This window comes from Pan troglodytes, chromosome X, assembly GCF_028858775.2.
Source record: "Pan troglodytes isolate AG18354 chromosome X, NHGRI_mPanTro3-v2.0_pri, whole genome shotgun sequence".
Taxonomy (NCBI): Eukaryota; Metazoa; Chordata; class Mammalia; order Primates; family Hominidae; genus Pan; species Pan troglodytes.
The window spans coordinates 93,283,413-93,355,501 of NC_072421.2; the positions used below are offsets into that span (position 1 = coordinate 93,283,413).

At 36.3% G+C, this 72,089-nt stretch overlaps 1 pseudogene; it reads right to left on the minus strand.

The window, feature by feature from the left end:
- Positions 1 to 15,132: 15,132 nt before the first annotated feature.
- LOC100612751 (small ribosomal subunit protein eS7-like) lies at positions 15,133 to 52,600 on the minus strand (annotated as a pseudogene).
- Positions 52,601 to 72,089: the final 19,489 nt, after the last annotated feature.

The following is a 72,089-nucleotide window of genomic DNA, read 5'->3' on the forward strand; positions in this document are numbered from 1 at the left end:
AAGTGGAAAATGTTACAACACTATGCAATTTACTCTCAGTTTGATGATTAACTATTAGGAAAAGTGGATCATTATAGGAACCCCTCATATTCTTCTCTTGATGTAAGGTTCAAGATGAAACACTAGATTAGCTCAACAAAAGGATGTCTCTTCTTGTCTCCAGAAAAGAGTAACCTTCTGTTCTTGGACTTGAACTCTCAACTGAAAAGTCCCTGGAGAGTGTGCCCCAGGAACAGAACCTCATGTCTCAGGGCTTCTAATAATATACCAATTCTGACCACCACAATGAATCCTTTCATAAAACTGTAATTTAAAATTAAATCACTATAGCCCTAATACACCTTCACACAGTCACATGGTTTGTACAGGCATAACTTGCTTTATTGTGCTTCATTTTATTAAACTTGTCAGATACTGTGTTTTTGTGAAAATTGAAGGTTTGTGACAACCCTGCATTGAGAAAGTCTATCAGGCCCATTTTTCCAATAGCATATGCTCACTGTGTATCTGTGCCATATTTTAATAATTCTTGCAATACTTCAAACTTTTTCATTATTATTTAATCTATTATGGTTGTCTGTAATCAGTGATCTTTGATGTTACTATTTTAATTATTGTGAAGTGTCACAAACTGCCCCATATGACAGCAAACCTAAGTTATAAATATTGTGTGTGTTGTGACTGCTCCACCAATTGTTCACTCGCTAGACCCTTTCCCTTTCCCAGTTCACTCTATTCCCTGAAACACAAGAATATTGAAATTGGGCCAATTAATAACCCTACAATGACCTTTAAGTGTTCAAGTGAAAAGAAGAGTTGCACATCTCTCACTTTAAGTCGAAAGCTAGAAATGTTTAAGCTTAGTCAGGAGGCACATCAAAAGTAGAGATAGGCCAAAAGGTAGCCTCTTGTGTCTAACAAGAGATCTAAACAAAGGAAAGTGTATTGAAGGAAATTAAAAGTGCTCATACAGTGAACATACGAAAGATAAAGTAAGACAACCTTATTTCACACATGGGGAAAATGTTAGTGGCTTGATAGAAGATCAAACCAGCCACACCATTCTCTTAAGCCAAAACTTAATCCAGAGCACCAGAGCAAGGCCCTAATTCTCTTCAATTCTGTGAAGGTTAAGAGAAGTGGAGGCGATGGGGGGTGGGGGGGTGAGCCAAGATGGCCAGTTAGAAGCAGCTGTATTCTTTGCATCTCTCAGAGAACAAAAACTGTGAGTGAATTCTACATCTTCAACTGAGGTATCCAGGTTCTCACATTGGGACTGACTAGGTGGTCAGTGTGACCCACAGAGAGTGAGGAGAAGCTGGGTGGGGCAATAGCCCACCCGGGAGCAGCAGGGAGCCAGTGGAGCCCCTACACCCAGCCAAGGGAGGTGGTGAGTGATCGTGGGACCCCACCCGGGAAACCACGCTTTTCCCACAGATCTTTGCAACATGCTGATCAGGGGATCCCCTCAGTGAGCCCACATCACCAGGGCATTGGATCCGAAGCTCAGAGCTATGTGGACTCTTGGCATCAGCTCAGGCACGCACAGAAACCCAGGAGTTTGGCCTGGCGCAGTGGCTCATGCCTGTAATCCCAGCACTTTGGGAGGCCGAGGCAGGCAGATCACGAGGTCAGGAGATCGAGACCATCCTGGCTAACACGGTGAATCCCCATCTCTACTAAAAATACAAAAAATTAGCCGGGCGTGGTGGTGGGTGCCTATACTCCCAGCTACTCGGGAGGCTGAGGCAGGAGAATGGCGGGAACCCAGGGGGTGGAGCTTGCAGTGAGCCGAGATCGCACCACTGCACTCCAGCCTGGGCGACAGAGCGAGACTCCGTCAAAAAAAGAAACCCAGGAGTTTTTGCATACTGTGGCCCCAGGAATTTTGGTGAGGCAGGAGATCCTTCCATTTCCCAGGAAGGGGGCTGAAGCCAGGGAGCCAAGTGGTATGGTTCAGTGAGACCCACTCCCATGGCACCTTACAAATTAAGACCCACTGGCTTCGAATTCCAGCCAGTCAGTGGCAGCAGCCTGAAGACTGTCTAAGACAACCAAGTTCACGGGGTTGAGAAGGGGTAGCTGCTATCTCTGCTGCTTCAATAGGCCATTCTGGCCTGCTAGCTCCAAGAAACTGGGTGGTCCAGACTGGGAGGAATTCCCCCACAGCATAGCACAGCTGCTGTGGCAAATAATGGCCAGACTGTTTCTTTAAATGGGACCCCACTCCATCCCTCCTCACTGGGTGTGGTCTCCCTGCAGGAATCTCAGCAACTCCAGTCAGGGTTTTGCGGACAGAACTCTGATGTCCTTGGGATGAAGCCCATCGGGGAAGGGCAGCTGCAATCTCTGTGGTTCAGCTGACTCAGTCTTTCCTGCCTGCTGGCTCTGGAGGGTCTGGGTGCTCTGGATGAGGTGGGTTCCCTTCAGTACAGCACACCCACTCCATCAAAGGCCACCCAGACTGCTTCTTTAAGCAGGTTCTTGATCCCATTTCTCCTGACTGGGTGAGACCTCCCAACAGGGGTCTCCAGATGCCTCCTGCAGGAGTGTTTGGGAGGTCAGTACCCCTCTGGGATGGAGCTCCCAGAGGAAGGACCAGGCTGCCATCTTTGCTGTTTCATAGCCTTCACTAGAGATACCTCCAGCTGCAGGAAAGAATGAGGCTACTAAAGTCTGGAGTAGACACCCAGAAAACCACAGCAGCCCTACAGAATAGTGGCCTGATTATTAAAAGAAAAACAAAGAAAGAAAACAACAACAACAACAACATCAACAAAAAGACCCCACAAAACCCCAATTCAAAGGTAAGCAACCTCAAAGATTGAAGGTAGATAAGCCTATGAAGACAAGAAAGAATCAACACAAAAATGCTGAAAACTCAAAGAACAGAGTGCCTCTTCTCCAAATGAGAAGGCACAGAACTGGGCTGAGGATGAGATGGCTGAATTGACAGAATTAGGCTTCAGAAGGTAGGTAATAACGAACTTCACTGAGGAAAAGGAGTATGTTCTAACCCAATGCAAAGAAGCTAAGAATCACAATACAACATTACAGGACCTAATAGCCAGAATAGCCAGTTTAAAGAGGAATATAAATGACCTAATGGAGCTGAAAAAAAGAACAATGCAGGAACTTCACAATGTAATCACAAGTATCAAGAGTCAAATACACCAAGTGGAGAAAAGAATCTTAGAGATTGAAGATTATCTTTCTGAAACAAGACAGGCAGACAAGAATAGAGAAAAAAAAGAATGAAAAGGAATGAATAAAACCTCAGAGAAATATGGGATTATGTAAAAAGACTGAACCTAAGACTGATTGGTGATCAGGGAGAATGGAACCAATTTGGAAAACACACTTCAGGATATCATCTAGGAGAAATCTCACAACCTATAAAGACAGGCCAACATTCAAATTCAGGAAATCCAGAGAACCCTAATAAGATACTCCACGAGAAGATCTGTTTCAAGACAAAAAATCATTAAATTCTCCAACGTTAAAATGAAAGAAAAAATGTTAAGGGCAGCCAGAGAGAAAGGTCAGGTCACCTACAAAGGGAAGACCATTAGACTAACAGCAGACCTCTCAGTGGAAACCTTACAAGATTGGGGGCCAATATTCAACATTCTTAAAGAAAAGTATTTCCAACCCAGAATTTCATATCCAGCCAAACTAAGGTTCATAAGCAAAGAAGAAATAAGATTCTTTTTGGACAAGGTAATGCTGAGGGAATTTGTCACCACCAAGCCTGCCTTGCAAGAGCTCCTGAGGGAAGCACTAAATATGGAAAGGAAAAACCATTACCAGCAACTACAAAAACACACTGAAGTACATAGATGAGTGACACTATGAAGCAACTACATAAACAAGTCTGCGAAATAACCAGCTAGCATCATAATGACAGGATCAAATTCACACATAACAACATTAACCTTAAATGTAAATGAGCTAAATGCCCTAATTAAAAGACACAGAATAGCAAGCTGCATAGAGTCAAGACCCATTGGTATGCTGTATTCGAGAGACCCATGTCATGTGCAAAGACACACAAAGGCTCAAAATAAAGGGATGGAGGAAAATTTACCAAGCAAATGGAAAACAGAAAAAATCAGGGGTCACAATCCTAGTTTATGACAAAACAGACTTTAAGCCAACAAAGATCAAAAAGACGAAGGGCATTAGAAAATGGTAAAGGTTTCAATTCAACAAGAAGAGCTAATTATCCTAAATATATTTCCACATAATACAGGAGCACCCAGATTCATAAAGCAAGTGCTTAGAGACCTATAAAGAGACATAGACTCCCACACAATAATAGTGGGATGCTTTAACACTTCACTGACAGTATTAGAAAGATCATTAAGACAGAAAATTAATAAAGATATTCAAGACCTGACCTCAGCTCTGGATCAAGCAGACCTGATAGATATCTATAGAACTCTCCACCCCAAAACAACAGAATATACGTTCCTCCAATGGCCACATGACACTTACTCTAAAATTGATAACATAATTGGAAGTGAACCACTCCTCAGCAAATGCAAAATAACTGACATCATTAAAAAAAAGTCTCTCAGACCACAGCACAGTCTCATTAGAATTTAAGATTAGAAAAGTCACTCAAAACTACACAAGTACCCAAGTACAAAGAAGTTGATCAACTTACTCCCGAATGACTCCTGGGTAAACAATGAAATTAAGGCAGAAATTAAGAAGTTACTTGAAACTAATGAGAACAAAGAGACAACATACCAGAATCTGTGGGATGCAGCTAAGGCAGTGTTAAGAGAGAAATTTGGAGCACTAAATGCCCACACCAAACAGGTAGAAAGATCTCAAATTGGTTAACTTATATCACAAGTAAAAGAACTAGAGAACCAAGAGCAGACAAATCCCAAAGCTAGCAGAATATAATAAATAACTAACATCAAACCGGAACTGAAAGTAATAAAGACACAAAAAACACTTCAAAAAATTAACAAATCCGGGAGCTATTTTTTTTTTAAAAAAATAGTAAAATAGACCACTAGCTAGGCTAATGAGAAAAAACAGAAGAATCAAATAGAGACAATCGGAAATGATAACGAGGATATCACCACTGACTCCACAGAAGTACAAACAACAATCAGAGAACAGTACAAACACCTCTATGCCCGTAAGCTAGAAAATATAGAAGAAATTGATAAATTCCTGGATGCATACACCTAACCAAGACTGAACCAGGATGAAATTGACTCCCTGAATAGACCAATAATGAGTTTTGAAATCGAGGGAGTAATAAATAGCCCACCAACCAAGAAAAGCCCTAGACCAGATGGGTTCACAACTGAATTCTACCAGAGTTACAAAGAGGAGCTGGTGCCATTTTTTTTCTGAAACTATTTCAAACAATTGAAAAGGAGGGACTCCTCCCTAACTCATTTTATGAGGCCAGCATCATCCTGATACCAAACCTGCCAGAGATACAACATAAAAAGAAAACTTCAGGCCAGTCTCCCTGATGAACATCAATGCAAAAATGCTCAATAAAATACTGGCAAACTGAATCCAGCAGCACATCAAAAAGCCACGATCGAGTTGGCTTCATCTCTGGGATGCAAGGTTGGTTCAACCTATGCAAAACAATAAATGTAATTCATCACATAAACAGAAATAAATACAAAAGCTACATGATTATCTCAATAGATGCAGAAAAGGGCTTCAATAAAATTCAACATCCCATTATGTTAAAAACTTTCAACAAACTAGGTATTGAAGGAATATACCTCAAAATAATCACAGCCATATATGACAAACCCATAGCCCTTAGCATACTGAATGGGTAAAAGCTGGAAACATTCCTCTTGAAAACTGGCACAAGAAAAGGATGCCCTCTCTCACAGCTCCTGTTCAACATAGTACCGGAAGTTCTGGCCAGGAAAATCAGGCGTGAGAAATAAATAAATGGTATTCAAATAAGAAGAAAGAAAGTCAAATTATCTTTGTTTGCAAATTACATGATCTTATATCTAGAAAATCCTATTGTCTCAATTCAAAAGCTTCTTAAGCTGACAGTTAACTTCAGCAAAGTCTCAGGATACAAAATAAATGTGCAAAAATCTCTAGCATTCCTATAAACCAAAAGCAGGCAAACAGAAAGCCAAACCTTGAATGAACTCCCATTCACAATTGCTACAAAGGGAATAAAATGCCTAGGAATACAACTAACAAGGGAAGTGAAGGGCCCCTTCAAGGAAGACTACAAACCACTGCTCAAGGAAATAAGAGAGGACACAAACAAATGGAAAAACATTCCATCCTCATGAACAGGAAGAATCAATATCATAAAAATGGCCATATTGCCCAAAGTAATTTATAGATTCAATGCTATTCCCATCAAACTACTATTGACATTCTTCACAGAATTAGAAAAAAAAAACTACTTTAAAATTCATATGGAATCAAAAAAGAGCCCAAATAGCCAAGACAACCCAAAGCAAAGATGACTAATTTTCATGATATATATAGTCATGTGATAGTTTACAATTAACCTTTACTGGCTCATCATAACTTTATGTATAAGGATGCTTATTGATTCAGCTACTAAGTAAGGAAGAGGAATGTAAGAAGCAATTTTGCTAACCATTTCAGGGTGCCTTATTCAGCAAATGTTGACATTGATAACTCCAAAAATGCTTAAGAATTCCTAGCTCTAATACATTATCCTATTGTTAATTTTCTTTATAAGGCTATATAATTACAGGAATAAATATTTCAATTCCCAGTAAATTAATACAGAAGGCAGTATACACCACTGAGTTACAGGGATACTTCAGAGATATTGCAGGTTTTGTTCTAGGTCACCTCAATGAGTGAATATCACGATAGAGTTGTGTGAATTTTTTGGTTTCTCAGTGCATATAAAAGTTATGTTTATACTATAATGTATTCTATTAAATGTGCAATAGCATCATGTCTAAAAATCAATGTGTATACCTTAATTTAAAAATACTTTATTGCTAAAAAATGCTAATGATCATCTGAGCCTTCAGTGGATTGTAATCTTTTTGCTAGTGGAGGGTCTTGCCTCCATATTGACGGCTGTTGACTGACCAGGATGGTGGTTGCTGAAATTTGGAGTGGCTATGGTAATTTCTTAAAATAAGATAGTAATGAAGTTTGCCACATTGATTGTCTCTCCCTTTCACAAAAGATTTCTCTGTAGCATGCAATGCTGTTTGATGGTATTTTACCCACAGTACAACTTCTTTCAAAATTACCGTCAATCCTTCCAAGTTCTACCACTGCTTTATCATCTAAGTTTATGGAATATTTTAAATCCTTTGTTGTCATTTCAACAATTTTCATAGCACCTTCACCAGGATTAGATTCCACCTCAAGAAACCACTTTCTTTGCTCATCTGTAAGAAACGACTTATTCATCAAATTTTATCATGAGATTGAAGTAATTCAGTCACATCTTCAGGCTCCATTTCTAATTCAAGTTACCTTGCAATTTGCACCACATCTGCAGTGACTTCCTTCACTGAAGTCTTGAACCCCTCAAAGTCACCCATGAGGGTCAGAATAAACTTCATGCAAACTTCCGTTACTCTTGATATTTTTACCTCCTCCCATGAATCATGTGTGTTCTTAATGGCATCTAGAATGGTGAATCCTTTCCAGAAGGTTTTCAATTTACTTGGACCAGATCCATCAGAGGAACCATTATGCATGGCAGGTATAACTTAATAAATATACGTACATGTAAATATATAAAAATTACTTGTATATGCCTATGTATGGATTATCTTGACATAAAAATCTGAAAGAAACAAGGCTTGACTTGAATTAAATTCTTGTGTTTCGAATGGGATAAATTCCTCACAGTTTTGAAAGTTGGTACCAGATAGCCCAGGAAAAACTGCTATAATTCCTCAAAAAATCAGCAGTTGAGATTTAAAACGAAACTGTTTACTTATCTGGCTTTCTTGCAAAGACCTTCAGGGAGTTCAAGTGCATCTTTCCTGTACACATACGTATCTACAGCAAATGTCCAGGACTTGACGGATTTTTACAAACATATTAGAATATGTATCGTCTTAAATAAAATGAAACTATCAATTTTGTAAGGAATTTCTATTATACTGACAAAAGCCCATTATACCTCACAAATGAATATTACCAGTATTTCCATTAAATGAGAGCACAACTGCCACTTCCAGGTAAAACAATAACAATAACATCAACAATGAAAAAACCTGCTGAAGGATGGATATTTGCTCTGTCCTTTCTTTGACTGAATAGTAAAGAAGTTGAATGCATGGAGCACTATATGAGTTAGAATGAATGAATCTTGATTGGTGTTCAGCCAAACTGAAAATTATATCTAAGCTATTCAATCTCAGTCCAGTCAAATGCAAAGCCAGTTAAATGGTCCTTTGTTTAGGAATGTTAAGTGTCTGGGCAGCGATTGAAGTGAACCTAGATATCAAAGTGTTTTTGAAGTACCTACCATATCGATTTTCTAATCATAATGATTGATAACCCTAAGTATGCTGGCATTTTTACTCATCCTTGAAATATAACTGCTACCTATGATTTTCACATGCTAACTTTTGCTGTTGGCTTCTAATCCAAGTGGTCACAGTAGATTCATCAGGTAGTTTCCTCTGCCTCAATATTAATGAAAATTTCTAAACACTGTTTAGGAATTATGTATTTATTTTGAAATTGACAGAAATACAGAGAGGACTATTGGGAGGTAAAACGTGGTAACACTGCCTATCTGTATTAACATGCCTTAATTGTAGCTTTCATGTTCTGCCATATCTCTAGGATCAACTGTACAACAATAACGAAGCAGGTGATTTATTTTTCACTTGTTTCAGTCAAGCGGAAAGTTGCAATGATCTTGGAAACTGGAGCAGTCTCTGGATCAAACATCATGAGTTAAAGATATTCAGTGTAAATACTCCCTAGAAGTCCTACATAATAGCTAATAATACATTTTAGAGATAATTTAACTTAAGCCTGAAGGACTGGGAATTTTGGTGTACTTGACCAATTAAGGCAATTAAGGGGAGTTATTCACCATAAAGTATTTCTTATTAATGGCTCACATAGAATTTTACTGACATTGCCTGTTTGGTTGTCTGAACCCCAAATGAATTGTGACATCTCGAGGGGTGGCATGCTGTCCCATTCATCATCATGTCCCAGGTGCCTAGCACCATTCAAATATTTGAATTAAATTATATCTTCAATATCATGAAGTATTTAACTCCAACAGTGAGAAAGCACCCTTTGCTTATGGGTAACCAGTTGCCTTTTGTGTTTTAAAATTATTATTTAACATTTTAATGTAAAAAATAAAATAATTCAACAGGTGCGACCACAGCAGGCATTTGATATAATTTTTAATAAGTAAATATTGCTAACCAGTATTAGAAAAACTTTATTAAAAATGATTTGGTTATTAGCAACTTTGAAGCTCATTTAAAATACATGTGGGTTATTTGTGAGTTACTTTATAAGAGTGAATGTATCTGAGTTGTTTTGTTTGCAGAGATTTTTGTTGAGATATATTAAAGATATAAAACTTGTAAGTCACCCTTAGAAAGCATATTTTTCCACATGCATAATTTCTCATTCCCTTGAATCTGTGTCATATTCTGTTTCTGAACTTTATATTGAATTGCAAATATTCATAGCATTCAATTTCTAGCCAAATAGAAAAAAATGAGATGATAATATATTCCAAAAAATAAGGCATATTAATATAATTATATTAAAACAGGCTTTGTCTTTCTGTCTCTTTTTCAGTCTCTGGGACTTCAACTATAAGAGAACACCTTCTCAGGTCTTAAGTAATTCCTTTAAAGACATGTTATGATTCTGTCAAATTAATCAAACCAATTTTGGAGGATTTGGAAATGACATCAATCACTCTATGCTTATTTTGTTAGTATTTGTTTACTCATTCTTCCATTTTCTGCTTACTTTTATACTCACAATATCCATTCCATGGCCATTTAATATTAAATATCTCACTATAATATATTCGACTTAAAAAATTGTATCTAAAATATGTCACTACTTCTACTATTTGCAAATAGACCACGGCCATTTAGAAATGGTGCCAAAAATGCCATCTTGTCTCAGAGACGTTTTAATAGCAGAGATAACATGTTTAGGCATCTAATGTATCGATTACCTTCTGGATTTTCTTTTTGTTTAGAAAACTTTCAACAACGCTTGTATATCTACTTGTAAACGGGGATACTAGCCTTCTTCTTTCTAGAGAGAAGCCCTGAATTTGACCTCCCCATGCCAAATCAAGCAATCAAACAAAAAATAATTGCCTGTTGTGACTTGCCTAAAAATATCAGGTGCAAGATAGAAGTCCAGGGATGAATATTAGACTATATGCCTCTAGAAGCAATTTATTCATTTGGCAGGATTAATGAAGAATGAAAAAAAAAGTTTATTTTTATAAAAAGGAGGGAGAATTACTATGGAAAAAATAAACCAGTTGTTTGTCAATCTGTAGAAGTTAGTAAATGATAGAACAGATATCTTGCCTCATTACTTCCCTTTCATTATCCTTTGCTATTTCTGAGAGCCTGCTAGTCACAGAAGACTAAGTTTAGAAGTTGTCATCATTATTATCATGTTAATTTTGAACACACACTGTCAAGCCTTAATACTTTCAGGTTGCATCTATTTGAGAATACATGAAACTCCTCAGTACCAAATGTGAAGCAAATTCCTGCATTAGAAGGATTCAGTACAACATCTATATCTCTAGATGCTGGTTGGATTGGTTTTAAAGTATCATAATAATTCTAGTTTGAAAGCTTTTGCTTCACATTCATTATACATGTGAATGTTGCTGTTTTAGCCTTATGTGATTTTATTCTAGACTCCTGAAAAGTTTTTAATGGGAACCCTGGGGCTAGGGCCTACTTAGAAAACTATTAACAACACATATGACATAGGAGAGTTCAAGGGAAAAAAACTGCAACAGTTCTTAAGTAATTATTCATATTAGAATATGATCAAAAGAGTGTAGTCATCTGCTTGCCCAGCAAAGATTCGCAAGTTTAGTTGCACTTTCCCAACCTCCTCTCCAGGTCACAAATGTATAAACAATCCTTCTATTTGAACTCAACTATCAATTACAGTTAATCTCTCTAGTGTTTCCATTCAAATTCTTCAGGCTTTGTGTTTTCGACTGATTTACTTGAAGAACTCTTTTATCATGGCATTGCTTTACATAAGAATTTTATGGCCTAGCTTATCAAAAACAAAGTCTCCACCTCCTTTTAAAATGACATATAAAATAAATGTATATACACATATATATAAGTAGATACATTATTTGGGCCAAGTTTGAGGGCTGCAATAATCTGGAAGTGTAGATTCAAGTTGCCCTGAATATATGCTCCTCCCACCCACTTTTGAAGGCACTCTATTCTGTCTTCACAGCTAACTAACCAAAATGTAAACTTGGATGAAACCCAGAAGAGTTTTCAGTCAGGGTTAAGACAATCTGAGAAATCAAACATAGCTATATAAATATAGCTGGGCAGGGATCAGAAGCTGAGACATCTGCGACATCTGAAGTTCTTACAGGTTAAAGCAATATATCAATTCAAAGGAATTATGCAAGATTTGAGGGGCTGGAAGCTCTTGAAGAGAAATACAGAAAATGGCTCAAAATGTGTTGGATGTATTAGTCACTTATTGCTCCACCATTTCCTAAAATAAATAAAAGAACAACTGCTTATCAGTCTATGGGTCACTGGATATTTCTGCTGATTTAAACCAGGCTTCATATATATCCACTGAGATCATATATGTATCTGTGGTCAGTTGATGGGTCAACTGGAATACTAGCTTATATAGCAAGAAATCGCGGATAAACCAGCTCTCCTACATGTATTTCTTACATTTCTCCAGCAGGCTAGCCCAGGCATCTTGTCATGATGTCAGCAGAAGTCAAAGAGAGAAAAGTCAAATGCATGAGCACTTTTCAAGTCTCTGCTTGCTTTAATCTTGCAATGCTATGCTAGCCAAATCAAGGCATATGGCCAAGACCAGAGTCAGTGTGGAAAACCACCATCAAAAGGCCTGGATACAGAGAGGCATAACATAACCATAGTAGGTTAAAAAAAATTGAGATAATGGCCTTATAGGGAAAGTAGAGTGAAAGGGAATCTAACGCTTAGATTAGGATAGACCCTATTTATATTTTGCCCATTTTTCCTTTTTTATTTTATTTGTAAAGAAAGTGTGCTCATGGATGAACCATATTTATGTTGTAATAGCAATTGCTGCTAATTTCCCAATAAAACTCTATGGCACAAGTGCTTGTCCTGTATTTTATATTTTCCCAGGAGTCGTAGAAAAGAGGGATATGACACCTGGAAATGTTCCATAAAACTAATTACTTTGGGGAATTCATAAACATTGCACAGATGGAAGTGTTATGTGAAAAAAGTAGCCCCCAATCCTTCAAGATAAAAAGCCCATACTTCTAAATTGAATGTCAATATTTCCTAGAAAAGAAATAACTATCTATTCTGGTTCTGGGCTTTTAGTTAGTCTTACCACCCTCTACCAACTAGTATTTAAAATATTCACCTGAAAATTCTCTGTCACCTTCCTTGCTTAGTCCTAAACTGGCTATACTCTGATTACATCTCTACTGGGCTTTAAACTCATAGCTTTTTGATCCTGAATTAAGTCTCAATTTTTGGCACCTGCATACTTAGTTTTGTTGTTTCCCAAGTATTTGAAACTCACCTCTTTGTCTTCCGGTATTCCCCAAAGCATCAGTTAGAAAATTTATCCCATCCCCTTTAAAACCAAACATCATTTCTAGTAATTAGTCAAAAGATTCCATGGAGGAGGAGGTGGGGTGGGGAGTCACAACAGTGAACAGGATAATCATAGTGTGTAGCATCAGTAGAACTTATAATTGAGTGGAGAAAGTACATAATAACATTTCAATAGAATTGATATCATTTTTCTGCATAAACTTTGTGATATCTCAAAGCTTCTTCAATGTAAGGTACTGTATTTGATACAGAGGTAAGATAAAACAATAAGGCCCTCATGTCTCCTCTTAAGGAACTTGCAAATTAGTAAGAAGAAAGATATAATCTAATGATAGTTGAAATTGATAGAATCTGAAACTTCAGAGATCTAGCAAGAGAAATATGGTAAGATAATATATTCTTTCACTTGCTAAATGGATGTGCTGAAAAGTATTGGCACACTGAGTATGTGGCCAGCTTTTCTCCAATAAGGAAAAAACAACCCTATGGTGTTCATTAGAAAAACAATTTATAGATGCCTATAGTCATACATTAACCTACCTTGTATCCCAAGAATTTGCCTACAAGAGAAGAAAGAACTTATGGGGACTGTGGGGAGTAGCTATGGAGAGATAATATACCTTTCACTTCTCTGACTCCCATAGATTAGCAACATAAGGATAGGTAAGATCTTGGTTTACCTCAATAAATTTTAATTATAGAAAAAATGTCTTAACAGCAGAAAAAAGCAATTTATTTTTAAAACCTCTTGCTCTGACAAGCCCCCCAAACACTAATGCCCGCAACAAATATATGGTCTATAATGCCTGGCTGTATCTGAGCTCCATCTGCCTCACCAAACACTTCCCCTGCTAGTCTCTGACTGGCTGACTCTGCCACAAGTCTTGTGATATAATTTCAGTTTCTGGAACAGGTGAAATTCCCTACCACCTCAAGGTCTTTAGAAAGGCTGTTTCCTCTTCCTGAAGATCTCTAAGCATCGATCCCATCCCTTGCAACACCAATAGTCAGTTCTGACTTTACCATACAGATCTCAGAGTAGATGTCACTTCCTTAGAGGGGTATCCCCTTTCTATTTATTCTATCTAAAGTATGTTTTTTTTCCCTGTTGGCTTCCTGGCATCATATTGTTCTGCAATAATTTGTCTATATACTTCCTTCCTTGTACTAATAACTGATCACTAACTGTAATTAAATGTTTTCTTTCTTTGTTTACTTGCTTAACATCAGTCTCTCCCACTATGAGTTCTATATATATTCATAGTGATATGGTTTGGATTTGTGTCCCTGCTCAAGTCTCATGTTCGAATTGTTTTCCCCAGTGTTGGAGGTGGGGCCTGGTGGAAGGTAATTGGACCCAATAGTATACTCACTCTGAATATACATTTCATTCATTTATTTAAAAGATATATGTTAAATATACATTTGGTACCCTAAACTGCCATACTTCCTGTACAACCTGTGAAACCGTGAGCCAATTAAACCTCTTTTCTTGATAAATTACCCAGTCTTGGGTATTTCTTTATAGCAGTGTGAGAATGGACTAATACACACAGTAAGCTTGAAACCAATAATAAGTAATAAATATTATTGATGTAATTTATATTTTTGTTTAATCTTATAAGAAAACACCTGACTATGTTTGTCTTTTGTGTGTTTCCATGATAACTGACTAACACATCTTCCAAATACTCTGAAGCTCTCACTGATTAAACATTATGATGATCTAACCACCGCTCCCAGGCTACCCAATCAGATACCAGCGCTTGCCTCATGGATAATCAAGATACAAATTATATCTGGCAGGAACTAAATCTCCCCTAAGGGTAGGCTTAGAGAATTTATTATTATTTCCATGATGAGCAACATAATCTTAAATTAATTTCAAGACGTTTTTGGGGAAAGATAATATTTGACATCATCAGTAAAGCAACCTATTAATTGATATAGGTATTTTCTGTATTTGTTGACACTGGATTATTGGTCACCAGCCTCTGGGCATTTGCCGATAGCAAGCTAGGTGAACCAGTTGAATACTGACTCTCAGAGCATTGCTGCAGTTCAGTGAGTCACACCCAGTGAGCATATTTAACGATGAATTAACAGCATGTTTCATGTATACAACTCGCTGGAACAAGCTAATTTCATAGTTTATATTAATATTTAACCAACCACAGTTAAACAAAACTCTCATCTATTACAGTGATTAAATTGATAGCTTTATCTCAAGTTAGATTAAAAGGTATTATTTCCTTTCTAAATCTGTGAATATAATTTATTTAGTCATTTTTGTTTACAACGGAAACTATGGGAAATCAAAATTAACATCCTTATCCGTGAGCCTCTTATAGACACCTGAAAAAGTGTCAACCTTGTGTTCCACATTGTTCTGCTGTGCTTTGACTAAATGAACCCTGATGAGCAAGCTACCCTCCAGTTTCACACAGATTCTCTTGTCCACAACTTCACTTGGAAGACCAAGTCCTAAAGGATCACATCCTACACAGCTGTCAGAGTATGGCTCCTGGGATGCTTTTTCTTATTTACTTTTTTTTTTGTATGGCTTTTTTTGAGTTGGCTTGGGCAGAATTCTCCTCTGAGCAATAAAGATGACATACTTCCCAGTGAACTTCTCCAATTCACGTACTAGCTGAACTTGGATTTTCTGGAAAGATTTCAGTTGAATGGGAACAAAGATTATGATCACTTTCTGACCACCACCAACTTCAGTTTCCTTGGCTGCTGTAATATTCTGCTCCCTGTGCTGAGTCTTGAGGTCCAAGTTTATCTGCAGCTCCTGAAGAGCCTGGGCCCAAACTCAAACTTGTCCTTCTCCTTGCTGAAAGTCAGCTTAGGGAGAGGCCCAAGTCTCACGAGAGCTCATCAAATTCCAAAAAGTATTATTTCATGTTCAGTATTTTCTAGTTTTGTTTTGTTTTTTAACTCAAGCCTTGATGTGCTCAAGATACTAGGTTTCTAACGACAATCAAAGATAAATATTGTTTGTGTATAGACATCTGTGTGTGTGTGTTTCCCTCAACTAGGAAATTGCTTTCATATGGCAGTAAAAAAGTTGTTGTCTTCATCTAAGGAAGTATCCAAAGAAATCCCTATAATGGTGGCTAAGTATTAAATAGTAGATATCTTCATGCTGTAGATTTGAAAATTCTCAAGCCATATTCACCATCATCCTAGAATGTTAATGCTACATGTGTTAAATGATTATAATCAATCAGAGGTCATTTGACAAGTACTTTCTTCATTTTTTTTTAAATAAACAATATTTAAGTCTTGGCAATATGACCAGCCTAATAAAGAAATCAGAAAAAAATCATACATGTGATATTTATTTCCATAGGCAAGCTCCATGCTACTTAATATCACATATTTTCCTGTACTATAATCTTATTTTAGTGCCACAATGGTACAGTTAGTCTCCTTTGCTGTTGTGTAACTTCCTTCAACCATTTAAAATCTGTTGATTTGCTATTTTTGCTTCCATGTAGTTTCATTTAAAAGTCAAATATACTTGGCATTTGCTAAAGTCATAGCTCTTACTCTTCTTGGAAATTCTCTGCAAGCTTACATTTTATTTAAACAATTCATCTGCAGTAGCATAAAATTTACAATTTCAATTCTGTTTAAGCTTTGAATGACAAATTGTCCTATTATCTCATTTCTTTCTTGCTTTATTTGACTAAACAAATGCCCTACAGTAGGAACATTTACTTGTGAAGTGAAAATTAATCCATCCTTTTTATAACTCTGCAATATAATCTCTATAATACCCCACATCAGTGAAAGTAATGAATACTTCATATCTACCTTCACCATTCTATTAAAGGTGTCATACACATTTTTTGTAAAGAAAAAACACAGAACGTCATCCACTTTCCATTGCCCAAATCTACCATTTTGTTATTTCAAAGTATTTTATTTTTATTTTTAAGGGACAGTCTCATTTCTATTGCCCAGGCTTGAGTGCAGTGGCACAATCATAGTTCACTCTAACCTCAAACTCCTAGGCTCAGGCAATTATCCTACCCCAAGCTCCCGAGGAACTACACTATAGGTGCATACCACTATGCCCAACTAATTTTACAATTTTATTTTATTTTTTATAAGTAGGGTATCACTATGTTGTCCACCTTGGTGTCAAATTCCTGGCCTCTAGTGATCTTCCTGTCTCAGCCTCCCAAAGTTCTGGGATCACTGGTGCAAGCCACCTTGCCCAGCCTCAAAATAGTTCAGTAACAAATAAAGCCTTCTTTTAAATTTCAAATTCTACCCACCTGTTTTTTATATATTTTTTTCTAAATAATAAGTGGCTGTTTCTTAGTAGCAGTAATATTTGGTTCTTAAAATTATTTTTTATTTTTCATCTAAAAAGTAAAATACCACAAAATAACTGGCATTTACTTCCAAATATATTTTTCCTTTTATTTCACAGCCCCCCACCCCACAAAAAAACATTCCTTCTCTTTTCTCTCCAATGAGTTCATTTGCTACTGTTACTTTTGGCATCTATAGAATTTCAAATAAATTCTGTACTTTAGTACCTGAGCTAGAGAGGTCAATCATTGGTGGGTAGCAAATGATCAAACAAGACTGTTACAAGACTGTTTTCCAAAAATGATGAAAAAAATCCATTTGTCATGACAGTAAGGAGGAAAAAACTGTAGAAAGATGTGCAGTCTGTTAGCTCATCTTACCTTTTATTGATGGTTAAAGTATGCATGATTCCTAAAGTATACAGTTGAGCATGTTTGAAATTTTCAACTCTACCTAATTGTATAAAATATGTACCACCTTTTTAAATTAATTTATAAGAAAATTTCATCAGTGTTATTTTGATATAATACTTCATATTATTTTGCTGTCATGCAGAAGATGAACTTCTTTTTAATAAAACTATTTGCTTCAAGATTGTTCTCATGGCTCTTAGTCCATACAATTCCTAACAGGATACAAATATAATCAGTTAATAAGTTAATGTATTTAGGAGTAATTTTGAGCACAATATTTTACTTTTATCCTCTTTTATTATGCTCTACTTAAATTATTATTGGTGCTCATTCTTTTTAGTTAAAGGCCATCCTAGGACTAATATAGTAGAGTTGAGCAGCCACATTTTTCTCAGTAAAATGCAAAATAGAGATTCTCTAACTTGTTTTCCTATCAGCTGTCCTGTGTTTAAAGTGTATAAGGTAAAAAAATAAATTTGTTTAAATTGTGATTTTTCAAATGGATAATTATAAAAGTAAATTAGAACTAAAATCAATGCAATTAATAAAATGTGTCATAAAATAGAATGTCAACACTTAAATGTACCACATCAGTGACAAGAGAGGTAAAACCTTTCAAGAAGTTAAAATAAGAAAAATCTTCATTGAATAAAAATAAAATAAATAAAACTTTATCTCATGTGCCATGTTTAGGAGAACTCTTAGACCTATTTTCAGATGTGTCTGGATTTGTGTAGGAAATCTTAACTCTCATTTAGATTACAACCTCTTCCACAAGACTTGAAATTATAGGATTCTATCCAATGCCAATGAGCTTCATTACAGTTGAGACTCTGATAATATGTAACATCGATTTTACATTATTTCACATAACATATTTATCTGTGGTTTATTTGATCCCTGCTATTACTGATGTATGAGTTTTAATCTATGGTTTAATTCACACAAATATCCAGAGGTTACCACTTACATTAAATGCATACTTATGTAATATATTTCCTATTATCCTGTTAGGATTCCATTCACTTCTTGTTTGTTTTCTGACAGGTACACAAGACTCCTATTGTTAATAGCATTGTAAAAGAGAAGAAAGGCCTTGTCCCTTTTAAGTTGAGTAACTAAAAAGAGAATAGTGACTGAAGATAAGCTGTGGTAACAGGGCAAAGCAAAGCAAACTTACTGAAGTCTAATAAAAATAGTGAGTCAAACAAGGCCAAAATGAGGTAGAAAACATTAATGTAACTAGAATCTGAGACTCCCATCTTTGTTTCGCTGTGTTCCAAAAGAGGATTCTATATATATATATATATGTTAAGGGGACATAATATCTTAGCTATGTTCACATAAGGAGTAGCACAAAACTAGTTCATAACAAAAGTGGTCATAGGTAAGCTATTGGGGGTTCTGTTAATCTTGGACTGGAATTGAAATGTAGTGACAACAGGATGCCCCCACTTGCCGTCATATAGACACTCCTAAAGGTAGAGAACCCTTTTTAGAGAACCTTAGTTTATAATCTTTGTAAGACCTCAAGGAGGACCATGTTTCACTGGAATATAAAATGTCTGGAGAATCCAATTTTGCTTTAGGCTGATGTGAGGAAGAGATAGAGGATAGATAGATAGATAGATAGATAGATAGATAGATAGATAGATAGATAGATATAGATAGATAGATAGATGATAGATAGATAGATAGATAGATAGATAGATAGATAGATAGATAGATAGATGATAGATAGATAGATAGTCCAAATTCCTACATAATCTAGTCATTCCCTCAGTATTCCTGAGCTGGGAAGGTTCAGAGAAAAATGGAAACATTGCTTCATCCATTAAGTGAGGCGAAACAGTAGTTTGAGAATGTGAACCCAACTTCTTTTCATGCCTTTCAGGATGTGATAGAGTTAATAGAATTTGGAAAATTTTAATAGAAACATCCCCCAAAATGACAAATACCTTGAATTAACCTGCATTTTTGATGTTTAAAAGTAATTTATATTAAAATTTTACATCAATAATTTATCATATTATTACATAATATTCATTGCCTTTAGCTGTCAAAAGCTTCCCAGAGATACTGAATCTGTAGTAAGCAGAGTATTCAAAAGCCTCGTGTCTCTACTAGATTCTAAGAACTCCACAAATTCAAAGAATGTTTGTAGTAGGCTGAATAATGGGCACCCAAAAATATCCAGTACTTTTCCCTGGAACGTGTAAAAGTCATCTTATAAGGAAAAAGGCACTTTGCAGGTGTGATTAAATTAAGGCTTTTGAGATGGGGGGGAATCATCTTGGATTGTCCAGATGGGTCCTAGTTTCAATCACAAGTGAGAGGGACAGAGGGAAATTTGACACACACAGAAGAGAAGACAATGTGATCACAGAAGCAGGTTATTTTAGTAATGCTTCCATGAGACAATCAAGTCACAGAATGCTGGTAGACACCAGAAGCTGAAAGATTTCAGACTTCTTACCTCCGGAATGGTAAGAGAATAAATTTTTATTCTCAAAAGCCAGTAAATGATTTTGATTTTGTGGTGGTTTGTTCATATACAAAAATCAACTCAAGATGGATTAAAGACTTAAATGTAAAACCTAAAACTATACAAACCCCAGAAGAAAACCTAGGAAATAACATTCTGAATGGTCCTGGCAAAGACTTCATGACAAAGACTCCAAAAGCAATTACAACATAAACAAAAATTAACAAGTGGGACCTAATTAAACTAAAGAGCTTCTGTGCAGCAAAATAAACTATCAACAGAGTAAACAGACAACCTGAAGAATGGAAGAATATATTTGCGAACTATACATCTAACAAAGGTCTAATGTTCAAAATGTATAAGGAATTTAAACCAATCAACAAGCAAAATATGAAAAGGCTTTACTGGCCATTGCTGGTTTTGATGACAGAGGAAAGGACCACGAGCCAGGAAATGCATGTGGCCTCTTGCAAAAAGCAAGAAAATGGATTCTCTCCAGAAAGGAATGCAGCTCTGCCAAAATCTTGATTTTAGCCAAATGAGACTCATTTGATCTCCAGGACGATAAGCTAATAAGTTAGGGTTGTTTTAAGCTGCTACGTTTGGGAGTAATTTGTTATAGCAGCAATAGGTAACTGATAACATTATCCTATAAGAAAAAAAAAGTATGTAAAAGTCATCTGAAGACATCTGCATCTATATTAAAAAGTCTTGAAAGTATGCCACAAATAAATAATACAAAATATTAATAATTTATCTGCAACCATAATGCCCCATCTACATCCCTTAGTATCGTATGGTTTCCTTTTCAAATCTAATGACATGTAAGCTATCAGATAAAAGTATAACTTTCATGACTATTAAATATCAAGAACTTTACTAGTTTGGGGTATATTTAATAAAAAATAAGATTTAAACATTCTAATTATAAAAACCAATGCACAATATCCAGTGATAATTTAATCAAAGTAAGTACAATAAATGAATTCCTTGTGTATGTGTGTGCCTAATGCAACTGACACAGGATAAGAATTCATTAACAGTGAATACAAGCACAAGTTTTATTTGTAGAACTGTTTTTCCAGGAATTAGAAACAAAGATTATCTGCTTGCATTGTGGTTTAAAATTTGATATGTTTCTCAAGGCTTGAGCTTGACCATTTATTCAAATAAGCATCTAAACTTAAACACCAAGCATATAAACAGAGCCAAAGACAAAAACCACGTGATTATCTCAATAGATGCAGAAAAGGCCTTTGAAAAAATTCAACAACCCTTCATGCTAAAAACTCTCAATAAATTAGGTATTGATGGGACGTATTTCAAAATAATAAGAGCTATCTATGACAAACCCACAGCCAATATCATACTGAATGGGCAAAAACTGGAAGCATTCCCTTTGAAAACTGGCACAAGACAGGGATGCCCTCTCTCACCACTCCTATTCAACATAGTGTTGGAAGTTCTGGCCAGGGCAATTAGGCAGGAGAAGGAAATAAAGGGTATTCAATTAGGAAAAGAGGAAGTCAAATTGTCCCTGTTTGCAGACGACATGATTGTATATCTAGAAAACCCCATTGTCTCAGCCCAAAATCTCCTTAAGCTGATAAGCAACTTCAGCAAAGTCTCAGGATACAAAATCAATGTACAAAAATCACAAGCATTCTTATACACCAACAACAGACAAACAGAGAGCCAAATCATGAGTGAACTCCCATTCGCAATTGCTTCAAAGAGAATAAAATACCTAGGAATCCAACTTACCAGGGATGTGAAGGACCTCTTCAAGGAGAACTACAAACCACTGCTCAAGGAAATGAAAGAGGATACAAACAAATGGAAGAACATTCCATGCTCATGGGTAGGAAGAATCAATATTGTGAAAATGGCCATACTACCCAAGGTAATTTACAGATTCAATGCCATCCCCATCAAGCTACCAATGACTTTCTTCACAGAATTGGAAAAAACTACTTTAAAGTTCATATGGAACCAAAAAAGAGCCCGCATCGCCAAGTCAATCCTAAGCCAAAAGAACAAAGCTGGAGGCATCACACTACCTGACTTCAAACTATACTACAAGGCTACAGTAAACAAAACAGCATGGTACTGGTACCAAAACAGAGATATAGATCAATGGAACAGAACAGAGCCCTCAGAAATAATGCTGCATACCTACAACTATCTGATCTTTGACCAACCTGAGAAAAACCAGCAATGGGGAAAGGATTCCCTATTTAATAAATGATGCTGGGAAAACTGGCTAGCCATATGTAGAAAGCTGAAACTGGATCCCTTCCTTACACCTTATACAAAAATCAATTCAAGATGGATTAAAGATTTAAATGTTAGACCTAAAACCATAAAAACCCTAGAAGAAAACCTAGGCATTACCATTCAGGACATAGGCATGGGCAAGGACTTTATGTCCAAAACACCAAAAGCAATGGCAACGAAAGCCAAAATTGACAAATGGGATCTAATTAAACTAAAGAGCTTCTGCACAGCAAAAGAAACTACCATCAGAGTAAACAGGCAACCTACAAAATGGGAGAACATTTTCGCAACCTGCTCATCTGACAAAGGGCTAATATCCAGAATCTACAATGAACTCAAACAAATTTACAAGAAAAAAACAAACAACCCCATCAAAAAGCGGGCGAAGGACATGAACAGACACTTCTCAAAAGAAGACATTTATGCAGCCAAAAAACACATGAAAAAATGCTCATCATCACTGGCCATCAGAGAAATGCAAATCAAAACCACTATGAGATACCATCTCACACCAGTTAGAATGGCAATCATTAAAAAGTCAGGAAACAACAGGTGCTGGAGAGGATGTGGAGAAATAGGAACACTTTTACACTGTTGGTGGGACTGTAAACTAGTTCAACCATTGTGGAAGTCAGTGTGACGATTCCTCAGGGATCTAGAACTAGAAATACCATTTGACCCAGCCATCCCATTACTGGGTATATACCCATATGACTATAAATCATGCTGCTATAAAGACACATGCACACGTATGTTTATTGCGGCATTATTCACAATAGCAAAGACTTGGAACCAACCCAAATGTCCAACAATGATAGACTGGATTAAGAAACTGTGGCACATATACACCATGGAATACTATGCAGCCATAAAAAATGATGAGTTCATGTCCTTTGTAGGGACATGGATGAAATTGGAAATCATCATTCTCAGTAAACTATCGCAAGAACAAAAAACCAAACACCGCATATTCTCACTCATAGGTGGGAATTGAACAATGAGATCACATGGACACAGGAAGGGGAATATCACACTCTGGGGACTGTGTTGGGGTGAGGGGATGGGGGAGGGATAGCACTGGGAGATATACTTAATGCTAGATGACGAGTTAGTGGGTGCAGCGCACCAGCATGCCACATGTATACATATGTAACTAACCTGCACAATGTGCACATGTACCCTAAAACTTAAAGTACAAAAAAAAAAAAACAAAAAAAAACACCAAGCAGAAATATTAGCCATTACTCTAGCAAACACACTGTAGATGTAAATTTCATTATCAACATCCTGTCTCACAAGATTCTGTAATATTCCAGTAAGCAGGGCCAGGAAATACAAAAATTTTCCCACAGATATTTCACTACTTCGATTATAATTTCAAGTTGTGTAACATTTTACAGTAACCAAACAGGCTAAATGCAAATATATAAAACAAAAACTGTAACCAGAAAATCATTTTATCTAAAACTACCTCTCATTTTTTAATTGCAACATCTTACATGGACCTAAAAAAATTGCAACATCTTACTTTTCCTAACTAGTTTTACTGGAATAAGTATATGCCTAATACTTGTTTATTTATTTATTCAAAATCTTTCCTAACTAATAGCAGATCTGTGATTACTGGGCCGTTTTAGCATTCTTCCCTATATATACAGAAAGTGAATGCTGTCATTATCTTTCAGTTCAATTTCAGATACATCTCCAGATTTTCTTATTTCTGTTGCTATTGTTATTCTTATGTAATATGACTTGACTTCATACTTCTCTAGTGGATTTCTTTAACTTTGCTTTATGGATTTCTGTCATAATTCTATTCATGTCATCAAGGCACTGCATAATTTGCCTGCCTCTTCAGAAGCCTTTCAAGGGAAGCTATATATTGATCATAGTCAACTACACTCTAATTGCTCAAGATACTGCCAAACATTTCATCAGTCTGGTATATGTTAAATACAATAGAACCAATCCTGTTTTAAATAAGTTAATTTTTCTAGGCAGAGAGCTACCGAGTAAGGCTTACCTTTTGGTACTCAATTAGTAAGAATCATAACATGCTTTTGAAACTCATATTAAACCACTCAGTGTTGCAATGACCTATTGGTTGACATCATGTCATTATAGATTGGAATTTTCAATTCAGCAATTTGCTTCAATAGTGCTGTCAAAAACTAACAAAATTGTGGAAATGGTTCTCAATGAATTCTCAGAATGTTTATTGATGCAGCTGATACTGTCGTTAAAGTTTCTACACTTATATTGATAAGCTGATTGGTACACTAGGAGACAAATGCCCTTTGTTGAAGGCATCAGCAGGCACATCAATGCACATTTCATTTCTGATTATTTTTTCTTTGGGCTATACTAAATATGGCAGTAAAGTTGAACAAAATTTTAATAATTGGTAGGAATATTATTTTTCAAGTGTCACGAGCCAGGGAGGCACACAAAATAAATTTTTCTAATAAATCACAATCATAATAACAGATCGAACAGACCTATGAATCCCCCCAAATTCATCATTTTAAAGCGATCAGCTCATTTAACACTAAAATGCATCTATCCTCAGGCTGAATGATAACATCTGTAAAGCAGCACCCAGCAACATAATGCATTTAAGGATATATAATTAAGACATTGGAAAGAATTATGACTATTAGGCCTGAATCTTAAAGGAGTCAATAATTGCTTGCAAACAGTAAAGTCGGATAAATTGCTTCTTAGGAAAATAAACTAGGAGAGGAAAATTTCAGAGGAGTACACAGTAGGTTCCCAGTTAACTTAAAAGGTTAATTTTCCAGAAGAATAACATCTATCTAAAAAGATTATATAGTTCTTGAGTTACATAAGATTTGAACCTCAAATACCTATCTGAAGAGGCTGATTCATTCTTATACTTCTCTCAGATCCTCAATCCAGGAGTAGTTCTTCATACAACGGGCTTTTGTGAACTATTTATTCAATTAGTAAGCAATCTTGATCCCTAAAGCTCCATCTAATCCTGGCCTCTTTTGAAAAAACAGAACTTTAGAGCTAGAAAGTAATTGCAAAATTATTTATTTCAACCACCTAATTCCCACTAAGGTACAAGAGAAGAATGTGTCTTACTCAAACATAGTGCTTAAGTGATCAAATTAGGTCTCTAGAACCTACGTGCCTGTAGTCTCAGCCATGGAACTTTCTACTTTATTGTCTATTTTTGCCACTTCTATTCATTAAAATAGTTACCTAGATGGAGAATCAGATATCCAGTGTTCTTTATTCCATATACCAGTAATTTTTAATTTGCCCTTGTACAAATCACATTTCCCTTTACTAAGTAATAATTTTTAAAAAGCATGGTTGATATAGTTATTTTAAAAGGACGCTGACATAGTTCGATCACTGCCATACTTATCTCAACCACACAATGATATGGTTGACACTGTAGATTACTTTCCTCTTAAATATTATTTTTCTAGATTAAGAACTATTATGTTAGACTATATTTAGCTAGTGTAAAGTTTGGGAATTCTCTATGTCATTGACAATCTGGTAGTGGGATTAGAAAATACTATCTGTTAACAGATAAAGCACTAAGGTGCTTGAAATGCCTGACTCAAAGCAGAATTAATGCGGAAATGCTAAGGTGGCAATTACAGATAAATGGAGTATTAAGGACTAAAGGAAGTAAAACGCGAATTTATTTTGTCATTGTAAGAGAGAAGCAATTGAGACTCTGTAGAGAAGAACACTCATACTCAGTGATCCCTGACTATCTGGTTTACAACTAGAGCTAGTTTATAAAGAGCAGAAAGACAAGGGCATATGAAGTTAGAGTATTTTGAGAAAAGAGGAAACCTAAAAAGGAATAGTTGGGAGTAATTAAACTGGTTAAACACAAACAGAAAACAAACCATTGTGTAAAAGGCGGTAATTAATCCCAACTTAAAAAAATGAAAGAAAATAAGAGAATCATTTAGGTAATACTGCCTATAGTTTTGTGAATGGGATGTAATAAACAAATAAAGAAGAACCTAGAGATTGAGCTTGGCCATATTGTGGAAATGTTATAAAGATCAATATTGATCCCCAAATGGAGATCTGGGGCTAAGCCAGAACATAAATATACAGTTAGCCAAGGCCTGCCTAGTAAGATATGAAGGTGGAAAAGAAGAAAATGAGTTCATTCAAGTCAAGGGAACTATAAAGGGAATATAGAGAGATCTTTGCAAAGACATCAGAAATTCTAAAGAAAAAGTAGCCAGTGAATATTTAAAAAGTAAAAAAAAAAAACCACTACATTGATTAAATCTGCCTTTCATAAATTGCCTGTATCAAGCTATAAATTGATGTTCTTAAATATTAAGCACCAATGTTATAAAATAATACAATTTCCATAGTATTTATATACAGACATTATGTGCATACTGAAAAAATTGCAATATAAAATAACCTAAAATATTTTTTAAATAGCAAAGCCAAGAGAAAAAGGGAGATTTAACTAATGAACTTAAATGAAAAGTAACAAGCAATTTAAAGAATGCGTTGAAATCAAAATACAACTAGATCAACCCTAAATGGGGAAATAGAAAAACAATAAAAAGAGTGTAATTTAAATATATTGGAGTGGCTATGAATTTGGACAAGTTATTGCTGGATAATATTCAATCTGCAAGGATATTAGAGCATTAAAATGAATAGTCATATATGCAGATAATAATGAGCAGAGTTAGCACCATTGTAATGCAGTAAAGAAAAAAGTCCTTTTTAAATATAAAAATTTAACAATGAATATGAAAATGTATATCAAAGGAAAAATTAAAAGGTGTACCACATAGCAAGAAGTGGTACCCTGGTTACTGTCTAGCTTTGATACAACTCCTTATAGACTGATATTTGAGAACCAAAATTCAGCACTGGTTATTGCATTTTTGAAAAGTTAACATTTAAATGCCGATAAAGTATAAATGATCTTTATTATTCTAAGCAGGTTTGGCTTTCATTTATTTCACACAGTATTTAATTTTAGATATATTTTACTTAAGCTGTCCTTGAATAAGTGAAAGAATGCTGGTCTGACTCTAGACATAAAAAGAAGAAGAAGAATTAGAACTCAATCTCTCTCTCCCTGCCTCTCTCTCTCTCTCTCTCTCTCACACACACACACACACACGCACACACACACACACACACACACTTCCTTATTATTGCATGTCAAATAAAATATTAACGGGGTGAAATTCAAATACTAAAAATCTTAAGCTAACCAGTAACACAGACATATTCACAATGTACTCAAACCTCTGGAGTTGTAAGGTCAGTACAAATATAACCCAATCCCTTCTAAATGTACAGTATTACACAAGAATCATGGATGTTCAGATGGCTGTACAAGTCATTCAAACAGCAAAGAAAGGAGCACACTTTTTTTTAGCATATAGAGCTCCCTAGAACCAGAAAGCAGATGAATACATTTTACAAAGATTTCCAATAACAAGCTGTGCACCAAAATGTTTTCTTTTTACTCAACCTTTAGTTTTCCAAGGAACTCAATCTAAACAAAATGTCCAGCCCTGACCAATCCACATAATAAAAGCTTTACAAAGTTTAGAAAACATGTATAACTGTCAATGTAGGTGTTGATCAAATAAAGACAAGAAGGTCGCATTTATTTGCAAAGGTTAAACAGCAAGGAGAAAGGAGTCCAAGAGGAGTAATGAGGTGAAACTGTACAAGGACATTTCTAAAACAGCTTGTATGTGTGTTTTGGGTGGAACAGTCTCTAAGAAGTCATAAAATCCTCATTGCTTAGTCATTTAAAAATCAGAGCGTACAAAGGCAGACTTAAAATGCTTAATTAGGCCTCTGACATTTTTCTGAAAAATTAATGTGAATCTGACAGTAATCCACTGTCGGAGAATTCTTAGATTTTTTTGAACTTATTACACAATTAACATCATGAAACTTACTACAGACACCATTATTAGGAAAATATTGTCAAAAGTGTTTAAGTAATTAAGTTGTTTTTGACCATTTATTTATGGATACAAAATATAAGGTTTGAAACAGCTAATAGTGTTGTACAGACCACATTTACATAACAATAATTTCCTTAAAAATTAGCAAGAATTAAGATATCTCCTATTTGAGAGAAGTACTTGTAATATTTATTTCTTTTATGAAACAGATATGATAGCCTTAAATAAAATTTGTATTTTAGATAGTCCATTATACTTCTAAAGCATAAACATCCCAATGTGTGTTTTAGAATCGAAGGCAATACCACAAAGTTAAAAACAATCCTTAATTAAGTACTTACCTGAGGTAATAAGCAGTGTACTAATGTTAAATGTTAAGACGTTAGAGAAATGTTTCTGAAAAGAGCATATGCAGCATCACAATTGCCTAGAGAGTTTGTTAAAAATCGAAATTTCTGTATCTCGGTTCAGAACAATTTGGGCCCACCAATGTGCATTTTACCAAGTTCCTCAGATTATTCTGCTGTGCCCTAAAGCTTAAGAATCATTGACAGAAAAATAGAACTTCAATGAGAAAGCTAGAGATAAAAAGGAACGAATTTTCCTTGTTCCAGTGTCATTAGTATATTATACTCTAATTTTCCTTTAATAATATTTTCCCTAGGATAAGACAAAAGACAAGCCACATAGCATTATAATTTCATAAAACAAAATAATAATTATCACTCAATAGAACTCCATCTCAAAACACGTGTAAGTATATTTCCTTAGGTGGTCCCTGAGAAAGGCTCATAAAGCATAATGCTGATTTAACTCAAGGATATTATAGTATTTATAAAATGGAACAGATTGACCTGAACTCTAGGTGTCTTTGATGGCTCAAAGCAAATCCAGAAGGCCTTACCAGTTTCAACCAGTTTGTGCCAGTTAACTTCAAAGAGGAAGTTTGCCTAATGATTTTTATAAACATGAACATTTCCTAATAATATATTGTAGGTTGTTACTTGCTTATCCAAGCGATCCCATTTTGAATAAAGGTTCCTTAAAAGAGTTTTGAACAAGGAACATGACAGATTGCATTTTTAAGCCATGTTCATTAAAAAAAAATTCTAGCTAATAAAAATATTACTTTATATAATGTTGACATACTGTTTTTCTCAGCTTATTTAACAATAGTAGAAGAGATGTTCATGCTTAATCATTAAGGGTTTCAGGTTGATCAGATTTATCAGTGTACTTTTTAAACTAACAATAAATCACTTTACTGATGGCTCAATCAATTTTTGGCCACTTATTATGCCATTATATCACCTACTTAATTTTCGAAATCAATCTTTATTTATAAAAAGCTTGTCCTCTTCCCCTTGTGTGTCACAGTGTCATGCTGTAGATTTTGGTCCCTATGGAGTAAGGACAGAGCCAGAATCAGAAAGTAGATACAGGACACAAGGAAAGACATGCTTCGGTCACATATGGGAATGAGAAAGGTTTTGTGTATCAAAATAATCATAACTTCATTGAAAGAGAAAAATTTCTTATAATTATTAATTCCACAATTGTACTAATGTAAAAAAATTAGTAACACTGTTATCTGATAATATAATTTACCAAGTATGGTGGGCACATAATCTCATATCTAAAATTCGTGACTACATTTATGATTCATTCCACTTTTCTTTATGCAAAAGAAGAGCTCTTATATCCTGAAATAATCTAACCTCCTTTCTGATACTTATTTCCACATTTTAATGTTCAAAATTTGTTTGAAAGTTTAAAAAATTTCTCCAAATTCTTGGACTGTCCTTGTTTAAGACAAATCATATGTAATTTCTGCTATCTAGTTATAATATTTTATCATATTCACTCATTCCATCAAATATTTATTTTAGCATCTACCATATACCAGACACTGATCTTCCACCTGCACTTTTCAAATTTTAATGCACATATGAATGAGCCATATAATGCAGATTCTAATTCAGTAGGTCTGGGATAGGGCCTAAAATTCCACACTGTTGACAAACTTCCAGGTAAGATTAAGATCATACTTTGAGCATCAGGAGTAGTAACACTTAGTCTATAGAACTAACTTGAAAAAGGTGAAAGAAGCCAGTCTTAATAAAACCATCCCATAACAATTTGAGATATAGTATTGTAGATGGACAGCGGTCCAGGAAGGATTGTAGTTTTAAAATTGCAACAAAAGTTATGGAATCTAATACATCCCAATACACAAAAACCAATGAACTCTATGAGAACATAACCATCAGTGCCAAAGTCAGAAAGAAAAATATGATACCAAGAGCATTCTATATTAAAAAGATTTATAGCTTATTTCTATTTGAGATAATCTATTGCTGTAGGAGGGATTTTTTAAAAATGAGTGAGGTTGGCTGATTTTGAACGCAATCAATAAATATTTGTGAAATAGATTCAGATCTCCTGACACTATATTCCTAAGCTAAGAAAGAATATTTCTAGCCACTTCCTAGATGTTGGCTAAATGAGAACCATACTGTATTCACATGCAGGTTGGAAAAAATCTGCCATAAAGTCAACTAAGGAAGTTTTTCCCAAGTGGGTAAAGAATACAAATAGGAAAGCAAACGGGACTTTTTGCTGGAGCAGATTTTGGAAAACAGGAGCACAACATCTCTTTCCTGTGTTTCCCAAAGGAGTCATTCTGTAGACTTTTGGGTATGAATTAAAAGGAATTAGACATACAAAGAGGAATTTGTTAGAAGAAAATAAGTAAACACACCCATACACATTCATTTTCTGTGGATTTACAGTTACTCTTTGTAAAATGTGGACATAATAGAATATCCATTTGGATCATTTCATTATGAATATCATTTAAGGAACTGATATTAACTTTATAATTATGCTCTTGGATATTTGTTTGTTACCATATAAGATGACCTGACTTTTCAATCAGATACCATAGCAGAGGAAAATAAGGTGCATATTATCTTTGTTATAATGATAAAACTTTGCACCTCTATACTAGTCCAGAGAAGACATACTTGTATTTATTCTAGACTAATTGCAGACCATTTCTATGTTCTTTTGCTACAGCTTCCTCTCAGACCACCAAAGTCTAGCATTTAACTTTTGTCTCTATTTTCATCTTTGTATATTATGTCTTGGGGAAAAAATCAGAAGCATCTAGATGAAGCCAAGAATTTTAGTATTATCATTCCCTGCAATATATGCAGCTAAGCTGAAACAGGTCTGCTGTATTTCCTGATTGCCTCAATTTAAAGTAATTTGTGTTGAACTGTGATTCATGAGTTGTTGAAAACTAATCAATATACTGCTTAGTTTCAAACAAAAATTTAAAACAAAGCCATTTATGGTAAATACATTGAAATGAAAAAGCTAAGATTTCCACTACATCCTATTATTTTAATTTGAGTGATCCTTTGTGACTGATTTGCAGGTGGTAATGACTTGCAAATTAAGTTGGCAGAAAACTGTGCTGTTGTGACCCAGTGACTAAGCTTTCGCAGAGCTTACAAAGAACACTGTGCATTTGGGGGCTTTATATTTTATTGCTTATGTCCAGGGTGAGAATGCTTCTTGCAGCCTTGTCCAAAAAATAGCATTAATGAATACTGTCAGTCTACCACTTAGTAGGTTGAGAACAAGCGGTTAACACCTCTACCTCAACACTAATTGACTGGTTAAAGTGCTTGGCCAGGGAATTATTTATTTTCCTGTTCAGCATCTTCTCAGTAAAACAGATTCCTTCCTTTAAACACCAACTCCACTTAACACCACAGTAATGCTCTGTTAGAAATGAAACTAACTCTGTTAGAAATGAAATGCTGCTAGTAGATTCTACATCTGCTGACACATTCCTTTTTAAATACCTTCAATCTAAGTATCGCCACAACTTTCACTGACAGGCTTTTCCTAATTGCATGATTTCCTGAATAGCAAATTTATCAACTGTATGTTTCATCTGGGAGGACTGATCTACCATTCTTGCTGCACCTAAATGTTCACATATGAAAGCAAAAAGTGGCAATGAGGAAAGGGAGAAGGGACAGGAAAATAATCTCTGGAGTACAATCTACTAAATCTACAGTTTTATATGCTTTACCTATTTTAATTTTTACAAGAACTCTGAAACTATTATTGTTATTCATACACATTTTCCAGCTAATTTTGAAGTTATACACCCATTAAGTGTTAATATTGTGGTCACCTCTGAGTTTTGTTTGATCCAGCTCATTCACTACTTCCTTCAGAAACTCTTCCTTAATACCATCATGCCTGCCACCACTGTGGTTATTTTAATAAATCCTCCTTGGTGTTTCTTTCTGTGCTTTCAGATTCTTTTTGCATTGCCTGTTTATACATGTTGCTCCCTCACTAGACCTTGAAATCTGGGAAAGCAAAGTTATGTCTTATCTATGAATCCTAGTGGGTCTAGAACAGTATCTGACACACAGCAGGTTCTCAGTGAATGTTCGTTGAATGGTGACCAAATGACTTCAAAGCCTATGATATTTGAAGCCCTCTTGATCTCCCAACCCCACTTAATCACAAGAAATTTCTCCCTTTTCTGACCTTGCCAAACAGTTTGTATTATTTGAAGGTACTTAGTCCTTCAGGCCTCGCAGTATAGTTATTTTTGCATTCGTCACATGTTCTCTGCCATAACATACACTCTTTGAGAGAGTATTATTCATATTCTCCTAAGCAACCAACCACATTGTTTCAATAACGTTAGTCTTTATATGTGCGTTCATTGAACACTTTCTCTGTCTTAGTTACTTTGTGAGGTATTAGGTAAGGGCAATTCAGAGTCAAACAGGAAGTGGTCCTTCCTCTTGAAGGGATGATAGTCTAGCCATAATAGTCTGGTTACAATAGAGTGTGAAAATTACTATGATTGATGCATGAGCAAAGTGTTACGGAAATACATGGAATGAGTATGCCTGCTTTTACAGAGGAGGTAATATTTAAATGAAGCTGAGCTGTATCTTGCATCAGGTGATACAGCCGAGGCATCTTTTTATAACAAAGAATTTTTAAAGTAGTTTATAGTGGAATAGAATTCAGTACTGTCAAATGCCACTCCTTCCCCCATCAATAAAATTGCTACAGTTGTTTCCCACAATTATTAATCAAAACTTGAGGATTGTAAGATGTGGGCACTGATGTATGCATGGGCTTAGATTCAAATCTCACTCCAACTCCTAACTCTGTTTGACCTTGAAGAGTTACTTTAACTCTATGAGTTTCAATGTTCTAATCAGGGTAAAATAAAGATAATAACTACCCATTGAGTTGAAATATATATATGTATACACACACACATATATATATATAGATAGATATATAGATATCCTTAAAATGTGCATACATGTAAAGCCTAGTTGGTCTTCAATATATATTATTCTTCTAAGAAGTTTGAAAAAAGGGAATATTACTTTCTGGATAGTAACCTGTGTATTCAATAATAAAAACTCGACTTTTCCAACATATTTTTTCTGCCAGTTTCCTACCCTTATACCAAAGATACTAATGTTTCTTTGTAAACTCTCTAGACTAGGAGATACCTCTTGCATTCTAACAGTCCAATCTTATATTCTTTCATTCAGTTAGTAAATTACTTAATATTCATAGATTTATTCAGCATTTACTAATACACATGATGAAATGCTAGATGCTGAGGATGATACAGAAATGGAAATGTCAGTGTCTATACTTATAATTAAGTCACAAAAATATGACATGGTAAACAATTACCATTATAATTCAAAGTAATGTGTAAGAAGTGATCTATGTATGATAAGATCAGTGTGGGCTTTGATAGCTCTGAAGGGGGAGAAATGGCAATATTACGTGTCATTAATAGAAGGCTTCTTGGAGGAGTTTGCATTTAACTTCGATCTTAAAGTTTGCTTAGGTTTGAATAAATGAGATAGGTAGGGCTGATTTTTAGAAGTTTCCCATGCAGAATGGATGGTATTAACCATACAGTAACATGGATTACAGCAGGATCTTTGGGATCAGACAGAACTGAGTTGGGATCCTGGCTTGAAAACTTGCTGGTTTTGTGCTATTGGGCAAGTTTCTAACATATTCGAACTTCCAGATTCTCATGTGAAAAATGGGGATAATAAGGGTACCTACCTCACAGAGTGGTTGTAGAATTAAATATGATAATGCATGAAAAGCACTTTGCATGTACTTGATACATAATAAATGCTTAATAAATAAATGGTAGTTGTTATGACTATGAGCAAAGTTGCAGATACAAAGTTCCAAAAGCATACCTGGAGTAGAGTCATTTTTTTCAAAATGGAAGGTACATACATATGTATGTACAGATAAAAAAATCTGGAAACATTAATGATATGGTTTGGCTCTGTGTCTGCACCCAAATCTCACCTTGAATTGTAATCCCCATAATACCCTCTTGTCAAGGGCAGGACCAGGTTGAGGTAATCAGGTCATGCAGGCAGTTTCCCCCATGCTGTTTTTGTGGTAGTGAGAATTTTCGTGATAGTGAGTGAATCTCAGGAGATCTGATGTTTTATAAGCGTCTGGCATTTCCCCTGCTTGCACTCATTCTCTCTCCTGCTACCCTGTGAAGAGGTGCCTTCTGCCATGATTGTAAGTTGGATGAGACATGCCCAGCCATGTGGAACTGTGAATCAATTAAACCTTTGTTTCTTGTAAATTACCCAGTCACAGGTATTTCTTCATAGCAACGTGAGAACGGACTAATACAGTAAGTTGGTACTGGGAATAGTACTTTATCTTTACAATAAAGATACCCAAAAATGTGGAAGCAACCTTAGAATTGGGTAACAGGCAGTGAAGAAGACAGGAAAATGTGGGAAAGTTTGAAACTTCCTAGAGACTTGTTGAATGGCTTTGACCAGAATGCTGATAGTGATATGGACAATGAAGTCCAGGCTGAGGTGGTCTCAGATGGAGGTAAGGAACTTGTTGGGAACTGGAATAAAGGTGATACTTGCTATGCTTTAGAAAAGAGACTGGTGGCATTTTGCCCTTGCACTAGGGATCTGTGACACTTTGAACTTGAGAGAGATGATTTAGAGTATCTAGAAGAAGAGATTTCTAAGTGGCACTGCATTCAAGAGGAAGCAGAGTATAAAAGTTTGGAAATTTTGCAGCCTGACAATGTGGCAGAAAAGAAAAACTCATTTTCTAGGGAGATATTCAAGCCCCACCCCCAGAAATTTGCATAAGAAACGAGGAGCCTAATCTTAATCTCCAAGACAATAGGGAAAATGTCTCCAGGACATGTCAGAAGTCTTCACAACAGCTCCTGCCATCACAGGTCTGGAGGCCTAGGAGGAAAAATTGGTTTCCTGGGCTAGGCCCAGGGCCTTGCTGCTTCGTGCAGTCTCAGGATTTGGTGCCCTGTATCCCAGCTGCTTCAGCTCCAGCTGTGGCTAAAAGTGACCAAGGTACAGCGTCAGAGGGTGCAAACCCGAAGCCTTGGCAGCTTCCATGTGGTGTTGAGCCTGTGGGTGCACAGAAGTCAAGAATTAAGGTTTGGGAACCTCCACCTAGATTTCAGAGGATGTATGGAAATACCTGGAAGTCCAGGCAGAAATTTGTAGCAGGGGCAGAGGCCCTCATGGAGAACCTCTGCTAGGGCAGCACAGAAGGGAAATGTGGGGTTGGAGCCCCCACACACAGCCTCACTGAGGCACTGCCTAGTGGAGCTATGAGAAGAGGGCCACCATTCTTCAGACCCCAGAATGGTAGATCCACTGACAGCTTGCACCATGCACCTGGAAAAGCAGTAGACACTCAACACCAGCCCAGGAAATTAGCCAGTACAGGGGTGGTACCCTGCAAAGCCACAGAGGCAGAGCTGCCCAAGGCCATGGGAGCCCACCTCTTGCATCAGCATGACCTGGATGTGAGACATGAAGTCAAAAGGGATTATTTTGGAACTTTAAGTTTCAATGACTGCCCTATTGGATTTCAGATTTGCATGGGGCCTGTAGTCCCTCTGTTTTGGCCAATTTCTCCCATTTGGAATGGGTGTATTTACCTAATGTCTGTACCCCCATTGTATCTAGGAAGTAACTAACTTGCTTTTGATTTTACAGGCCCATAGGTAAAAGTAGCTTCCCTTGTTCCAGATGAAACTTTAGACTTGGACTTTTGGGTTAATGCTGGAATGAGGTAAGACTTTGGGGGACTGTCAGAAGGTATGATTGTGTTTTGAAATGTGAGAACATGAGATTTGGGAGGGGCCAGGGACAGAATGATATGTTTTGGCTCTGTGTCCCCACTCAAATCTCACTTTGAATTGTAATCCTCACAATCCCTACTTGTCAAGGGTGGGACCAGGGGCAGTAATCAGATCATGGGGGCAGTTTCCCCCATGCTGTTTTCGTGATAGTGAGTAAGTCTCCTGAAATCTGATGGTTTTGTAAACGTCTGGTATTTCCCTTGCTTGCACTCATTCTCTCTCCTGCCACCCTGTGAAGAGGTGCCTTCTGCCATGATTGTAGGTTTAATGAGGCATCCCCAACCATGTGGAATTGTGAGTCAATTAAGTCTCTTTTCTTTCTGAATTAGCCAGCCTTGGGTATTTCTTCATAGCAGAGTGATAATGGAGTAATACAATTAATAAGGCTACCTTGTGGGTTTTGAATGTTAGGCTAAGGGATTTATATTCTATTCAAAAATGCTCCATCTCCAGTTAAAATCCATTTATTTCTCTTCTAGCCTCAGTAATAAAACAGATACAATTTGAGGAAAGGAAAAGCAAGTCATTTCAAATACCCAGTAACATTGCAGTGCTGTACTACAGATTATTCTGATGGACTTATTTATGAGTTTTATAAAATTAATCAATAAACACATTGTAATACTTCCTATTTGCCCTACACTACAAAATGTAAACTTTCCATTTTTTACCTGCTTTTTGCTAAATGGAGAGATTTTTTGATCTAGTTAATATGTTATTGTAAACTGATGATAATACATTTTCAAGTACTTAAGGCATCAACACAACGTTCATTTGATTCTTCAAGCACCATTAAATTAAAACCCTAACAGCACTATGAAGTGTTAGCAGCACATATAAGTCAAAAAAGCGTTAATCAGTGCGACACTATCTTAAAATGGCCAGCTACCCAAGTGATGGCTCCACTATCCCATCTAATCAAGACAGGGAACTGCTAAGGCGATGCACAGCTAAATGTATCACTATCTACAGTGCTGAAACTGGAAAGAGCATGCTAGAGATCCTCAGTGGCATTCAGTACTCTCTGTACCAATTAAACATGTAGTAGCACGGAATCTAAGAGCACAAGATATATACTTTTGGATCTAAGTTGTTAGATTCCGATCAGTAAAATACCAACTTTATATTTTTTTTACAAAAAAAAAAACTAGTATTTTATGATACATATTCACAAGGGGATAACTTTCTGCAGAATAATGTGATTCTAATTTTTACGTTCTTTTGCTGACTGATTTAAAGCCTAGTTTATTTCTACCTGTACAAGATGAGGATGTTTCACTTACAATGAAGACACAAATAGCTCTAATATAGAAGTTGTATTACCTCATAATATATTAGGCTGGATAACCAGTGTGTGTTGATTTACCAACACTACTGACATTTGGCATTTACTTTAATTTCTAGTCATCTCTAAGAATCTGAGTCATATATTCATTATATGAACTCAGCAGTATGAAATGGAGGACTATCAAAAGTGATATATATCTGGGGTTATACAGTTATGTATATTAATTTATATTAAATTAATCTGCATCTTACATAACATAATATGGACCATCCATCTTTGAAGAGGAGGAGAGTCATTTCTTTGAGTTTATTGTTTTGATATCAAGAGTTTGCCTCACATTTTTTGTTCATTTCAATAGTTTTTTGGGAACGGGTGATTTTGGTTACATGGATAAGTTAGCTTGTTGTGATTTCTGAGATTTTGGTGCACCTGTCACCCAAGAAATGTACACTGTACCCAACATGTAGTCTTTTATCCCTCATCCCCCGCTGACCTTTTCCCCCAACTCCTTAAAGTATATTATATCATTCTTATGCCTTTGCATCCTCATAGCTTAGCTCCCACTTCACTTAGAATAATGGTCTCCAACTCCATTCATGTTGCTGCAAAGGCCATTATTTTATTTTGTTTTATGGCTGAGTGTATATATGGTGTATATATACCAAATTTTCTTTATCCACTCATTAGTTGGTGGGCACTTAGGTTGGTTCCATATTTTTGCAATTGTGAATCATGCTGCTATAAACATGAGTGTGCATGTGTCTTTTTCATATAACAACTTTTTTCCTTTGGGTAGATACCCAGTACTGAGATTGCTGAATCAAATGATTGTTCTACTTTTAGACCTTGAAAGAATCTCCATACTGTTTTCCATAGTGGTTGTATTAGTTTACCTTCCCACAAGCAGTGTAAAAGTATTCCCTTTATACTGCATCCACATCAACATCTGCTAGTTTTCAATTTTTAAATTATGATCATTCTTGCAGGAGCAAGGTGGTATCTCATTGTGGGTTTAATTTGCATTTCCCTGATAATTAGTGATGTTGAGCTTTTTTTCATATGTTTGTTGGCCATTTGTATACCATCTTTTGAGAATTGTCTGTTCGTGTCCTTAGTCCACTTTTTGATAGGATTATTAATTTTTTCTTTGTTGCTTACTTGAGTTCCCTGTAGATTCTGGATATTAGTCGTTGGTTAGATGCATAGTTTGTGAACATTTTTTTCCACTCTGTGGGTTGTCTGCTAACACTGTTAATTATTTCTTTTGCTGTGCAGAAGCTTTTAATTTAATTAGGTCCCATTTATTCATTTTTGTTTTCATAACATTTGCTTTTGGGTTCTTAGCCATGAATTCTTTTCCTAAGCCAATGTCCACAACAGTTTTTCTGATGCTATCTTCTATAATTTTTATGGTTTCGAGCCTTAGATTTAAGTCTTTGATCCACATTGAATTTATTTTTGTATAAGGTGAGAGATGAGGTTCCAGTGTCATTCTTCTACATGTGGCTTGCCAATTATCCCAGCACCATTTGTTGAATAGGGTGTCCTTTCCCCCACTTTATGTTTTTGGTTGCTTTGTTGAAGATCAGTTGAATGTAAGTATTTGACTTTATTTCTGGGTTCTCTATTCTGTTCTGTTTTATACTGGTATAAAAGTAGGCAATAGACCAATGGAACAGAATGGAGAACCCAGAAATAAAGCTAAATACTGGCATTCAACTGATCTTTGACAAAGTAAACAAAATGCTATTTTGGCCTTGTAGTATGCTTTGAAGTCTGGTAATGTGATGCCTCCAGATTTGTACTTTTTGCTTTGTCTGGATTTGGATATGTGGTCTCTTTTTTGGTTCCATATGCATTTTAGGATTGTTTTTTCTAGTTCTGTGAAGAATGATGATAACATTTTGATGGAATTTGCATTGAATCTGTCTACTATTACTTTTGGCAGTATGTCCTTTTTTTTTTTTTTTTTTTTTTTAGACAGAGTTTCGCTCTTGTTGCCTAGGCTGGAGTGCAATGGCACAATCTCGGCTCACTGCAACCTCTGCCTCCTGGGTTCAAGCAATTCTCCTGCCTCAGCCTCCCAAGTAGCTGGGATTACAGGCTTGTGCCACCACACCCTGCTAATTTTGTATTTTTAGTAGAGATGGGGTTTCTCCATCTTGGTCAGGCTGGTCTCGAACTCCCAACCTCAGGTGATCCGTCCACCTCGGCCTCCCAAAGTGCTGGGATTACAGGCATGAGCCACCACACCCAGCCAGCAGTATGTTCATTTTCACAATATTGATTCTACCCTTCCGTGAGCATGGGATGCGTTTCCACTTGTTTGTGTCATCTATGATATCTTTCAGCAATGTTTTGTAGTTTTCCTTGCAGAGATTTTTTTACCTCCTTGGTTAAATACATTCCTAACTATTTTACTTATTTATTTGCTTTTCAGTTGTAAAATAGATTGCATTCTTCATTTCATTCTCAGTCATTATCTGTGTATAGCAGTGCTACTGATTCGTGTACATTGATTTTGTAACCTGAGAATTTACTGAATTCAATTATTAAATCTAAGAGTCTTTTGGAGTTGTCTTTAGGATTTTCTAGGTATACAATCATATCACCTGCAAAAAGCAGTAGTTTGTCTTTCTCTTTTACAATTTGAATGCCCTTTATTTCTTTCTCTTGTCTGATTGCTCTGGCTAGGACTTCCAGTTCTATGTTGAATAGAAGTGGTAAAAGTGGGCATCCTTGTCTTGTTCCAGTTGTCAGGGGGAATGCTGTCAACATTTCTCCATTCAGTGTGATGTTGGCTGTGGGTTTGTCATAGATGCCTATGTTACTTTGAGGTACTTCCCTTCTAGGCCTATTTTGTTGAGAGTTTTTATCATAAAAGGGATGCTGGATTTTGTCAAATGCTTTTTCTGCATCTATTGATACGATTATATGGTTTTCATTTTTATTTCTGTTTATGTGGTGTATCAAATTTATTGGCTTGCATATGTTAAACCATCCCTGCATTCCTGGTATGAAACCCATTTGATCATGGTGTCATGGTGTATTATCTTTTTGATATGCTGTTGGATTTTGTTAGCTAGTATTTTGTTGAAGATTTTTGCATCTATGTTCATTAGGGATGTTGGTCTGCGGTTTGTTGTTGTTGTTGTTATGTCCTTTCTTGGTTTTGGTGTTAGGGTGATAGGGTGATACTGGCTTCATAGAATGATTTAGGGAGGACTCCCTCTTTCTCTATCTTTTGGAATAGTTTCAGTAGGATTGGTACCAATTTTTGTCTAAATGTCTGATCGAATTCAGCTGTAAATCCATCTGGCCGTGGACTTTTTTGTTGTTGGCAATTTTTTTATTACTAATTCATCTCACCGCTTATTATTGGTCTGTTCATAGTTTCTATTTCTTCCTGATTTAATCTAGGAGGATTGTATATTTCCAGGAATTTATCCATCTTTTCTAAAATTTCTAGTTTGTTCACATAAAGATGTTCATAGTAGCCTTGAATGACCTTTTGTATTTCTGTGCTATTGGTTGTAATAGCTCCCTTTTTATTTCTAGTTCTGCTTATTTAGATCTTCTCTCTTCTTTTCTTGGTTAATGTTGCTAGTTATTTTCAAAAACCAGCTTTTTGATTCTTTTTTTTTTGTATTTTTTGTTTCAATTTCATTTAGTTCTGCTCTGATATTTATTATATCTTTTCTTCTGCTGGTTTGGGTTTGGTTTGTTCTTTTTTCTCTAGTTCATTGAGGTGTGACATTAGATTTTCTATTTCACAAAGCAAAACAAAAACTCACCAATAACAAAATTCTAGGCATTCTCCTTCACTTTAGAAACAAACAAGAATACCTACCTTCTATTTTTAAATATTGTAATGAAAATTGTTGGTAAAGTAATAAGACACGAAAGGAAATAAAAGGGATAAACACTAGTAAGAGAAAAGAATAGTATATCATTCACTTATGACATAATTATATACCTATAAAACCTAGTTTACTAAAATTATTAATAAAATAGTTATTAATAATTTTAGTCGATTAAAAAATATTCAAAATAATACAACAACATTAAAAACTGGCCAGATATAAGATAAATATTGAAAAGTCAACAGCATTTATTTAACATAACAAAACTTCATTATGTTAAATCAACTTAAGTTTGACCAGAAGTAGCCTGGGTACCTTGAGTCCCTGTGTAGAAAACTGCAACCTAAATTTTTAAACAAACTGAAAGCCTAACTCTGGAGTATATTTCTGTAACAAATAGCTGAGTCACAGATAATTACAGCATATGAGCTTCAGCCAATCACAGGCTGCCAACTGATCAGATCATGACCAAATAAGGCAAATGCCAGATGTAACCAAGCAAGCTATTTCTGTACATCACTCTTGTTTTCTCTCTGTAATTACTGCCTTCCCATGTTGCAGAGTGGAGCTCAATGAACGTCTTCTGGTTTGGAGGCTGCTCAATTCATGAATCATCTTTTGCTCAAATAAACTTTTAAATTTAATTTATCTGAAGTTTTTCATTTCATAATTAATAATGACAACAGTTCTTAGAAATAAATTTAAATAGATATATATTGGACCTTTATAAAATGTAACCTCAAATGTGTATTGTGAAACCTTTATAAATTCATGAATAGAGAAACCTGAGTGAGAAGAGGAAGTAAAAGTATTTGCACACTCCAAATTGCTTAGTATATTTAATATAATTACCATATAACTCAGACCAGGGATCAGACCCAGGGGGAGATGGCTCAGTGAATCATCTTAGGGTTTATATAAGAAAATAAAGAATAAGAATATACAGCGACATCTCCTGGAAATGAAAAACAATGTGCTTGAAGTGGAGGGTGAAATTTGGGATTATTCATTTTTAAAACATCTGTTTTACAATTTTTACAAAATATCAAAAAATATAATTCTTCCTGAGGAAGAAATAGAGATATGGTTAAGTGGAACATAATTGATTGTAAATAGATAAAATCATATATAAAAGCAATACATCCAGAGGAGGCAGAGCAAGATGGCAGAATAGAAAGCTCCACTGATCATCTCCTCCTACCCCTCCCAACCCCCCCTCACAAAGAAGGACACCAAGTTAACAGGTATCAGCTATCTACACAGAAAAAACACCACTATAAGAATAACAAATCAGGTGAGCACTCATAGAACCGGGTTTTAATGAAGAGATAGAAAAAAATAGTCCTGAATCACCAATGCCATGCCCCTCGCACCCCCAGCACCTTCAGCCTGGTGTGGGGAGCATTTCTGGGCCCTGAGGGAAGAAGAACACAGGAATTGTGATGCATTGAACTCAGCGCTGTTCTGTTAGTGCAAGACAGAAAACCAGACCACTCTTAGCTGACACCCGCCCACAGAGGGAACAGCCTGAGCCAGAAGAAAATCACTGATTCCAGTGCTCTGAACGGCAAACCTCACCGCCACTGGGTGCCAAAGTGCTCTTGGTAAACATGAAAGGCAGTCTAGGCCATGAGGACTGCAACTCTTAGACAAGTCATAGGGCTGACCTAAGCCCAGAGACAGTGACTGGGGGACACGCGACATACTGAGACACCAGCTGGGTGGCTAAGGGAGTGCTGGTATCATCCCTCCCTTACCAAGAAGCTGCACAGCTCACAGCTCCAAAAGAGATCACTTTTTTCCACTTGAGGAGAGAAGGAAGAGTGTAGAAGACTTTGTCTTGCATCTTAGATACCAGTTCAACCATAGCAGGATAGGGCACTGGTCGGAGACATGAGGCCCCCATTCTAGGCCCTAGATCCCAGGTAAAATTTCTATACATACCCTGGGGCAAAAGGGAACCTGCTGCCTTGAAGAAAAGGACCCAGTACTAGCCGGGCGCAGTGGCTCACGCCTGTAATCCCAGCACTTTGTGGGGCTGAGGTGGGCGGATCACGAGGTCAGGAGATCGAGACCATCCTGGCTAACATGGTGAAATCCCATCTCTACTAAAAATACAAAAATTAGCCGGGTGTGGTGGCAGGCGCCTGTAGTCTGAGCTACTCGGGAGGCTGAGGCAGGAGAATGGAGTGAACCCGGAAGGTGGAGCTTGCAGTGAGCCGAGATAGCGCCACTGCACTCCAGCCTGGACGACAGAGCGAGACTCCATCTCAAAAAAAGAAAAGGACCCACTACTGGTACCACTCATCACCTGCTAACTGAAGAGCCCTTGGGCCCTGAATAACCAGCAGTAATGCCAGGTACTACATAGAGGGCCTTGGTGAGCTTCTGAGACTTGCTGGCTTCAGGTGAGACTCAGCACATCAGCTGTGATGGCTACAGTGCTATTTACAGAACATTTTGTCGAATGGCTCCAGAATACACATTATTTTCCTCAGCACATGGATCATTCTCAAGAATAGACCAGATGTTATGTCACAAACCGAGTCTTAAAACATACAAAAAATTTAAATAATATCAAGTATCTTTAACCGCAATGTAATAAAACTAGAAATCAATAACAAGAAGAATTTTGGAAACTATACAAATACATGGAAATTAAACAATATGCTCCTGAATGACCAATGGATCAATGAAGAGCATAAGAAAACTGAAAAATGTCTAAAAACCAATGGTAATGAAAACACAACATACCAAAACCTACGGAATACAGCAAAAGCAGTACTAAGCAGGAAGTTTATAGCTGTAAGTGCCTACATCAAAAAAGAGGAAAAACTTCAAATGAAGAATCTAATGATGCATCTTAAATAACTAGAGAACCAAGAGGAAACCAAACCCAAAATTAGTAGAAGAAAAAAAATAATAAAGATGAGAGCAGAAATAAATGAAGTTGAAATTTAAAAAAAATACAAAAATATCAATGAAACAAAAAGATTTTTCTTCTCCTTGAAGGTTTTTGTAATTTTTTCTTCATCCCAGTGTTCCCCAATTTCATAAATTATGCCTTCTTTCTGCTTGGATTCATTGTGCTGGCCATTTGGTAGGTCTTTTCCATCTGGAAATGAAGGTACTTTCAGTTCTGGGAAATTTTCTTTATTTTTAAAATGAATTTTCTTTACAATTCCATTTCTTCTCTTTTCCCAGGGCCATTATTATCAAAATGTGAATCTTATGTAAGGATCCTCTACTTTTCCTTTATTTACTCTACTATTTTACATTTATTTATTTATTTTTCTTTTCTGGAACACATGCTCAAATGTATCATCTGATCCTTCTACTGATTAGTTTTTAAATGATAACTATAGTATTTTTATTTTCAAGAACCTTTTGTTCTTCTTTTAATACTTCTTTTTTATACTGTACTGCTCTTATGTCATGAAAACAATGTATTTTTTATTTATTCCTATTACTTAGGATACTAATTAAAGTTCTATTTTTATGATTTCCTTCTGCTTTTTGCATTGATTTTGCTTCCTCTAAGTTTTTTTGTTTGTTTGTTTGTTTTGGTGTCTGCTATTGTTAAAGTCTTCCTTCAAATACTGGGCAATTCTTGGCTGCCAACTCATATTTAAGAGGCAGATACTAAGATGTGACTTAGAAGCTATATGTTTATGGATAGGAGTTGTCCAATGGTGATATTTTCTCTTGAGAGGATTTATTTTCTAGGGAAACATTTCCTAGGGTTTATTTTCCCTATAAACATTTCCGTAGAAAATAACCCTCTAATCTTCTGCTAGGGGAAACTAAGACTGATTTCCTGAGTTCTAATTGTTTCCCCTACAAACTTGCAATCAATCTTCCTGTCTTCAACTTTTTCCTCTGCCTTTGGAGGAAACTAACATCTCCTATTATTACTATATTTCTGGGCTCCGCAGCATATTTTTGGCTTATTCCTCCTTGATTTTTTCCAGTGTCATTGCGTTGGTTTCAGCCCTTCCAACTCCGCTAAGTGAATTCCTATTTCTTCATGTGCTTTCCAGCTTCCAATAATGTTTACATCCTTCTGGTTTGCTGATGTCTCTCATTTTGTTTGACCTTGTGGATGTATGCAATTTCTATTCACTTGTTTTTATTTCAGTCGAGTCCTGGGAGTAGAAGCTAGCACACATCTTTAAACCGACATGTTTAACTGGACTTCTGATCCATTTTGCATTTCATATTTCAGTAACAAATAAGTGTTATTACTGAGGTTTTTTTAGCTAATAAGTGGAGGAAGGTCATTCTAAGCCTAAGGAACATGAGAAAGAACAGTAAATTATGAAGTAGTATTGGCTGTGCAGCAAGAGGAGCTGCAAATAAATAACCTGCACAGCTTAATTCAAGCATCATCCCTTACAGGAAGTTTTCCCTGATCCCCCGAATCTTGTTGCCTGCAATCCTTGAGACCAAACTAAGTGTTCCCCATCTGTATTCCAAATATACTCTGTGTATATCTCCATTACCATTCCTATTACAATATATTGTTTTAATATTACTATATTAAATGGTGTATCTGTCTCTGCTTCCATTCTCCCTGGAGACCTAAGGATGTTTTATTCATCTTTGTATCCCCAGCATTAAGAAACGTGACTTACTTAAAATAATTTCTGAGTACATGTTTTCCTTTTTAAAAGATATAAACTCGCCTGTACTTGCTCACTCTCTCATTCTATCAGTTGTCCTCCCTCATGGCTATATTTTCAATCTCTCTCTTGATGGGTTCTTTCTATTTCAACTGCCAATATGATCAGATTCATTCTCTAAAAAAACACCCATTTATCTACCTCACTTTCTCATCAGGTAACTTTACTATTTCGCTTCATCCTTTATTCCTAAACTTCAGGATTAATAGAACACTCTCACCAACTCTACTTCTCTTCACTTCTCACCTATTTCTCAACCCATTTCACAGAGTGAATCAGTTAGAGTTTAATAAGAGAAGGGTGCCACTAGAAGAGAAACACACACACACACACATACACACACACATATGCACACACACATGCACACAAATGATAAGGGATTGGATCTTATACAGCTGTAGGAACTGGCTAGCATCTGTGTGAAGAAACTCTTAGTTCTATTTATAGTACAGAAGCCTGAAAGTCAGCAGGGTAGGCAGTTGGGATGGAATGACAGATGTGAAGTGGAGGAAGTGGAGCAAATTGCAATCTGTTAGGGTGTACTGAAACCTACAAGGATAGGCTAAATCTCTCATTAGTCTCTCATTACCTCCAAACCTCCAACTGTGATGAAGGAGTGATCTGGAGGTGAAGATTTTGCCCTTTGTGTCACTAAACAAACATATAACCTAAGAATCAGAAAAGCTGAAGGAGATCCAGCAAGAGGAGGAGTTGCTGTGAGCCTGGCTTCTGCCCCATGCCAAAAAGGTGAGCCAGTAGATAAGCAATAATATTCATATGCTGCAAAAGTTCCTTATGTCTTGCCTTAAACTCCTGAGTGTAAGACAAGATATCTGCTGTTTCTCATCCACATTCCAAATAAACAAAATACTTCCAGAGAGCCACGTTATTCTAGAGCTATACAGAGAAAGGAATTGTAGGAAATAAAATTCCAGTTTAACTATGTTCACACAAAAACCTGCTTTCTGTTCCTCACCTTGCCATTAAAATTGCTGTCACAAAATTACCAATTTCCTTCTATTTGCACAATTCAAAAACCTATTTTCAGTCCATACTATACATAATTATTCCATAATACTTAGTACAATTGACGAATTCCTCTTTTATGAAATTTGCTTGTTATATTATTCAATATTTTCTCTGATCTTTGGGATTATTCCTTCTCCGTCTCCTTCACTGGCTTCTATTCTGCCATTTTATTTGTTTTTACACTCTGTTCTTGCTACGGACTGAATGTTTGTGTTTCCCCTAAATTAACATGCTGAAGTCCTAATCTGCAATGTGTTGGTATTTGGAGGTAGGAACTTCAGGAGGTAATTAGGTCATGAAAATGAAGTCCTTATCTGCAATGTGTTGGTATTTGGAGGTAGGAACTTCAGGAGGTAATTAGGTCATGAAAATGAAGCCCTTATGAATATATTAGTTCCACTGTAAGAAGAGACATGAAGATGTTCTCTCTTTAGGCCATGTGAGGATACAGCAAGAAGGCAACTGTTTGCAAACCAGGAAGAAGGCCCTTGTCTGACACTGAATCTGTCATCACCTGGATCTTGGACTTCCCTGCTTCCAGAACCATGAGAAATTAAGTTCTGTTGTTTATGTTATCCAGCCAATGGTATTTTGTTATAGTAGCCCAAGAAAACTAAAACAGTTTTTATGTCTCTACTTTTTATGCTTTTTCAATTATTGTACATGGTGTGAGGTAGGAGTCAAGATCCACAATTTTGCAGCAACTCAACATAATTCAACTAGAAACTTAGTCTTTCCCAATGACAGAGTAATCTTTCTCATGAATAAAGAAATTGTATATGTATGCATCTGTTTCTGGACATTCTTTATTTCCTTTCATCTATTTGCTATCCATGCATTAATACCACACTGTCTTATTTACTCTAGCTTTATAGTATAGTGGGTGGGGGGGGGGATGGGAAGTTAGTATTTAATGGAAGTGGAATTTTAGTTTTTGAATATAAAAGAAGTTCTGAGGACAAATGGTGGCAATCATTCCATAACACTGTGAATATACTTAATACCACTGAACTGCATGCTTAAAAATGGTTAGACTGCAATAGCAAAGACATGGAATAAATCTAGGTGTGCATCAAGAGTGGATTAAAGAAATGTGATACATATATACCATGCGGTACTATAAAGCCATAAAAATATGAACTCATGTCTTTTGCAGCAGCATGGATGCAGCTAAATGCCATCATCCTAAGTGAATTAATGCAGAAACAGAAAACCAAATACCTCATGTTCTCACTTATAAGCAGGAGTTAAATCTTGGGTACACATGGATGTAAAGACAAGAACAATAAACACTGGGAACTACAAAAGGAGGGAGTAAGGCGGCGGGGCGGTGGGAGCAAGGCCTGATAGCCTTCCTATTGGGTACTACATTCACTATCTGGGTGATGGGATTAATAGAAGCCCAAACTTCAGCATCACACAACATCTCATTGTAACAAACCTGCACATGTACCCTTTGAATCTAAAATAAATATTGAAATAAAAAATGGTTAGAATGGTAAATGTTGTTATATATTTTTTATCACAAAAAGCCACGGCCGGGTGCTGTGGCTCACGCCTGTAATCCCAGCACTTTGGGAGGCCGAGGCGGGCGGATCACCAGGTCAGGAGATCGAGACCATCCTGGCTAACATGGTGAAACCCCGTCTCTACGAAAAATACAAAAAAAAAAAAATTGGCCAGGCGAGGTGGTGGGCGCCTGTAGTCCCAGCTACTCGGGAGGCTGAGGCAGGAGCATGGCGTGAACCCGGGAGGCGGAGCTTGCAGTGAGCCGAGATGGCGCCACGGCACTCCAGCCTGGGCGACAGCGAGACTCCGTCTCAACAAAAAAAAAAAAAAAAAAAGAAAAAAAAAAGAAAGCCACACACTAGCTATGATATTAGCTATCATATCATTCCCTCCTATATCTCTGAGAAATCACTAATGTTGTCCTTTTTCTACAGATTTTCCTGTTTTGAATATTTAATATGAATGGAATCATATACGTGGTCTTTTGTGACTTGTTTCTTTGAGTTAGCATAATGTTTTCAAGGTATTCATGTAGAATGCATCAGTACATCCTTAATTTTTCATGGACAAATTATATTATCATATATGGATGAATACTAGGGATATACCACATTTTGTTTATTCATCAGTTGATGGACATTTGAATTGTTTCTGCTCTTTGGCCATTATAATAATGCTGGTATAAACATTGATGTACAAGTTTTTGTGTAAGTGTATGTTTTTATTTCTCTTAGGTATACACCTAGAAGTGAAATTCATAGGCCGTGTAACACCACAATGAATAACTTGGGGAACTGTTATATCTACTTACCATATCTAAGAATACTTTGCCAACTCTGTAGTGAAAATTTACCCTGTTTTCTTCTATGAGCTCTACAGTTCTAGCTCTTACATTTAGATGTTTGATTTATTTTGAGTTAACTTTTGTATATGGTGTCAGGTGAGTCTGGCTTTTTTTCTTCTTTTCCATGTCACTATACAGTTATTGCAGCACCATTTGTGGTGAAGAATATACTTTCTAAATTGAATATTATTGACATTTCTCAAAAATCAGTTGTACATTGGAATATGATTTATGATCTGGATTTTCAATCCCTCTATTGATATACATGCTTGTTCTTCTGGCAGTATCACATTACCTTATTAACTGCTAACTTTATGGTAAGTTTTAAAATCAGGAAATGTGAGGACTGCTTTTTCTTCTTTTTCAATATTACTTAGCTATTCTGGGTACCTTGAAATTTCTTATGAGTTTTAGAATCAGCTTGTCAATTTCTAAAATAAAAATCAGCTGAGATTCTAATAGGATTTGCATTGTATCTGCAGATTAACTTGTATAATATTATCATTTAACAATATTAACTCTTCCAATTCATGAACATGTGGTTTTTTTCCAATTATTTAGATCTTCATTAGTTTCTTTTAACAATGCTTTTTGTAGTTTTCAGAGTATAAATTTTGCACTTATTTGGTTAAATTTATTCCAAAGTATTCTGTTCCTTTTGATAATACTATAAATGAAATAGTTTCTTTTTTTCCTTGGATTGTTCATCACAAATGTGTAGAAATACAATTGATTTTTGTATGTTGCTCTTGTAAACTATAATTTGCTAAACTTGTTTATTAGTTCTATCAGTTTTTTAGTGCATTCCTTGGGATTTTCTATATACAAGCCCTGACATCGTCAGTAGAAATAGTTTAATTCTTCCTTGCTAATCTGAATGCCTTTTTTTTTCTTTTTCTTGCCCAATTGCCCTGGCTAGAACCTCCAGTATGGTGATGAATGGAAGTGGCAAGAATGGGCATCTTTGACTTATTTCAGACATGAGGGAAATGCATCTAGTCTTCCACAGTTAAGTATAATGTTAGCGGTGGGTTTTTCTAGAATATCTTTATCATGATGAGAAAGTTACTTCTATTCCTAGTTCTTGATTTTTTTTATTATAAAAGAATATTAGACTTTGTCACATGCCTTTTCTGCACTTATTGGTATGACTGTGTGATTTTTGTTTTTTATTCTGTTGATATGAACTATTATCTTAACTCTTGTGTGGCCCTACATGGTATTCAGTGTCTTCCTCCCCCAAGCTGTGAGTATATGTTACTAATAAACTGCTATAATTCTCATCTTTTCAATGTTAAGCATCATATATTCAGCCATCGCCATAACCCTATGGTGGGAATTCCTTTCTCGCTATTTGGGTGAATTGGAGATGACTAAACCAATTGGTATCAAGAATAGGATGGCCTAACTTTAACTGATGACACCTGGTCAGCTTTAACTTACTGTTTTGCCTAATTAACTGGTTCCATGATATAGCAAAGGGTGTCTTAGATAGATCCAAAGATTACTGGTGGTCTTCCACATTGGCCTACGTGGTACTGTGTTGTCTTTGTAAGATAATGCCATCTCTTCCCATCCTGAAACTGTCTGGTCCCCACAAAATAATTGTTGTTAATTGACTATAATCCAGTGTGCCATGTCACTGGGTTTGCCCTATATTTTGTAGGTGTGATGGTTGATATTGAGTGTCAACTTAATTGGATTGAAGGATGCAAAATATTGATCCTGGGTGTGTCTGCGAGGGTGTTGCCAAAGGAGATTAAGATTTGAGTCAGTGGGCTGGGAAAGGCAGACCCACCCTTAATCTGTGTGGACACAATCTAATCAGCTACCAGTGAATATAAAGCAGGCAGAAAAATGTGAAAAGGCTAGACTGGCCTAGCCTCCCAGCCTACGTCTTTCTCCCATGCTGGATGCTTCCTGCCCTGGAACATTAGACTCCAAGTTCTTCAGTTTTGGGACTTGCACTGGCTCTCCTTGCTCCTCAGATTGCAGATGGCCTATTGTGGGACCTTGTGATCGTGTGAGTTAATAACTCATATATATATATATATATAATATATATATATATATGTATATATTATATATATATGTGTATATATATGTGTATATATTATATATATGTATATATTATATATATGTATATATTATACATATATATTATACATACGTATCTGACTAATACAGATTTTGGTATCAGGTGTGGTTCTAGAGGAACAGAATATTAAAAATAGAGTGGTTTCAATGGTTTTGGGGTTTCTGGAGTTGGCTGCTTAATATGATTTGCCCCAAAATGCTAAGGACTCTCTTCTAATAGTATGGAGAACATTGATAGTCCTTGGCATGAACTGTTTAGAGAGTTATGCAAAATAAATGCATTTGACACTACTGATTCACCGCTCATGAGAGGCAAGGACATTAGTGGCTCCATACATAATATCTTTGACGAAATGTGGAGAACAAAGGCTGACCTGGCTAGGGCCACTGCTGAGTGCCCAGTTTTCCAGCAGCAGAGACCAACACTGAGCCCTTGATATGGCACCATTCCTCGGAGTGATCAGCAAGCTACCTGGTGGCAGGTTGATTATATTGGACCTCTTCCATCATGGAAAGGGCAGAGGTTTCTCCTCACCGGAATAGATGCTTACTCCAGATATGGGTTTGCCTATCCTGCGTGCAGTGCTTCTGCCAAGACCACCATCTGTGGACTCACGGAATGCCTTATCCACCATCATGGTATTCCACACAGCATTCCCTGTGACCACAGCACACACTTTATGGCTAAAGAAGTGTGGCAGTGGGCTCATGCTCATGGAATTCACTAGTCTTACCATGTTCCCCATCATCCTGAAGTAGCTGGATTAATAGAACAGTGGAATGGCCTTTGGAAGTCACAATTACAATGCTTACTAAGTGAGAATACTTTGCAGGGCTGGGGCAAAGTTCTCCACAAGGCCATGTATGCTCTGAATCAGCGTCCAATATATGGTACTCTTTCTCCCATAGCCAGGATTCACGGGTCCGGGAATCAAAGGGGGAAAGTGGAAGTAGCACCACTCACCATCACCCCTAGTGATCCACTAGCAAAATTTTTGCTTCCTGTTTCTGTGACATTAGGTTCTGCTGGTCTAGAAGTCTTAGTTCCAGAGGGAGGAATGCTGCCACCAGGAGACACAACAATGATTCCATTAAACTGGAAGTTAAGATTGCCACCTGGAAACTTTGGGCTCCTCCTACGTTTAAGTCAACGGCTAAGAAGGGAGTTACAGTGTTGGCTTGGATGACTGACCCGAATTATCAAGATGAAATCAGTTTATCACTCCACGACAGAGGTAAGGAAGAGTATGCGTGAAATACAAGAGATACATTAGGGCATCTCTTAGTATTACCATGCCCTGTGATGGCAGGACTACAAATGGCCCAGACCCTTCGGAAATGAAAGTTTGGGTCACTCCACCAGGAAAAAAAACGCAACCTGCTGAGGTGCTTGCTGAAGGCAAAGGGAATACAAAATGAATAGTAGAAGAAGATAGTCATCAATACTAGCTACGACCACGTGACCAGCTGCAGAAACAAGTACTGTAATTGTCATGAGTATTTCCTCCTTCATTTGTTAAAAATATGTTTGTGCATGTATACACTTGTACTAAGAAAATATCTTCATTTTATTTTCTTTTTCCTTTATCATGTGACATAAGATTTATTGACTTTATATCAGCATTTAAGTATTAACTTTATGTAATAGTGTTTGGGTTGGAGATTGGTGTGTTTCCAGTTGTACAAAGGATAGTTGTATTATGTTAGGTGCAATTGTGACCTTATTATTTTCTTTATTTGAAGATTATGTATAATTTCAGGAGATGTATATGGGTTCAAGTTAACAAGGGGTGGACTTGTGATGGTTAGTACTGAGTGTCTACTTGATTGGATTGAAAAAGGCAAAGTATTGATCCTGGGTGTGTCTGTAAGGGTGCTGCCACAGGAGATTAACATTTGTGTCAGTGGGCTGGGAAAGGCAGACCCACCCTTAATCTGGGTGGGAACCATCTGATCAGCTGTCAGTGAATATAAAACAGACAAAAAAATGTAAAAAGTCTAGACTGGCCTAGCCTTCCAGCCTACATCTTTCCCCCGTGCTGGATGCTTCCTGCCTTTGAACGTTGGACTCCAAGTTCTTCAGTTTTGGGACTTGGACTGGCCTTCCTTGCTCCTCAACTTGCAGACGGCCTACTGTGGGACCTTGTGACCATGTGAGTTAATACTTAATAAACTCCCATATACATATATACATATATATATATATATATATATACACACACACATATATATACACACACACATATATATATGGGATATATATGATCGATAGATAGATAGATGATAGATAGATAGATAGATAGATAGATAGATAGATAGATAGACAGATCCTAGTAGTTCTGTCCTTCTAGAGAACCCTGACTAATAAGTAGGTGATATCTGAGGCTCCTGCCTACAAAGCTGGTGACCACACATGCCGTAATTGGTCACTACTTGAATCCTGCTTAACTAGGGTTGTGCTAGAGATTTCTGGTCACTATATCTAGCCTGGTGACTGTCAGTTCCTGATTTTGGAAGACATACAAGTATTATTTTGTGATTTTTCCATCCCCTGGATAGATGGTCCTGGGAAAGGGATTTTGTGAAGTTTGCAGAAAGAAAAGGGACTACTATCCCAGGAATAATTAAGCATGAAACCCACGTTGCCTAATAGTCATTGCTGTTCATGTGAAGGTAGCCCTCTTGCTTGTCTCCTGTGATGCTGCTTCTCTTGATGCTGTCACATGCATTCTCCTTATCCTCAAAGGTATTTAGATGCACATACATGGTGGCCCATGGTCCAGAAACTGATGAGATAAGAAAGGGAAAAGGAGTACATGGTTTTTACTAAACTGCTCCCCCAGTGCAAAAACCCTGGCCAATATGCCTGAGGTTTTCTTAGCACTATGGTTTGCTAGTATGCAAGATGTTAATCTTTTAATCATGGAAGTTGATGTCTCTACCTAGGCCATAGACAAAATTAACTTACTGGATATGGACCCCGACCCTGGAAGCTAGTACTTCCTGGAGGAAGAGGTGGCCATCTATGATGCATGCAACTAAGCACCCATATCTTTCCACCTAGCCACCCAAAAAGTCCACCACATGGATGACTGGACAGAAGCAGAAATTGAAAGCCACAGGATTATTTATCTAGAAATGCAAAAATATTCTGAAGAAATTTGTATAGACAAAAAAAAAGAAGGAAATAGAGAAAACAGGAGGCCCACATGCTGTAGCCAGAGGATATATTCAATCTGAAGACTTCTGGATTTTGGATACAGCACTCTTCTGTTGTGCTCCTTTGCTTTCTAGTCTTCTGCTGCAACAAAGATCCTGATCCTCAGGGCTATAGAGAAAACACCCATGGCACCCCTGTGGCACAGTGAAAAGGTAAATTCAATCCAGATTTAAACTCAGTTTCATTAATCTCTAAAACACAATTATTACCATGAGGGTGGCCTATGACCCTGATGATACTGATTTGAGGCCCTCTCGAGGGAGACATTTTTTTTTTTTTTTGAGACAGAGTCTCGCTTTGGAGGGAGACGTTTTTAAATGTAAGCAAAGAAGAAAGGAATCTACCCCCAGCCAAGTATATACAGTGACCGATAAGGAAGGAAGGAAGGAAGGAAGGAAGGGAGGGAGGGAGGGAGGAAGGGAGGGAGGAAGAAACCTGGACACAGTGGGAGGAAACAAACAAAATCTGAAATAAAGGTCCACAATTTTACCCAACCAGCAATTCACAATTTACTAAAATAATTTATACATCAAAAAGATAAAGGACACTGAATGGCTTTTACATCTTTACAACATAAGTTCTGAATTAACTTTATTATCTGGTGAAATACACCTTTTGGCAAACCTTCATAGCTTTAATACTGGGGCTTAAATTATGCTATGCCTGAAGATGCCATTAAATTAAAACATGGTGTCACCTATTATCTTAAGGGTGTTACTGAATATAAAATAGAGAGCAACTAGTTATATCTCAGAATGATTAATCTTAATCATCAGAATGATTGACTTGCCCAAATTCTCCATGCTGATAGCACCCATTGCCCTGAAACAATCCCACAATTGGCATGAATGCTCTAACTCAATGAGTAACAAATTAAAATCAAATTAAATATTTAGCAATGTAAAACAAAAAGTGTCTGAGACAGGTCTCAATCAATTTAGAGATTTATTTTTGCTAGGTTGAGGAGGTGCCTAGGAAAAAGAGACACAAGTCATAGTAGGATTTGCGGCCATCACATTTTCCAAAGAGGGTTTTGAGGGCTTCAATATTTAAGGGGAAAAGGGCAGGCAGGAGGGGAAGGGGGAAAGAAAAAAAAATGGTAGGCAGTGAGATAAGTAGTCACATTCTTGTGAGGCTTTGATTAGCGCTGACTGAATCCACATGTTACATATGAATGGAGGAACAGTCAGTTATGCATTCGTCTTGGGCTCAGTAAATCTGCATTTATTTCAAGGTGAGCAGAGGGATGATTTCTAGTCTTGTCTTTGTCCCATAGCTGTGAAGATAAGCTGTTAATTTACATTTTCAGGGAGAGGGGGGCCACCTGAAGAGATACGTGGCTTTCTGTCTTGCAGCTATCTGTTTAGTAACAAGAGGAAGGGCAATGTTTTGCATGACTCAGTTTCCAAGATTAACTTTTCCCTTTGGCATAGTAAGTTTGGGGTCCTGAGATTTTCTTTTCTTTTCATAGCACTTACAAATTGGATTGACAAAATTGGCCCAAATTGACACTTGCAGCTCAGTTAAAATAGTTAATATGGCTCACAGTACATTTAAAAATGGCTTTTAAGAATTGAAACCTATTCTACAAGACTTAATTAGTGAAAGAGTGATTATCGTCACTGCTTCTCCATTTAACATCGAATTCTGGAAAGAATGAATGACACCTCATTGTAGATTAGTGCAACCGAATTCTACAAGCACATCTATTAAGACCCCCATATACAATATTATTGAAATTACTGACTCCATCCATTAAATTTCTAAAAATTATTCAGTTAACCAAGGGCTGCTTCATTCCTGGCACCACCAAGGAACAGCTATTGATCCTCTCAGCACCCATCATGTTAATACAAGCAAAGTATTTTTATGCCTTTCTGGGATTTAGAGGCAATGTATTCCTCATTTATAAATTTTACTTAAACTCGCTTATGCTGTTACTTGCAAATCATTCCAACAAAGGCTTTACAGTTTGTTCAAATTGCAATATAACAGGCACTTTCATTAGGCCCTCAAGAATGCCTTCATTATAGAGGCTTTAGCAATCCCCTCTCATTCCTCATGAGTTGCCCCAGGGCTTCTGATGCAAGAAACTACTCTCTTAAGCCCTGTACTACACGCCATTACAGAAGCAATTATTAGTCACATAATTTGCTGTCCTGGAAACAGAGGCTTTCACAGACCCTGAGCCTGTGACCCTCTGTATTTAGCTGTCCACTATGTCTTGGGTAATGGAGGCAGCATCTTGCAAGCTTGGCATGGCTATCGAGGCCTCCTTGCTACTACAAGATGGAGCCAAACCTAGGCCCTCTGGCATACCTACCAGCAAGGGTGTAGGCTTCCATGTCTTCAGTCCCTTGCCATGGTGTTGGAGGAAGTCACTCCCTTCCAGATTTCTTGGCTACCTGAGAAGACTCTTTGGAGCAACTTAGTAAACAGCAATGGGATTTCATGGAGTTTACAGATGACATGGCCACCACTATATATGATGGAGCTCAGTGGAGAATTGCTGATTTTCATGTTTTAACTAGGATGTCCCTGATAAAAGAATGGGATATATGGGTTAGCACATTTGATTGTACTTCAGGCAGTCATTATCACTAGATGCCCCGGCCAACAATTAGATCATTTTTACAAACTCTTGGGCCATTGCCTAGGAGTTGCCCTCCATCGCGAGTTGAATTGTGTCCTCCAGAAAAGCTATGTTGATGTCCTACCGCCTCATATTTCAGAATGTGACTGTATTTGTAAATAAGATCATTGCAGATGTAATTAGTTAAGATAAGGTCACAGAGAAGGGTGGGCTCCAAATCCAATATGACTGGTTTCTTTACAAGAAGACAGTCATGTGAAGACACAGAGACACAGGGAGGATGCTATATGAAGATGAGAACAGAGATTGAAGTTATGCTGCTACAAGTCAAGGAATGCCTTCCAAGCTACCAGACCTGGAAGAGGCAAGGAAGGATCCTCCCCTGGAAGCGTCAGAGAGAGCAAGGCCCAGCCAACACCATAATTTCAGACTTCTGTCCTACAGAATTGCGAGACAATTAATCTCTGTTGTGTTAAGCCACCCAGTTTGTGGTGTTTGTGACAGTCCTAGTAAAAAATATATATATCTTGTTTGGACTAAAATCTCTGGAAATTTCCTACCTCACAGATATTCAAAAATATAAATCAAGGTAACAGATTTGTCTATAAACGCTAAGGCCTGGCCTTAGCTTAGGTGGCAAGTAGATGGCAGTGAGGAGATGACATACTAGGTGGCCACATGGGCACCTGCCCACAATCTATAGGGCACCAACCACCCTCCTCCACATGCATGGCTCTGGGTACTTCTGGGAAGCTGTCAGTCTGGGCACAGCCTCCTTCTGGGCTATGAGAGTCCACAGCTTTTCCATATGCTGTGGCAATAAGAACCTGCTCAAGAAATTTGCCTCTGGAAAAAATAAATTGGTATAAAGATCCTTCCTAGGGATCTCACTTTATTTACAAACCATCCAATTCCTAATGAGGAATGTCTCAAAGAAAATGGAGAAGGAAGACCACATGCATCTACGGACTCTGAATGGCCTTGTTTATAAAGCATTGACAGATTTGCTGTGCACAAGTGAAGTGGGAAAATAGATCTATGACCTGAACCTGAAGTTTTCCAAGACTTCCCAGCATGACATGTATATTGGAAGACAAGTCTTTCTGCTGAACAGAAGGTGCACACAGAATCCATATTATAGGAACACACTGCACATATGAGGCATCTTTTAATGTCCCAGCAGATCTTAAGGGATGTGCCACCTATATTGTTTGTGCAAGGCAAAGAAAATGCAGCTCTAGCAGTGATAGATTGGTTACCAGTAATTGCCAATTTGGGAACTCCAGATTAAAAAGAAGACTATACAAAATGAGTTCAGGAAATATAAGGGTCTGTTTAGAGACTGGGCAGTCAATCATGGTCTGATGCCATGGAATATGCCTTGCTCTCAAGTCTATGTAGAGTCAGTCAGGAGGCACTCAACAAGCAAATAGTGAAATGCGAAAGAAAAAAAGGAAGCTTGAGCCCAGTGTGGCTGAAACAAGTACAGAAAGAGTTAGCTGAGTTAATGAAGCAAATGAAAAAAAAAAGGAAGGGAGAAAGCAAAGCTCTTCATAGATGGTGATATCTCCCCCAAGAATTTCCTGTTGGTTAGAATAAATGAATATAATCCAGACGATGGTAGTGCTTTTTTTTTGAGGAGCCCTCACTGGAATATGAATATGAGCTACAAGAAGCAGAAGAGGACTTGGAGGCAGAAAGAGAGGGTGACTAAAAGGGATAAAGTTCACCTGTTACAGAGCACAAAGGAAGTAAGTTTGTGAGGGCTTAGCTCTGCTAATTAACTTTTGTGGGGGGTGAAGTGACACACACCAACAGCTGTATCAGAAGCACAGCCACAGAATCCATACTATGTACTATGTTTACACATAATTTGAAGTCTGCTTTGAAAATAAAAATAAAATAGAAAGCATCTGTATAAGATGGTATAGTCTATAACTTCACATATGCCCAAGGAAGGGTAAAAGGAAGAGTGCTGCTAAAAAGACAAAGTGAGACACATTTTATAAAATTAAAACTCTTGAGTGGTATTGTCTGCAGTTCTGCCAATTAGATGTTCTGTTGTTTTTAATGAAGTTAAACATGGTTTACTTCATTTTTTTCCAACGCAGAATAGAAACTGAAAAACATGGTTTACTTCAGATGAAAGAGCTGTAAAGTTATTATTGTTTCCTCTCAAAACAGAAAGAATTGTTAAAAGCAGAAAAAGAGTCATCAAAATCCTCTGGAGTATTATTTAAATCAGTAAAAATTGTGGTGCAACCTACATAACTAAATTTAGAAAAACAGCTCAATAAATTATGGCATATCAGTACTTTAAGCTACTAAACATGCATTCAAAACTTGTAGAAACACCAAACATTATTCAAGATATATTAAAAATGAAGAGAGAATATGTAATTATGTGTTCAGTGTAATTGCAGCTATATAGAAATACCTATAATTTGTGAAATGTGCAATAATAAAAAGTATTGTTTTATGTTAGTATTATATGTGAATTCAAAATACTTGACATTTTCTTCAATGTAATATCTTTAAAATAAAATGGTGATTACTAGCAAATTGGAAATATGTAATTAAAATAATCATTATAGCCTGAATTACTATTTAAATTCAGATACTACAGAATAGTGCCTCCCTAATAATTTCCACTAAAAATGATAGTCCATAGAATTTATCAATGAAACATGTTCTGTTAGTAGAGAGATCATCATAGGAAAAGTATTGTTGGTATCAAATATCACTATCCCGTACATCAAAATATTTTTTTAAAAAACAAATGAAGTAACTTATTGTCTCCCTAATGAAATTCTGGAAATTCATATTCCCTGACACAATGTTTATTCCTAGAAAATGTGATTAGAAACAACATAGAATTATCTTCAATAACCAAAATATTGCAGGGGGAGGGAGATGATAGTACCGAATCTCTTCTTTTTATATATATTTGTGAACTGGCAGGGAATTAAAATGCAAAAGCATAAGAGATGGCTTTATTTTTCATTAGAAAAAAATAAAATTGCATCTAAGAAATACATAGCTAGGAAGTGAATAGCAAGGAATTTAGTATGGTACTCAGAATGCTCTGCAGTTAACAGACTTGACCATTTTTTATTTCACTTAGTGAAATCTGCGAGTTTCAACCCAAATCAAATTTGAGATCAAATTTTAAGTCACCTGTACTTAAGGATTTCCCTCTGAAATAGCCACCTTTCTAACTCCAGAAGTTGCATATTGCTACTCTTGTCCCATAAATTATATTGATTGAGTGATGTGTCAGAAAGGACAGGGCTACAGTTCCAAGTACGTGGTACACAGAGATCAGCCAAGCATTTATGAATGTTAAACAGTCAATCAATATTCTTGATTCTGGTGAGGTTCATAAATTTGTACTTTCAAAAAATAATAAGCCACTGTGCATTATTTTCTCATACAGAAGTCTCTATCATTACTTTCCAAAAGTCTCTACACCACTCCTGATTATCTTCTTTGCTTAGGAAAAGTGCAGAAAAGTGTTCTTTCTTATGTTCCTTAGACAAAGTGGCCATTTCTCTTCTCATGGCTTATTTCTAGAACTTATAAAAACTTTCAGTGGATGATGTCAAGGTATTCTCAGCTGATTCTCTCATACATCTAGTGTTTCATTTCTCTGATCATAGCAAGTAGTCTCCAAGGTGAGAAAAAAATGTTTTCTTGGTATTTTTGTAATTTTCAGTTACCCGCTCTCCTTCAAACTACATTCCTTTGCTTTTAATGAAGCTTTTTAAAAAATAAAGACAGGATCTTTCTCTGTTGCCCAAGCTGGAATCCGATGGTGCAATCACAGCTCACTATAACATCAAACTCCTGGCTCAAGCGATCCTCCTACCTCAGCTTCCTGAGTTACAAAGACTGTGGGTGCGCCCCACCATGCCCAGCTATTTTTTTTTATTTTTGTAGTGAAAGGGTCTTGAACTCCTGACTTCAAGGGATCGTCCCGCCTCGACCTCCCAAAGCACTAAAATTACAGGCATGAGCCACCATGCTCGGCATTAATGAAACAACACCAAAAAAAAAAAAAAGCTATCACCTCACCTCATCAAGAGGTTTTTAAATAATTCAAAAGTAAATATCCCAGTATTATTCCAATCATAGTACTTAGGGCATGGTGTACAATAAATGTCGGTGAAATTAGTAAAATACACCTGCTATCCTTTTCCACCTCACTCTCACCTGAATCCTCATAATATAACACAGTTTTTCATATATTTTTATGATATTGATAATACTTTGTTCTGCTTTATACTAATTTTCTGTTTTCATACTATCTCTCATTAAGGCATCTGAATATAATAGAGAGGGCATAGGGTTAAGATTTAGACAGGCAGATGACATTCGGATTCCACCACTTAGTCCCTGTGTGACTTTAGATAAGCTCTTTCATCTCTCTGATGAAAAGCTCAATTTCATCATGTATAAAATGGAGATAGTTATACTTATCTGATAAAATTCCAAGAATTAAATGAGATGAGCATGCAAGTTGGTCAATAAATGTTTCTTAGTATCTTATCTATCACAAATTAGACTATGAGAGTTTTGTCCATTGTATCATTTTTTAACTTTTTTTTTAAACTCTTCCTCTCCTCTTAACCAGTAACTTAACACAAGGCGTATGTTTAACTAATGCTTACTGAATAAAGGAATTCTATGTAGGTATATCTGTCTTAAAGAAAAGAATGCCATCATAATATGAATATTTTCATATTAGTTAACAATTATTGATTTATTTCTATGTGCTAGTTCCTATAGCAAATGATTAGATGCTGTATTTTATATGTTGTGGTCTCCTACAGCAACTTCCTACGATATTCAGAAACCAAGCATTTTATTTATTTAACAAAATCTATGAATGTTATTACTTGAAATTGATATAAAGTGAAATATTTTTATCACAATGCTTGAAGAAATGTGGTATTTGGTCAGGTAAAGGTCATTTAACAATTTATGACTACAGTTGGATGGTGCAAATGATCTCGTATCGAAATATACCAAATGCCCTCACACTCCCCTATTAAAGTATAGGTATAAATAAGGTTCTTTCCTCTCAATTTCTTCTTGTTCTGTATTCTAGATTACTGCCCCCAACTCCTCACCCTAAGCTGAGTAAAAAGAAAGTATTTCATAAATAACTATATTTAGAAATTCCTAAAACCTGTTTTATGAAATTCTATGTCAAACTTCGATTTCCTTCTTTTCTATTTTAAGTGTAATGGATTGTATTAAAGCAAACAAACAAAAGAAAATACCAATATTGTTAAGCAATTCAGATATCTGCCTCACAGGGCTCTTGCAAACTTCATGGTTGACAACTGCAGGCAAAATAAAGGCTATGTCTACATCTAACCACATGATACTGTGTGCATTAATCATAAGCATCATGTTTTTGCTAGTTCCGTTTTCCTTGGCATCTTAAATATTTAATATCATGCTTCATCAAGAAGGAAGGGGCATTTAAGTGATATTTGTTTACTAGGTTTTGGGAATTTGTGTTTTTATTTTTTGTTTCCAAATTGTTTGTTTTGATAGATTTAATTTTAACTGTGTCTCTTAGGGCCATGTGTTACAAGCTAAAATAACATTGAACTCTTTTAACCTAACTCCTGAATTTCTTTCCCATTCAAATGAATTAGACTGCCTGCAGGACAGAATTTCTAAAATAGTAATAATGATAATAGTAATAACAGTGATTGCTTATTGAGAACATATTATATCTCAGGCACAGTTCTGAGTGCTTTGCATGGGTTATTTTATTTAATTACCTCACATAAATCCTGTGAGGTAGGTAATATTGTTATCCCCCCATTTTACAAATGGAAAATACAACACATGGAAGTTCAGCAACTTGCCCAGTGTCGGAGCTAGCAAAGGGTAGAGGTAAACGTTAAATATCAGGCAGTCTTTCTCCAGAGATACTACAGCACCAGTTTCACACTAGTGTTGAAAAGAATTCAGGATCCTAGTTAGGAAAATGCCAGATAACCTATCTTATAGTAGTATCTTATAGTAGTACTTTATAGTACTGAAACGTTGTTTTGCACTAATCTCAGTAACACTAGACTGTGAGCTCCTCAAAAGCAAAGAGCATTTCTTATTAATCTGAGTCCACAGCTTTAAGATGCTTGCCGCATAAAGACTGCTGAATCAATACCACACAAGGCAATCAAACAATAAACAAATGCAGTGTTGAAAATGCCATTTTCATAGGGAAAATCAGTCAGAAGACGACCTAATTTGGTATAACTATTTTCGTGAAGATAACTTGATTGCAGAGCAATGAACAGTGTTCCTTCAAAGATGATTCACAATATAATTCTGGTATTACAAAGGAAGTTTACAGACCTGTGGCCTCCCTGGAGTTGGATACTCATGGCGAATTTCCATGAAATTGAAAGCGAAAAAGCAACTGTGAGGGCTTAACATTTTGAAGACTAAAACAGATGAAATTTGGTGGTGTAGCAACATACTGATCCAAAGCAACAAGCAAATTTATTTATTCATGTATTCATTCAAGAAACGCATGTTGAGTGCCCACTGTATGCAAGATACAGTTCTGGGTGCAAAGGACACAGTGTGAATAAGAAAGACAAGGTTCCTACCTCGTTGTACTTATATCTAGAAGAAGCCAAACAGTATACAAATATACAACCAGATATATGGTATAATGTCATATACTGGTAAAAATTAATAAGAAATTAAAATATGCCAGTTGGAAAGAGAGTGACTATGGGTGCCCAACTTTACAGAAGGATGATAGGTAGCATCCACATTAAAATTTGAAAGTACAATGTCTAAATACCCTGAGGCAGGAAAGAGTTTATCCTTTTCAAGTAGCAGAAAGCAGGCAGGGGTGGCTCTAGCAAAGTAAATGAGTGCAAGACAGGAATAACATGAGGCCAGAGAGGCAGGAAGGTTCTATAAGTTTACAACTTACAGAATCTTGTAAACCATGCTAAAGATTTAAGATTTAATTCTAATGATAGCAAGGATCCATTGGTGGATTTCAATCAGGAAAGTGATAGTATCATTTCAGAACTTAATAGAATTTTCAATTTTATTGACAGATAACATTTAAATTTAAAATTTAGCATCTCCCTGAAACAAATCCAAGCTTGTTGCCCATTGTATATTTTTGAAAAGGTTTTTCAGAGCTCTAGAAAGAGCTATATAGAAGCGTCTATGGTACCTTCAGAAAAAAATCATTAAATATAATTTATTGGTATGCACCGAGTATTGTAGGGATGTGATTAAAGGCAGCAAACTTGTTCAAATAAAATAAGACCTGCCACGAACCGTCATCCAAGCCTTGAACCAAGCATTTTTAAAAAGTGTGGTTTATATAAGCTTGTTCACCTCAACAACATGATCATTTTTCTTTTTTGTGTTTTTGTCATTTCCGCAAATCATGAGAAATATATTTATTTCTTGTTCAACCTAAAAATAAAACTTTAGGCCACACAGTGTTACAGTTAAAGGAAAAAAGAGGCAAATGTGTTTTATTTAAAAATTTAGTTGTAAGGACAAAATCAAAATGCAGGATAGAAGAATGGCATAAATTAGTCAAAAATGGTCTTAGTTCAAACAGCACCTACTCAGAGTGACCTTTCTAAAATTTCTTCTCACCTCCTGGCATAGCTATACTTGTTCACATTATTCGACTCTCTACTTCACTTTTTAGATTTCATTTATCACTAAGTATTACTAGTTTACTGTCTCACTCCCCACAACCCTATAATATAAATCTCGTTAAAACTGTATTCATCTGTATACCAATCTATTCCCAGTTTCTAGCGTAGTACCTAGTTCTTAGTGGGGGCTCATTAAATATTTGATATATGTTGATCATTCTATATACAAATATTTATTAAGCACCTATTAATATATAGTATAAAGTTGTGTGAATACTCAAAGAAAAATAAAACATGGTTCTGACACTCCAAGTACTTATCCTCCAAGTATCTATAATGAGGTATGCATGTAAAACATCTCAGAGCATGTTCAGTACCTAAACCAGGAGCTCAGCTTACAACCAGAAAAAAGGGGGAAAAGAATGAATAATTATAGCTATAATTGTAAGAGCCCTCTACTTTACTGCAGGATATATCATTGTTACTTGGAATTCTCCTTATCTAAAAGTGCAGAGATCTTCACACCCTCTAAGAGTCAGTGGCAAGGGTTGATCCTTTAAAGCAGGCATGAGAGATACATAAATATTTTCTTATCAGCATATTATAACAAAGTACACTTGTTAAGGATCCTTATTGCAGGTTTTTCTGCCAAGAGTTTGGAGAAATAGGAGGCCAATTTTCAGATAATTTAGATAAAAGTAGATCAGGGGTCTAAATTGTTAGAATTAATTCACTAATGCTATTTTGGGACTTAGTAGCATTGATTAAAGTCTCGCATATTCTACCACTTGTCTGAACTTAGGAAAGACATAAATTATTATTGAAATTATCACACTGATATCCATCTCCTGGGTACTGTGGATAAAACAGCCACTAACGCAAAAATATACTGATAAAACATTTCTGTCAATTTTACCTGTTTTTGCAAAGAACCTTTGGCCTTAATGTTTTCTTGATGCTGTAATGGTAACCAAACACAAGACAATTTTTTAATGCACATTTCATTTTCAGTATCTAGATTCACACTATTTGGCTTATTTTGTCTCCCACCTATAATCCACAACCTATTTGACAATCTGCCAGAGAATCAATTAAGGTGGTTCATCAGTATTTCAGACAACATCTTCTATCTTAGCAAAGATTGACCATTTTCATTACAAAATACACATCTGTGTCAAACCATGGAGAATGATGCCTCAGTACACTTACAGCCATAAAGAGAAAAGCATGGAATATTTTAATATTCAGCCTCCTTACAAGAAGGCTGAAATACTCTCTGCTTCAAAGGTAATCATGTGATAAATTCTAAAATTAATCAAAAACAGAATTGGTTTAAAATAATTCTCTTTAAATAAGGCACATATTCTTCCTTGCAGTTTTACATTTCATTTTCCTTAGCCCAAAATGTGCAATCTCTGTCTGGTGGTCATGCAGCCAGCCTGGATGGGCATTGCTAAAGCTGTGTGCCAAAGTGCGGGAGAGCTTTGCAGCACTGGGAGCTGACAGACCATTAGGCAGATTGGGACTCTGTGCAGCTGTCTGGGTGGTGCTGGAATTGCTGCACTCTTTGTCATAGGATTATGCTGCCAGAGGGACTGCAAACGTGCTCTTTAAACACCTTTATTTCCTTTGATGTGAATTTGATCTGAGGGAATTCAGATTTTTGAGAATAGTCTCATCTGGAAAAAATAAAACACTTTCAAATGCCTGTATTCTAATATTTTTATGCTATCATGAGCAACTCAAGTTTTCCTCATGGTCACATATGATTATGTGCTAGGTTCCTTTTTAAAGGATCATTTGAATCCTCATGTTCAAGTCTTTTGCACACTCAATCTTCTTTATTAGCCAAGCATTCTGCATGTATATTATGCACTTTGACCTTTTGAATTCTGTTTGTGCCTGTTTTCACTTGATCAGGTTCTTGAACACTGAGTATCAAAAAGAGTATTCAAAAATCAATCTCCAGATCGAATTTTGTAGGGGTAACACTTAACTTCCTATCTGTTTTGATTACTATTAGTGGTTATTAATTGACTGTTTTTAAATTTTAATTACATGCTCTCTATTTGTTTAATACCTGTATTTTAAATTGACAAATCAAGAGTTACTGTTATTATCTTCATTTTTATAATTAACCTGTTAAATGTATAACACATAACTTACATCATCTCTGTGGGAGTTTTAGTCATTTGGATGATAATTGCTATTCCACGGAAACACTGCCGGTGAAGTTTGAAGAATAATTTACTACATTGTTCCTAATAAAAACATAACTTTCTGTTTCTATCTCTAAGTGAAGTGACATGATATACTGTATAAGGATGTGTATATGTCCATACCATCCATATGCACGTACATAGCCTGCATTTCATGGATCATAATAAAAGTTAAAAGTGAATACATGTTAAATAATCAGAGGTGTCATAAATATTCACTGTGCAGGATTTCCTCAATAGGCTGTCAGCCTGCTGTAGATTACTCTGCAGACACAGCGTAACCTTACTTAAACATGGGTCTCTTGAGAGCAATAGAGACACACTGAAAAGTAGGAGGAGATGACATTAATACAAAATGCAAAGACATTTCTGCATTTTGCATCAGTGAATTTCGTGATCATCTTTTTTTCATCTTGTAAACATTTGGGATGAGCCATTTTTTTCATATTTCCCTCACTAAAACTTACCTAGATTTTAAAAGTCAATAAGAAGAATACCAAAATTCTAATGCCTACTTTTAATGAAGTCTCATTCCCATAAAATTTAAAGTAGTTCCATAGCATTTCAAATTCTAGTCACCAATATATGTGGTGGATTTAAAACTGTAAAACTAGATGCAAATCGAAAGAGAGACCATAAAGGATTTAAACAAGATCCTAATGGGCTCTGCATTTGCACCTTATAAATGGCCAGCCTTATGGCTGTAAAGAAATGATCAGCACAGTGCTTCACAGGACAGTGAAATACCACATTTCTTGAATCTATATATTTTTTGTACCTATGTTTAAAATTGAACTCAAATATTTGATTTTTTGTTTGACTTTAGGGTATTTCAGTGACAAAGAGTTGCTTTTCCTCTCTCTGACTCTAAATTTGATTAACTCTAAAATATAAACAGCAGTCTCCATGCAATTTCTTCCATTCCATTTTCAATGCTGTTTTTATTTTTCCTTTATCACAGCATGAATTTAGAGCCAGATGAAAAAGTCATTTCAAGAATCTGAATGGCAGCATTACATGAGAATTCCTTTCGTTGGCCTTGTGCATCAGAGTGTGCTTTGTTTCCTGGGTATTTTGGTTAAAAGCAGTCCGGGGATTAAAACTTCTCATTTATGAATCTCTGGTGGACTTAAAATACCTAGTGTAAGAATATGTTGCCAGAAATACCCCCACCAAAGTCTTTTTTGCAAAGGTTCCCTTACAAAGAAATGGAGAAAAATCACCACCTCACATCTCTGTTTTGTTAGCCAGAAGCATAGACAGGGAAAATAATATTCTGCTGCTCACATATTCCTCACCTCAGCCACGCCGCTTTTCAATCTGGGAAGCTTCCAATTTAAACATTTTCTAATTATGCTACAGGAGGTATAAAACGTGTTTTAAAAATTAAGGCAGGTGGGCCTGGTGGCTCACGCCTGTGATCTCAGCACTTTGGGAAGCCGAGATCGGTGGACCACTTGAGGTCAAGAGTTCGAGACCAGCCTGGTCAACACAGTGAAACCCTGTCTCCACTAAAAATACAAATAATTAGCTGGAGGTGGTGGCAGGCACCTGTAATCCCTTCTACTTGGGAGGCTGAGGCAGGAGAATTGCTTGAACCTGGGAGGCAGAGGTTGCAGTGAGCTGAGATCATGCCATTGCACTCCAGTCTGGGTGACAAGAGCGAAACCCCGTCTCAAAAAAAAAAGAAAAAAAATTAAGGCCGGGATGTGGGTCATAAAATTATGCATTTGGTAGAATACCTCTGTTTTCCAAAAACTGTCACTAATCACTAATTTTAGAGATATGATTGGAGTCCTTGAGGTAAGCAGGGAAGATCAAGGCAGCTCAAGACAGATGTGAGAACAAGCCCATTTTCCCACACAAAAGTTGGGAAATCAATTAATAAAAGATTTGTCATAAGAACAAGTGTTTATTCTACATTTCCAGACTAAAATGTTTGTATTAAATATGGGGACATATTTCTGCCATAATGCACATACTCTTTAAATGCTGAGTATCCACACATATTACAGCAAAAGCTATTACCATTATGTTTTTGTTGTTCTTGTTACCATTCTCCAAGATAATAGATTCCAGGAATTCTAATTAAACTGGCCATATTATGTAGATTGGTTCTAAAAATTATTTCAACAACATTGTAAACTGATTTTCACCATAATGTGTCCAATACAGCAATACATTGGTACTTACTAAAGTATCTGAAGAGCATGCTCTTAAACACATGTATGTTTTCTTCTTCTACCTCTGTGTCTCTCCGTCTGTCTTTTAGTGCTTACTCTTGAATATTTGACTATTTATGAAATATCAATTTAGGATTCAACAGAAACGGGAGAAACTTTGGGTGACCATATACTCCTAAGGCTGGAAAAGAACCATAGAGATTATGCAATTTGTTCCAATCTAGTAAGAGAAAGCAAATTGTGCTTGGAAAAGACCTTCACTTTCACAGAACAATGAATTGTCTAGAATAAAGGAAAGATTGTCAGCCTCTGTTTATTTTTGTTAAAGATGGTACAGAATTTCATAAATTCTTGAATTAGTTTTTGTAAGCAATTTTTTCAGTGTTTCAGTATTTTTACTAAATAATAATGAGAGGACTTTCATATAGGAATATTGTGCCACTGCTGCACTATCCATCGGAAGTACCTTTGCATGGTGTTTTGAGTTTAGTGGAAAGAACATGCACTGTGGTGTGCAAATTGCCATCCTGCTAATGAACAATATAACCTTGGAAAGTTATTCTTACTTCTCTGAAACTCATTTTGAACATCTGTTAACATGGGCTGTCTCATAGGGTTTCTTTGTGAGGAATAAGTGAAGTAATATATGCAAAGCACCTAATAGAGTTTCTGGTGTATAACAGGAGCTCAATAAAAGTGCCAGGTTTTCTAACATGGCCTCTCTACAACCCCACTCCTTCTTCTAGTATAAAAGATTTACAAGGAGACATTTGCACGGATATCTGTAAGCCCTCTGGTAATTAATACCATACATTTGTGAAAAGATTGGCAACAATGCAGGAATGATGATTGTGGTCTCAAGAGCAGAGCTTTAGCCAAGATTTCTCGACCATGGTACTACTGACATCTGGGACTGAATAATTCTTTGCTGGGGGGCGTACCCTGTTCATTGTAGGATATTTAGAGACATCTCTGATTTCTACCCACTAGATGCCATTAGTACCACCCATCTGCCCTGTCCGCAGGTGTGACAACCAAAATTGTCTCCAACTTTGCCAAATGTCCCTTGTAGGGCAAAACCGCCCATGATTAAAACTGCAGGCATAAGCTAATGCAAGAGCAGAGACTTTATGAGTGTCATTTATTAGCAAACTGAACTGATGGGCTTAGCCTTTGATTTCTTAACATTCAGACTATATCATATACTTGTATATGCATATGATTTAATGATTGTACAATCTTTTTGAAGTAGTATAGTTAATAAAATGTTTTTTAAAAAATAGAAAACTGGTTCTATTGCAATTCTAAAATATTTGCTAATTCTAAGCTAATAACCTACTTTGTTCTGTTATCTTTCAGTTAGCTATACTTTTATTCTAGGTAGCTATTTTACAAATACCATTGAATAGGTGATTTGATGGAAATTTACACACACATATACACATCCATATCCCCACTTGAAAAAATGTTCAAGGTGTATGATATATAGAAGTTGCATTTTAATTCACCCAGATGAGATAGTTAAAAGAACACTCCAGGGGTGGGCTCACTATAGTGTAAAAGGAAGGTGCTTTGTTTTCATTATAATAATTATGCATATTTAATATCAAGTTTCCTTAAGGGGTATATAAAATATAACAATTTGAGATGGGATGGGGCAAGATAACTTACTACCAACCAAATAAAATAAAATAAAAGGATGAGTCATAATCGCATTGCCTTCTCTTAATCATACTATAGGTTACACTGCAAATATCAGTATCGCCTTTACTTTGTTATTAAAATACATAAAAAGAAATGATAGAATGGGGAAAAAAGAAAAATAGCAAGAGGAGTCTTTTCAGATTGTGAATGCTATATCCTGACAACTCAAACAATTGAGGAAAAATAGAATAGCTTTCAGGGAAATCCAATCCGGAAAGTCAGAGTATCTCACAGCAGCATGTCACTCAATTGCCCTCTACATAAGGACTGGCACAGTCAATGTAATAAAATGAAACATACACTTTCCCTTCTGTAACATGCTTCAGCTGCCCTTATGCTTCAGATATGACAGTTCCCTAAGCTGCTTTTGGATATAGTTAGGACCCTATGTTAGCTGGTGGCCCCTAATGATAATTGAGCAATTATCTACTTTAACAGGCTCAAGTCCATTGAAGCAGAAAGGAATGAAGGTTTCTTCCGTCTGCCTGGCTCAGAGAATTCTGTGAATCCAGAATCATTGTTAAGTTTTTTGTGAATGTCTCGTCAACAGCCTTTACTTAACATTCATCTTCGTCCATCTCTTTGCACTGTGGAACACTGTACTACAAGTACATCTTTCTTAAAACTTGCCTTTGTGTGACAA